The 67,992-nt window shown below is 53.4% G+C and overlaps 6 protein-coding genes across 6 annotated transcripts; 5 read left to right on the top strand and 1 right to left on the bottom strand.

Moving 5' to 3' along the window:
• The first annotated feature begins 12,552 nt into the window (after positions 1-12,552).
• ASF1B (anti-silencing function 1B histone chaperone) lies at positions 12,553-23,046 on the top strand. The gene is made up of 4 exons (XM_075536882.1): positions 12,553-12,820; positions 19,622-19,737; positions 21,494-21,670; positions 22,025-23,046. The coding sequence occupies exons 1-4, from the start codon at positions 12,712-12,714 to the stop codon at positions 22,232-22,234; spliced, it is 612 nt and encodes a 203-aa protein (XP_075392997.1). The 5' UTR covers positions 12,553-12,711; the 3' UTR covers positions 22,235-23,046.
• Positions 23,047-24,742: 1,696 nt separating this feature from the next.
• On the top strand, positions 24,743-40,359 carry PRKACA (protein kinase cAMP-activated catalytic subunit alpha). The gene is made up of 10 exons (XM_075548103.1): positions 24,743-24,997; positions 32,855-32,916; positions 33,313-33,441; positions 34,713-34,811; positions 35,667-35,749; positions 36,036-36,162; positions 36,280-36,375; positions 36,461-36,583; positions 38,244-38,408; positions 38,787-40,359. Exons 1-10 carry the CDS (start codon positions 24,952-24,954, stop codon positions 38,910-38,912), a joined length of 1,056 nt encoding a protein of 351 aa, XP_075404218.1. The 5' UTR covers positions 24,743-24,951; the 3' UTR covers positions 38,913-40,359.
• SMIM46 (small integral membrane protein 46) lies at positions 30,009-30,794 on the top strand. The gene has a single exon (XM_075548109.1). It carries the CDS (start codon positions 30,212-30,214, stop codon positions 30,344-30,346), a length of 135 nt encoding a protein of 44 aa, XP_075404224.1. The 5' UTR covers positions 30,009-30,211; the 3' UTR covers positions 30,347-30,794.
• An 820-nt stretch (positions 40,360-41,179) lies between the features above and the next one.
• On the top strand, positions 41,180-44,456 carry SAMD1 (sterile alpha motif domain containing 1). Its single transcript, XM_075548094.1, has 5 exons — positions 41,180-42,523; positions 42,925-43,222; positions 43,310-43,406; positions 43,511-43,622; positions 43,720-44,456. Exons 1-5 carry the CDS (start codon positions 41,573-41,575, stop codon positions 43,876-43,878), a joined length of 1,617 nt encoding a protein of 538 aa, XP_075404209.1. The 5' UTR covers positions 41,180-41,572; the 3' UTR covers positions 43,879-44,456.
• A 1,422-nt stretch (positions 44,457-45,878) lies between these two features.
• On the top strand, positions 45,879-48,722 carry C1H19orf67 (chromosome 1 C19orf67 homolog). Its single transcript, XM_075536871.1, has 6 exons — positions 45,879-46,219; positions 46,772-46,916; positions 47,023-47,123; positions 47,222-47,407; positions 47,971-48,105; positions 48,527-48,722. The coding sequence occupies exons 1-6, from the start codon at positions 45,879-45,881 to the stop codon at positions 48,699-48,701; spliced, it is 1,083 nt and encodes a 360-aa protein (XP_075392986.1). The 3' UTR covers positions 48,702-48,722.
• A 3,981-nt stretch (positions 48,723-52,703) lies between these two features.
• On the bottom strand, positions 52,704-53,973 carry MISP3 (MISP family member 3). Its single transcript, XM_075536860.1, has 3 exons — positions 53,415-53,973; positions 52,914-52,990; positions 52,704-52,721 (listed from the first exon to the last, which is right to left on the bottom strand). Exons 1-3 carry the CDS (start codon positions 53,971-53,973, stop codon positions 52,704-52,706), a joined length of 654 nt encoding a protein of 217 aa, XP_075392975.1.
• Positions 53,974-67,992: the final 14,019 nt, after the last annotated feature.

Here is a 67,992-nt window from a genome sequence, read left to right as displayed (position 1 = left end):
ACTGCATGTGTTTCATGAGTCTGAAGAGGACTTTATAGATTGGTATCAGACATATGGGCTAATATTGGACTTCTGGACTTGATCTGAACTGAATTGGGCTGCTTTCTTAATGTACAATTATCCTTTATATACAACTCTCTTATACACATATCTGTGTTTATGAATTTATTTCTCTAGTATACCCAGACTAACAACATCTTTCTGGTGTTCTCTGCTTTCAGCCAAGATCCATCTGACATCAGTAATGATAGACATCCCTTTTTCCACAACGTCTTCAGGATCCTACTTGAACCTCTGGCAGCAATCTGTCGATACATTGCTAAAATTGTTGTTGGATGACCTTCAGCAACATTGTATTTGCACGTGATATCAATGATTTTGTTCTATAGTTTAGGCGTTCTGTGGGTCATCTTTCTTTGGAATGGGTACAAATATGGATCTCTTCCAGTCAATTGGCCAAATAGTTGTCTTCCAAATTTCCTGGCACAGAACAGTAAGTGCTTCCAGGGCTTCATCAGCCTGTTGAAACATTTCAATTGGTAATTCATCAATGCTTGGAGCCTTGTTTTGTGCTAATGCTTTCAAGGCAGCTTGACTTTCTTCCTTCAGCATCATTGGTTCTTGTCCATATACAACCTCCTGAAATGGTGGAATATTGACTAGTTTTTTGGGGGGGTACTGTGACTCTGTTTAGTCTTTCCATCTTCTTTTGAAGCTTCCTGCATCAGTCAACATTTTGTCCATAGAATCTTTCAAGATTGCAACTCGAGGCTTGAATTTTTTCCTCGATTCTTTCTGTGTAAGATATGCTCAGCATATTCTACTTTTTGGTTTTCTAACTCTAGGTCTTTGCCTTTGTTTACTTTGCCTTCTTGAGCTGCCCTTTCTATTCAGCTCTTTGACTTCATTGTATCTTTCATTTCCTTTAGCTACTCTGCCCTTAAGAGAAAGTTGGAGTCTCTTTTAACATCCACTTCAATCTTTTCTTTCTTTCTTGACTTTTTAATGGCCTTTTGCTTTCTTCGTGAATAATGTTCTTAATGTCCTCCCACAGCTCATCAGTTCTTCTGTCATGAGTGTTCAATACAGCAAATTTGTTCTTGAAATGTTCTTGGAATTCAGGTGGGAAAGACTCAATATCCTATTTTGACTCTAGTACACTTGCTTTGATTTTCCTCACTTTTAACCTGAACTTAGAGATGAGCAATTGATGGTCTGTTCCACAGTCAGTCACGGCCTGGTTTTTGCTGCTAATATTGAACTTCTCCATCAACTGCTACCACAGATGTAGTCAATTTTATTTCTGTGTATTCCATCTGGAGAAGTACATGTGTATAGTTGCCATGTGTTGTTGAAAAGTTATTTGTGGCAGGATAAACAATCTGGAGGAGAACCGAGGGACTTTGTAACCAACTTGTGCAAGAAGGGGACCCCAGATTCCAGCCTGATCAAGTATCCCTTTGACAAGCAGACCTTGGGAGGCAATGACAAAGAACTATGCCAGGTAGGCAGGTCTTCCAAATTTCTTAGCATAGATGAGTAAGTGCTCTCAGTGCTGAGCAGCTTGTTGAAACATTCCCACTAGTATTCCATCAATTTCCGGAGCCTTGTTTTTGGCTAATGCCTTCAGTGCAGCTTGGACCTCTTCTCTCAGTACCACTGCCTCTTAATCATATGCTACCTCTTGAAATGGGGAGATGTCAACTAATTCTTGTTGGCACAGTGACTTTGTGTGTTCTTTCATCTTTTTTAAGGCGTCCTGCATCATTCAATATTTTGTCCATCGCATCTGTCAAAAATGCAAATCAAGGCTTGATTTTTTTTCCCCCTCTAGTCCTCTCAGCTTAAGATATGTGAGTGTGTTCTTCCTTTTGGGTTTTCTAACGTTAGGGCTGTGCACACTTCATTATGATATTTGACCCAGTCTTCTCAAGCTGCCCTTTGAAACATTCCATTCAGCTCTTTGACTTCATCAATTCTTCCATTTGCCCTAGCTACTCTACGATTAAGAGCAAGTTTCAGGCTCTCTTCTGACATCCACTTTGATCTTTTCTTTCTTTCCTGCCATTTTAATGACTGTGTTACTCTGGGTACATTTCAGAAACAAATACACAGAAACTAATATGTGTAAGAGAGAATTTTATATAAAGGGTACGTGCACATCAAGAAAACATCCCAACTCAAAGCTGCCCAAGCCCACCCCAACTCAATGCTGCCCAAGCCCACAAGTCCAACAATAACCCACTAGCCCATATGTCCAACACCAATCCACAAAGTCCTCCTCCATCTCACAAAACAGACGCAATTACACCGATTACAGCAGGAAAGCTGAGTCAGTGAACGTGTAAGCATCTCAGTGCTGGCAGGGGTCTCCATACAGCTGCTCCAGCACTCAGAGCTGCATCAGAGTAGGTCCATGCAGTTTCTCCTCAGGGATGTCTTACCGGAAGTGAGGCTTGCCAGCTGAAGCAGGGAACTGGTTAAGGCAGCTGCACCCTGGTCCAACCATCAGAAAGCAAGGGACCCAAGAATTAGAAAGGTGAGGCTCACTGAGCCATTTATGTCCCCACCCTTTGATTAACCCCACATGTGTTTATTGGCCAAGTTGGCACAATAAACCTTAACTAACTCAATCCACCCTTGCCAACTTGGTACCTGTACATCATTCTTTAGCCTCACAATTTCAATTAAGTAACACCTACACCTTAATCCTATGAATATGTTCTCCCACCTATTAAAGTTTATAAGCCAACCACTTCATGCCTTTATCCCCCAATTTTGGGTATACTGACCACTTACATCAACCCAGTGCTCTGAGAAGACAATCATATTTTTCAACACAAAGAAATCTTCATTCCAGTTGGAACCTTGTGAAGTCAGCATTCATAAACAAAGTCAAATCCAGACAGGCCATCCATAAAGTCAGCAACAATATGCACCAGTTCACAGGCTCAAATTTCTCCATCTAGTCGGGTACTAGTCAACTCAATGTGGGCTGCCTCACTCAGTCTCCACAGGGTGCCCATTGGTTGCCTTGCCTTTAGACCATGGGCTCTCACCAATACTCAACAAGCCTAGCCCCCTCATGCTAGGTCATGAACCTTAGACCAGTCAACCTGCTCTCAATGACCTTTTGCTTTCTTCATGTACTTCAAGATAGATCTTGAAGTCTTTTTGATGATGAATGCAACTTCATTCTTCTTATCATTCCCAGCATAGTAAGCTATATGATTTTCTGATTCAAAATGGCCAATACAAGTCCATTTCAACTAATTTAAGACTAGAATATCGATCTTCAAAGGTCCCATTTTGGTTTTAATGACTTCCAACTTTCCAGTATTCATACTTCTAGATTTCAAGTTCTGATTATTAGAATTTTACAGTTGTTTCTTCTCATTTTTAGTCATGTCCCATCAGCGAATGAATGTCCTGAAGGTTTTACTCCAGCAGACTTTACTCTATCCGAGCCCATATGGTTGGCTCGACTTTGAGAAGGTAGCTTGTCCTTAGTTACATTTTGAATGTCTTCTGATCTGAGGGGCCCATCTTCTGAAAACATTCTGCTTCTTTTAAAAAAATCATTTTATTGCGGGCTCATACAACTCTTATCACAATCCATACAACATTCTGCTTCTAACCATTAGATTTTCCAGAACTGACAATGTCCCAATGCTACCCAGGGACTTTTAATGCCTAATTCCTCTGAAGTAGAGAGCCTATTTTGTCATCAGTTTGTTCTTATACTGGAAGCTCTGCTGAAAAATGCTCACTTTGGGAGACCTTGCTGCTATTTTAAATACCAGTGACATAGCTTCCAGGACCACAGCAACATGCAAGGCACTACAATAGGACAAACGGACAGGTAAGTGGTAGAAAGCAAAAGTATCAAAGGGAAAAGGTACACAGTTTGAAGACCAGAGAAAGAAGGTGCAAACTTCCCAGAATCCTCCTCCCCTAGTGAAGTCACACCTAAATCCAAACCCACAGCCATTGAGTCAGTTCTGACTCATAGCAATTCTATACATGACTTCTGAGACAGTAAATCTTTACAAGAACAGAAAGCCTCATCTTTCTCCCTGGGAGCACTGGTGGGTTTGAACTGCCAGCTTTGAGGTTAGCAGTCCAATGTCTAACCTGCAGCATCACCAGGGCTCCCTTGTGGAGTCTCACAGAGCACACTAAATTCTGACAAATTAGAACACACATGCTACCACTTGTCTATCGGTATGTCATACTGTGGTAACTTGTGTTTTGCTGTGATGAGGTTTTCTACTCTTATTAAAAGTTAGGGGGCCAGCTCTACTTTATCTAGTAGGGTCACAACGAGTTAGAATCGTCTTGATGCCAGTGAGTTGCTTGTTTGCTTTTTTAATACACCAGAGTATTCCTGCCTCAAGGCTTTCCGCTTGCCCTTTCCTTCATCTGGAATGTGCTACTTCCAGATCATTGCATGGCTGTCTCCTTCTCATTTGTTCCAGCTCAAATGTCCCTCTCAAGAGAAGCCTTTCCACACCATCCTACTGTTAAGTCAAACTGCTGACTTTGAGGTAGGAGCCCAACTCCTAGCCCACTCTGTCACCATGGCTCCTCTGGTGTATTAAAAGAAGAGTTATAAAGCCAGTGTGGTTTCAGAGTAGTAGCAAAAGGGAAAATGGTAGGTGAGGTCCCAGAGGTCAGCTGAGGCCACCGCGTATTCCTCCTAAGTCATCGTGAAGCTTTTCAGTTTCATATTAAGTGTGATAAGCCTTTGAAGTTTTCAGCAGTGGAATGATGTGATCTGGTTCAAGTGTGAGGATCATTCAGACAGCTGTGTGAATGCATCGGCAACAAGGCCATCTTTCTATCAGCAGCAGAGATAAGAATGCATGTGACTAATGAGCTTTGCAGGGCCTAGGAAAAGGTTGGAGTGGGGATAAAGGGAGGGGGGTAGATTCCAGAAAGGAAACTGCCAAGTTGAAATAAGGACATGTTTAATGAAAGAAACCTTCACATCATGGCAACTGCATTCATCAATAACTTAGTATTTGTAAACAAATTACAGCTGGATGTTAGATTTTCCCAACTCACAGAAATGTCCCGAGAATGGCCAATATTTGTTATGACATTAGAGTCGATTCTAAATGTGAATTTTCTTGCAGCTAAATAATGTACCAAGAAAAAAGAACAGCAACAAAAAATGTTTAACTTTAAAAAGTGTACTTAATGGGAAATATAGAATTTTTTTTAAATAAAACAAAAGAATCATCCCTAGCACATGCAAACACCAGACTCAATTCTGACTCATAGTGAGCCATGAGCTAGAAGGTTAGTTACTTCGAGAGAAAGATGAGGCTGTCTGCTCCAGTAAAGATTTACTTAAAGTCTAGGAAACCCAAAGGGGCAGTTCTACTCTGTCCTCCAGGGTCCCTGTGAGTCAGAATCAATTCCATGGCAGGGAGTTTGAGTTTTAACCCCATGTAGCCTTAAGATTCTGAAGCCACAGAGGTGGCCAGGCAGCTTGGATCGGTGTTGCTGAGGCCTATAATGACAAGCAGAGGCTTACACATCCCTATGAAGGCCCCAAATACCAAAGGACACTATCCAGGTGACCATTGGAAAGGCTTTTCTGAGGATATCTGAACCAAGAAACTTGAATGAGAAGGCACGAGCTAGGCCACAAATTGGGAAAAGAGGTTCCATGCAGAGGCTCCGAACTGTCATTTTGAAGGAACAACAAAGGGGGGGGGGCGGTTTAATTCAGGTGGATTGAAGTTGGAGATGAAAACAAAGTATGAAGAATCTTGATGACAATGTTCTCAATCCCGTACAAAAGAAAATCGTTTACATTTCAAGCAAGGGAGTGACCTGATCCAAATTTAGATTCCCACTGCCCCATAGTACAGCAACCTTCTCTCCCTGAGCACTTGAACATGGCCTGAACTTTCGTTTTTACTCAATTAATTTCAAAGTTAAAATTCAAAACCCCAGATCCTATTCAGCTAATGAAAAACTTAAAATGATGTTTGGAACAACTTGGACATGAGGGTCTACTTTTTCCAACTGTAAACTGTAGGAAGCCTAGAGGCAGAGGTTAACTATTTCCAATAAAACATTTGCATCCTAGATGTGTAACGCATACAGGATTTCAAGGTCTCAGTACTGGGTAAAAGTATCACATAAGTCGTTTTTTATAATAATTTTATGTCAAAATAATATCTTGAGTATCTTGGATTAGATGTGCCCATTAGTATAATTAATTTCACATTTGGGAGACAAGGAAATAGAACAAGCATGGGAAGATCTCCTGAGCAACAACTGGAGAGGGTCCACTAGGAGGGAAATCCTATACTTCTTGCCAGCACAAAAACCAACTTAAAAGCTAAGTAAACCAAGTTGAAAGTAGGACAGCAGCAACACCTGCTAACAAACTCCTCTTTACCACTTACTAGAGGCACAAGTCACTTCTGTATACGCACTACTCCTTCCCAGCACAGCTGATGTTCCCCAGGGGGCCCTGCGTGGATAGCAGACTGCATGAGCGGCTTGGTACAGGCATTCTTAGCACCCCGGCTACAGTTGTCTCCTTTTTTTTTTTTTCATTCCTCTTTTCTGTCTTCTTCTCAGGTGCCCTTCCCCCGCCCCCAACCCTTCCTTGCTCCAACATCTGGACACACAGTAACTGCACAAATAAATCAAAGCAGAAACCCCCACCCACAAAGCAGTGCTATTTTTTTTTTGCGGTTTTTGTACTTATGTTCTATTATAATACTTCTATTATTTTACTCGGTTCTCTCCCACTTCATTTTCCAGTGTCACTCCTGAGAATACACATTCCCTCCAAGCAAACATACTCACCTAATCAAGGACTTTTTGTGGTTTGCTTTCTTTTTTTCCTCTGAGAGTCCAGACCCACCCACAATCATGCTGCCATAGCACTATAACTCCAATGTCCAGATGCAACCCACACTCTGTTGTTTCTTACGTCTCTCTCTTGTCTCTACATATCCACACTCTTTTTGTTTTTTTCAAAACTTAATTAAAAATGTTTATATAATCTAGCTTCTCTGATTGTTTGTTCAGCATATAGTCTGAAGAAGTACGAGAGGATACAACCCCGATACACATCTTTCCTGATTTTAAACCATGCAATATTTCCTTATTCTGTTCCCACAACTGCCTTTTGATCATGTACAGTTTCTGTATGAGCACAATGAAGTATTCTGGAATTCTCATTCTTCTCAAGGTTATCCACAGTTTATTATGATCTGCACAGTCAAATGCCTTGGCATAGTCAATAAAATACAAGCATCTTTTGGGTGTTCTCTGACTTCAGCCAAGCTTCATCTGCTATCAGCAATTGGAGCTATCCTTTGCTCACATCCTGTTCTGAATCTGGCCTGAACCTCTGGCAGCTCCTTGTCAATGTACTCTTGCAAGTATTGTTGGATGATCTTCAGCAAACATTTATTTGCATGTGATATCAATGATGTTGCTTGAGCATTCTATTGGGCCACCTTTCTTTGAAATGAATACAACCATGGATCTCTTCTAGTCAGTTGGCCAAGTAGTTGTCTTCCAAATTTCCTGGCATAGTTGAGTAAGTGGTTCCAATGCTTCATCAGCCTATTGAAACATTTCAACTGTTATTCCATCGATGCCTGAAATCTTGTTTTTAGCTAAAACATTCAGTGCAGCTTGAACTTCTTCCTTCAGCATCACAGGTTCTTGCTCACATGCAACCTCCTGAAATGGTAGCATGTTGACTAGTTATTTTTGGTACTGTGACTGTGTATTCTTTCCATCTTTTTTTTTAATGCTTCCCACATCATTCATCATTTTGCCATAGAATTTTTCAAGATTGCAACTCATGGCTTGGATTTTTCTTTTTTTTTTGGCGGGTGGGGGGGGGGTTCCAATTCTTTCACTTTACGATATGTTGAGTATGTTATTCCTCTTTCATTTTCCAACTCAAAGGCTGTGCTTATTTCATTGTTTTACAAATACAAGACTTTGTCTTCTCAAGCTGCCCTTTGTAATTTCCACTGTAGCCCTTGACTTCATAATTTCTTTCATTTTCTTTAGCTATTCTATGAGTCAGAGAAAATTTCAGTCTCTTCTGACAGTCACTTTGATCTTTTCTTTCTTTTTTGTCTTTTGAATGATCTTTTTCTTTCTTTGTGTATGATGTCCTTCCATAGCACATCGAGTCTTCTATCATTAGTATTCAGTGCAGCAACTCCATTTTGAGCTATCTCCAAATTCAGGGGAGATGGACTCAAGGTAGTATTTTGACTCTAGTGGACTTGTTTTGATTTTTTTCAGCTTTAACTTGAACTTACAGATAAGTAACTGATGGTCTGCTCCATAGTCAGTCCCTAGCCTGGTTTTAACTGTTGATACAGGTTATCCATCCTCTCTCCCCACAGATGTAGTCTACTTGATTTCTGTGTATTCCATCTGGAGAACTCCATGTGTATAGACACCATTTGTGTTGTTGGAAATAGGTATTTGCAAAGAAGTAGTTGGTCTTGAAAAACTCTAGTGCACGATCCTCAGCTTTGTTTCTATCACCACAGCCATACACTCCAACTATGGTTCCTTCCTCTTTGTTTCCAACTTTTGCATTCTAATCGCTAATAACTCTAATGCATCTTGATTTGCTATTTCACCAATTTCCAACTAAAGAAGTTAGTAGAATTCCATTTCATCATCACTAGCTTCAGTGGTTGGTGCATAAACTTGAATAGCTGTATTTATTGAATTCCTTGAAGGCAGACAGATTTAATCCTATCACAGACAGCATTTTGCCACAAGATAGATCTTGAAATGTCCTTTTTGAAACGAATATATTATTCATCCAGATTGTGTTATTTCTGGCATAGTAAACCAGATGATTTCCTGATTTAAAATGACCAACACCAGTTCATTTCAGCTCACTAATGCCTAAGATATGAATCTTTATGCATTCCATTTCATTTTTGATGACTTCCAATTTTCCTAGATCCATGCTTCAAACAGTCCAAGTTCTGACTATTAGTAGATTCTCGCAGCTGTTTTGTCTCATTTTGAGTTGTGCCCCATCAGCAAATGAAGCTCCTGAAGGATTTACTCCCTCGGGGTTTACTCCATTCTTGTTACCATGATCGACTCTACTTTGAAAAAGCAGCTCCTCAATCAGATTTCAAGTGCCTTCTGTCTTGGGCCAGTTTTCTAGCTCAATATCTGATAATGTTCTGCTTCTATTCAGACAGTATTGTACTTCCAGAATGATTGTGAAATGTCCTTTCTGGCCGCGAATGTAATGCCACTCCTCTGGATTGTGTCATTCCTACCATAGTAAATCATATGCGTTTTCTCCTTCAAAACGGCCAATACCAGTCCATTTGAGCTCACTAATGCCATGGATATTGCTATTCCTGTGTCCTACTTCATCTTTCATGACAACCAATTTTCCCAGAGTCATACTTCACACATTCCAAGTTCCAATCATTAACAGACTTGTTTGCAGCTGTTTCTCCTTGCCTTGAGTCCTGTGACCCACCAGCAAATGAACATCCCAAAGGCTCCCCTCTCACAGGCTTTATCACACTCATATCACCATGGTCAAGTCCACTCCAAGAAAGGAGCTCCTCAGTCACATTTTGAGTGCCTTCAGACCCAAGGGGCCCAGCATCCTCTGGAACAATATTCGACAATGTTCTGCTTCCGTTCACTAGGCCTTCGGTATCTGGCAATGTCTCCAAGCTGGGCATATGGTTTTCAGCAGCTATTTTCTTGGAAGCGGGCAATCAATTCCTTCATCACTGTCTAATCTTAGCCTGCAATCTCTGATGAAACCTGTTCACTTGGGATGACCCTATTGGCATTTTACATATCAATGACATACCATCACAGTAAATATCAGTGAAATATCAGTATCACAGCCACACACAAGCTACCACAATATGACAAATTGACAGACAAGTGGTGGAAAGTGAACCAGGGACATAAACCATTGGTATGTAAATGGATTTGGGGCTCAGACTTAATTTTATCCCCAATCTAAGAACAATTAGTTCTTGTGACACATCCCTACTCAATATTGGCCCTCATGAAAAGATCACGGAAGATATGGGTGCCTTATTAAAGTGTGCTGAAGAAACCAGATGGTGCCTCCATATCAGAAAGAATAGTGTCTGGGACCTTAAAGGCTGTCTTCCAACAAGCAGCCATCTAAGTGAGGTGTCAACTAAGTCCACCTGGAAGAATCACACCAGCCTGTGAGATTCAAGGATTGTAAATAATAAAATCCAAATCCGAAGGAGAAAATTGTATCAGAGGTGAAATTCTGGAGACCAGGCTTGTAGAAAACTATTGATGACAGTGGGAGCCCACTGTGGTGGTTACATAATTCACATCAATTTGATAAATAAGAATAAAGGGGTGGTCTAGCCTGCCAATCAGGTCACAGCCTGATCCCTCCTTGTGGGTATGGCCTTCTCACAAGGATTCTGGGAACTCTCTGCTATACATTCCTGTTGACATGCCACAGAGAGCCACGCTGATGACAGACAGAGTCCTGGAGCTGGAGAAGCCACGTAGAGACCCACACCAGCACTGAGGTGCTTCTACCACCACTGGGTCCATTAGACTTTCCACCCACTGGCCTATAATCTTCCTGCATCCAGCATCATTGCATGTGTTGCGTGAGTCTGAGGAGAAATTTATGAACTGGTATCAGACATATGTGCTAGTATCAGACTTAATGGACTTGATCTAGACTGAGCTGGAATGTTTTCTTAATATATAATTACTCTTAGACATGAAACTGTCTTACACACACATGAGTGTCTCTGGATTTGTTTCTCTAGTCTACCCAGACTCACTGTCAGGGTCCCTGTATGGATTAAACCTTTGTTGAATACTCTGACCACAGTCCAGGGGTGTGAATAGCCATGCTATCAGCATGGTAAGGCCAATAACACCAGATGTAGTTAGGTTAAAATGTAACACCTTTATCATTTTTTGACCCATTTTAAAGTTGCTTATGTTTTAATATTTTCTTTCAATTGAGGTTTTCTCTGTCTTGTCATTGTTGAGATTTTTTGCATGTGTGTGTGCTTTGTATGATTGTATATGAAGTCCAGCATAGATAAATCCATAGAGACAGTAACCAGATTAGTAATTACCAGGGGGCATGGCAGGGGATGTTGTTTGGAAATGTTGTGGGGAGCTAATGAGCACTACAAGTGTTCTGGCGTTGTGGTGTTTGCACAAGTCTTAATATGATCGAACCACTAAATTGATATGATATATATGTCGATAAAGCTATTTAAAATTAATTTCCTATTTAAAATATTTAATATGTCTAACTCAAACCCCCAAAAGCAAACTCACTGCCACCGAGTCAATGCTGATTTATAGTGACCCCACTGTAGGTTTCCAAGACTGTAACTGTTTTCAGGAGTAGAAAGCCCAGTCAATATCCCAGTGAGCTGCCAGTGGTTTCAAACTGCCCACCACACAGATCGCAGCCCAGCGTATAACCATTACTCCACCAGAGCTCCTAGTCTGGATACTAGAAACTGTAAACTAGATATGAGTAGCTCGCACACCTTTCTCACTGTACATCCTGGCGAAGGCCGAAAGGGAGAACGTGAGGCTGGAAGCGAAGGTGGTCATGGCGGTGCGGAGAATGTTCTGGTAGTACTTTGTGGCTCTAAGTCATGTCAGCGAATTTTCACCACCTCCATCCAAGGGCGAGCAAACGCGAGTGGCAGAGCCCGGCCTCGAACCCACAACTCTCCCGGGAGCGTTCGCGAGCTCCCGTTTGCCTCAGCGCGTTCGAGGAGTCCCTCAAACCTCCCGGCGACCCTCGAAGCGGCGATAACGGAATCCGGTGCAAGGTGCAACCCGGAGCCGGCCCTAGCGCAGCCGGTAACCACCACTCCGTGACTCCCGGCCGCGAGACTGGCGGCCGCGGGGCTTGAGGGCTAGGTCCCGGCGACGCGGCCCTTCTCCCTTCAGACGACGCAACCACTCAGCACCCGGCATCCTCTCCCAATCAGCGAATCCCCAACCGCGCTACCTCGCCTAGTCCCGCCCCTCGATGAACTCAGCCAATCGCTATTGCTAAACCTACTTTATGCCTGCCCGCTCCCGCCTGCCAATCACCCTTGGCGCGAGCACCACCCTACAGACCTTCTTCAGCAAGCGCCGCGCGCCCCCGCTCGGCCGTTGGCAGCGTTGCCCTGGCTGGATGCTTGCCCCGGAAGGGCGGGGCAAAGCGCGCGCCACGCGGGTGCGGGAGCCCTGGGGATTGGCCAAGAGCAGCCCCGCGCTCTGTCTCCGCCCACTCCCGCCCTCCGCCTCCAAGTCGGAGACACAGGGGATTGGCTCCCTGGTGGGGAATGGGCGCCCAAGGAGATGGTCCCGCCTCCCTCGCGTTCGCCGGAGAGGGAGCTCTGCGGATTGGTTGGAGAGTCTCAGCGCGCGTCCACCGGCGCTCCGTGATTGGCTGGTGGCGGGCTCGCGTCTCCGGGGAGCGTTGGTGGTGATTGGCCGGAGAGCAGAGCGGCTATTTGAAGCCGGCGCGCGAAAGGGGTGCGCACTTCTGGCCGCGTAGAGAGGAGACGTGAGCGGTTCTGTGTAACGCTGCCCCCCCAACCCCCCGCCACCTACCTCACCGGACGCGGAACCTAGCTTGACCCAGCCTCGCCTCGGCCCTGGTACCAGCCCCGACCCGGCGAGGCGATGGCCAAGGTGTCGGTGTTGAACGTGGCGGTGCTGGAGAATCCGAGCCCATTCCACAGCCCCTTCCGGTTCGAGATCAGCTTCGAATGCAATGAGGCCTTGGAGGACGGTGAGGATGGGCCTGGGTGGGGGTCCCTGTCCCTCCGCAAGGCCAACCCCGACTTACCGCAAGGCCAACCCCGACTTACCCCCGGAGACTCCCACAGCCAACCCAGACCTCCCTGCGGAGACATCCTCCTACATCCCCCGACTCCCACCCGCCCACCCTGGTCAACTAGGACTTCCCTAGGGCAATCCTCCCGTCTCCCCCCCTCCCCCACGCCACCCCTCACCCTCCTGAGGCTCCTCACACAGCCAACCCCGGCCTTTGCTCGTTCACCCCACCCCTCCTCCCTGTGGAGACATTCTCTTTATTTGTTGGTGGCTCTCAGCCCTGGGGGCGCAGTGGGTTTCGTGTAGAGCTGATAAACCGCAAGCTCCGCACTTTAAATCCTCCAGCTGCTGCGCGGAAGAAAGATGAGGCTTTCTGCTTCCAGAAAGATTTACACTGTAAATCTTACAGCCCCGGAGAGCCACGGGGCAGTTCCACTCTGCCTTAAAGGGTTGCTTTGAGTCAGAATGGACGCAAACCTCGGAGTGTTTGCCTGGGGTGGGGGTGGGGTGGGGTGGGGGCGATTCCTTGGAGGCATGCCTAGGGACCTTCTCAAACTTCATTTTCCCTATGACAAGACACCTTACAAGTAACCCACCAGTTCTGCATTCCAGACCCCACCCACACCCACCCCACTTCCAGCTACCCAGTAGGATGAGGCTGCCCACTCATCTCAACCCCTCCTGTGGACACACTCTCAACTCCATTTTTCCCTGTAGAGACTCAAATCCCCTCCCGTTTCCCCTGTGGAGACTGCTCCCTCTAAGCTATTTCTAGTGGAGACTCCCTCAAAGTCACTTTTACACACACACAGTGCTGTGGCAAGATCTCACTTAATCTCCCCTAACACTCTCCACCCAACCTGCTATTTAAGCATCTCCCTGCTCAAAGTCCACCTTGCCCTTGCCCTGCACCCCAAACCAGGCACTGTAGACCCTGACTTAACCCCTCTTCTTCAGTTTAACTCCCTAGACTTGAGCCACCTCCCTGGAGAGGGATGGCTTAGCTTCTCCCTCCAAGAAGGTAGTTTGGTCGCCCAGGCTCCTGTTGCTCTCGGCTCCCCAGCTTGAATGACTCTTGGCAGTTCACAGGTTTTGCCACCCCCACACCCAGACCTTCATTGACTTCCTTGCAGCAATTCTTCCAGTGCTTTTGATAGTCTGGCCTAGTCTTGGGGGTGGCTGGCCCAGCTGAGACAGCGCCTGGCTTCAAACAGTGATCCGGGAGGTCATACCTTTTGTGCATTTTTCCCCAAGCTGCTTTCATGGCTGTGCTTAGAAGTTGGCGTGACATAAAGATGGGCACCTCTTTTCATCTCAGATGAGAACGAAGAGGTCTCTCAAAATCTGAAACCAGTTGGCTAAGGTCACCCGGGGAGCTTCTGCGCAGCTAAGAGACTGAGCAGCCCCGATTTGGAAAGGCAGTACTCTGCTGGGCGGTCTCTCCACCAGACAGTTAATGGACAAGTGGCAGCAGCTGAAGAGGGGAGGCCCCTGGCCACTAACTAGCACCTCCCTGTGGTTGCTCACAGAACCTGCTGTGGAGATTAGCTGGTGGCTGGCACCCTTTGGACCATGTGCTGCCCTCTGGGTCGCCCCCTGGTGTCTCACAGTCCTTTTTTTAAACAAGGGTGTCCATCTGTGACTGGCTAGTGAGTAAGCTAGGCTAAATCCTTGCTGGAACAAGGCTGGGTGTAAAGAAATAAAGTTAAGAGTAAGGCTGCAGGATACGATTGAAAATTCAGGCCAGGAGGAGATGTAAGGAGCTAATAGGTTAAGGGATTCACAGTTCCCAGATGGCAGATTGGGTTTCAATCAGCCAATGTGTGCTCCTGGAATTAAAAAGTGCCCGTAGGGCCGGTACTTCGTTCATTTAGTTAGTTTTTATTCATAAGGAGCCCTCGCCCTGTAATTTCAGTTCTCTTGTTGCCAGCATCGGAGACGAGAGGTGAAAGTCAACCTGTTGAGTTTCTTTTCAAATCGAGTGGAATATGGTGTCGTCTCCAAGGTCACACAGCCAGTTTGTAAAAATGGGATAAGAGCTTGCCTGCGCTCTGAGTGGGACTGCTGAGTCCCCGCTCGCATCCTGCGGGGTGAAAGCAAGCAAGCAGTCCCTATTTCAGCAGCAGGGGAGGAGAATCCAAAGAGCCATACCCTGTGGTGTCCCAATTGGAAGCTTTTTAAAACAAAAAACTGCTATCAAATCAATTCTGATTCATTGTGACCCTGTAGGACAAGGGAGAACTGCCTCTGGATTCAAGGCTGCCTGTCTTTCTCCCCAGGAACAGCTGGTGGTTTTGAACTGCTAGCCTCAAGGTTAGCAGCCCAAAACATACCAACTATGTCACCGGGGTTCCATAAAGGAATTACGGGGATGCTAGTCTTCAGTCAGTTAGACAGGAGAGCTTTTACCCTGAGACATTTAAGCTGGGGTTGAAACCCAATCCTGGAAACCCAGAAGCTTTGGTTCTGTACTATAACCTGCCAGTTTGCTTTCTGCCTCTTTCTGGCCTTCTTCCTGCAAAAGCGGAGAGAGTGTGATTCCTGCCTTCCAAACGGGGCGGGCCTACCCCAGGAGCCTCTCCCGTCTGTCCTGGAGGGATCTCAGTCCTTGCTGCCAACTGAAATCTGACAAGCCACCCAACCCAGCCCCGCTTCCCAAGGATCTCCAGCACCTTTGGCTCGCTTTTCTCCACAACAGCTGGAAATAGATGCCTCCGAGGCCAAAGTCCCTTTACTGTGTTTGGTGTGCGTTTCCAACTGACACTGGTCAACTCGGTCCATGGAGTCCGATGTTCCGAGCCAAAGCTCAGGCTGTGGTGAGGCCACCGTGCATCTGAGCAATGCCCAAGGCAAGGTGATGCCACAGAAAGGTATACTAAGTATGTTAGATTTGACAACCCAAACAGGAAGCCCTCCCTAGGTCGTTCAAGGATGAGGATTTGTTCAAATGTGTCCTTCCCTCCACAGTAGAGGGGTGTATTGTAAGAGATAGTGAGGTCGGGGCCTAAAGACAGCCTGGTGTACTCATGTCCCTCCCCCTGGAAGTTGCCCATAAGGTTAAGTGCACCATATCGGCATCTGTGGTTAGGTGGTTGTGTCCCAGACTCAGTCGGTGTGCGTGAGTGCTGGTTCCTTTGTTGTCCAAAGAAAGGGTCTTCTTGGGGGAGGGGGGGGGAGACCCTTTACACCCTGCAGCAAACCTAAGGAGAGCCCTTATTCCAAGCGGTTTTCCCTGTCTGTAGCCCGTGTCATCAGCACCGCTTCCTCCTGAGACATGCTTCTCTATGATCCTAGGTTACTTTTCCGCTTCCTTTCTGGCCTGGGCTGAAGCACAGCCCGCTCACGGTTTCTCTTGTGGTCTGCATGCACACAGTCTTTGGTCAGGTCTCCCCGGCAGGCCCTGAAGATGCCAAGTGCCCGCCGTGGGTGCTGCAGCTGTGTTTCCGTCGCGTCTCGCACGGTCCTTGAGTGAATGCAGTCACAGGTCTCCACTGGTGATGAGGGAAAGGAGCAGAAGGGTGTCCATGTTGTGGGAGAAAAGGGAGGTCAGCTAGTTTGTCTTTCTGCCCTCCCCTAAGTGTAGTTCTAGTTATGTCGCTTCTTAAAACGCAAACAAGTCAATAATAAGACAACTCTGGAAACTTGAGTAACTTGGTGACTGTTGGATAAGCGTTGGACTGCTAACCGTACCTCAGCTGTTCAAGTCCACCAGCCACTTCTCCAGAGAAACATGAGGTTATCTGCGCCCGTAAACCGTTTGCAGCCTTGGAAACCCTGTATAGCCGGAGTAAGGGGTTTCCAGCTTGCGGACCACATAAGGCCCCCCCCAAATCACCAAGACCAGCTAGCATCACACACCTCACCAAAGAAACCATTCCAGCCATCAAATAGTTGTGAGGTGCCGTCGCAGCAGTTCCGACCCATTGCAACTGCACAATAGAACAAAATTCCTCCCGGTCCTTGCTCCAGCCTCGCCATCCTATGCTTGAGCCTCTTGTTGAAGCCACTTTGGCCGTCCATCTCCTTGAGGGCCTTCTCTTTCGCTGCCCCTCCACCAAACATGACGGCCTGCCCCAGGGTCTGGTCTCCTGCAGCATGTCCAAGGGATGTAAGACGCAGCCTTGCCATCCTTGCCTCTAAAGCACTCTGGCTGTACTTCTTCTAAGACATCAGTTTGTTCTCTTAGCAGTCCATGGTATTGTAAATATTCTCCAGCATTACAACTACAGTGTAGTAGAGGTGAGCTAACTAAATGTTTAACCACATTTGTTGTTGCTGTTAGATGCCCTCCAGTCTGTTCCAGCTCATAGTGACCCTATATGTACACCCGACCTAGGTACACCCTATCCATGTATATCCTATCCGTTACACCCTATCCATGCACACCCTCAAAAATGTGGGGCCACTGTATCAATCCATCTTGTGGAGGGCCATGCTCTCTGTGTTGCCCCCCTCTGTCAAGCCTGATGTCCTCCAGCAACTAATCAGTCCTGACAAAATGTCCGAAGCACATGGGCTGAAGTCTCACCATCCTGGCCTCTAGGGAGCATGCTGACCGTGCTAATTCTGAAACAGGCGTGTTCTGTCTCCTGGCAGTCCGTGGCGTTTCCACTGCCCTCCCCGACACTAGTTCAAATGCATGGATTCTGCCGCGTTCCTCATGCAACGGTCCGTTTTCACAGGCAGTGCACAGGTGGTGATGGAAAATCCCACGGCTTGGGCCAGGCACACCGTAGTCCTCAAAGGAACATCCTTGCTCTTCAGCACTTGCAAGAGGCAGTGTGTTTGCTTTTGTGCAACCGAGTTTCCTAATGCAAACCACCTTGGATCTGCTGGCTGCTGCTCCCAGCTGCTGACGCTTGGTGGCAGAGTAGCTGTGTGCTGGGCTGCTAACCACGCACTCAGTAGTTTGAAACCACCAGCCACTCCTCCCGAGAAAGACAGCCTTTTTTTTTTTAACAGTTTTATTGGCACTTCATCCATATACCGTACAATTCAGTAGTTCGGCCATATCAAGAAGAGTTGTACAATCTTTACCACAGATTTTGTTTTGTTTAGTGAATTTAGTTTGGGTTTGGATGTTATAAATAGCAATCTTAGAACACTGTCATTTTCCCATACTCCTAAGACTGGGCTTTCTACACCCGTAAAGAGTTACCGTCTTGGAAACTCACAGGGGCAAGTTCTACCTTGACCTACAGGGCCTACTACTGAGTTGCCATCAACTTGAAAGTTTGGTTCTTCAGCGGGGAGGAGGGGGTGGCGCTGAATGATGTCATAAGGAAGCCTGGTGGTGGTCCGGTTACATTGGGCTGCAATTCACTTGGTTAGCAGTTGGAAACTACCAGCAGCTCCTTGGGAGACGGACAGGGCTTCTACTCCCGTCTCAGAAACCCACAGCCAGTTGCCAGAGTCAGCACTGACTGGATGGCAATGAGTTGAATCTGGTTTGGTTCTACTCCAGTAAAGAGTTTCCGTCTTGGAGACTTATAGGGGCAATTCTACTCCATCCTATACGGTTATGGTGAGTAGGCATCAACTCGATGGCAGTGAGTTTAGTTTGGGTTTGAACTTATAAATACCCAACGACTCTTAACCAACAAAAAGTTTCTCTGTCCCTGCTTTATAGGGTTACCATGTTGAAATCAACTCATTGGGAGGGGTGTGGGGTGGGGGGGAGATCTGAGGGTTTGTGTTTTAATATTAAAATTCCCTTGGAAGTTAAACTACTGAGCCAAGGGATCCTCCATGCTGCAAAAGCCGATATGGGTGCCTGAACAGAGGGCCTGGGTGGGACTGCGCAGTGACAGGAAGCAGCGGCTCAGGAAAAGACAGGTGGCCCCGCATGGCTCACACTGGGACGCTCCTGCAGGAGGCTTGACCAAGGAATAGGGCAGCTTCCAAGAGACTCTCTTCCTGTGAAAATCACAGCTTGTGAAACTCGCAGCTGCTGGAGCCGTCGGTTGTGCAATGTCAAAGAACCTAAAATAAGCCCACGGGCTCCTGCCAGGCGTCGCTGCACTAGCGTGACCTTGCCCCTGGTACACTTGGACTCCCACTAGAGGAAGTGGTCACTGGGACCATCGCTGTGATTGATGGGCAAGGGCTTCTTACTGTCTACTGTCGCCTGGGCATACTCAGGGATGGGGTCCTGCTGCCCCGCGGGTTGGGTTCCAAATGGTCACCCCAAACTACTATGTTGGTTGACAGTGGCACCCTTACGTGAATGTCCCTGAGGAAGCGCGACTTGGGGGTCGGGCGGCTCTCCCAGTGGCCTCGTCTTCCCCCTCCTGCCGCTGGCTCTCCTGCTGGATTGGAATCTGCCGCCCTGCCCCAGTTGTCGAGGGATCTACTCAGTGTGGTGGCATCGGTCCCTGTGTGTGAAAGAGGATGCTACTTCCTGTTCCAGCACCCAGTAGGCAGAGCCCGGGAGTGGCCCAGCTCCTGCTTGCACTCTCAGTCATAATCACGTGGGGCTTGATTCAGCCCCTGCCATACGGTTTGCCCTCAGGCTCCCAGAGGCCAGTGTTCCCGCTAGGTGCAGAGTCAAGGTCACCTGGCAGAGGGAGGCCAGAGTTAAGATCACATGACGGAGAGGCAGACCAGCCACCTGGCGTTCAGGACTGCAGGGCCAGCCACTGGGTGCTCAGGGTGGCCGCTGTTGGGCAGAATTAACATGAGGAGACCCATCTCCTGTCTTCTACCGCCCTCCTTTCCATTCCTTAAACACCACCCCCGCACCCCTATGTCTTTGCAGACCTGGAGTGGAAGATCATTTACGTGGGCTCCGCCGAGAGTGAGGAGTTCGATCAAGTCCTAGACTCGGTGCTGGTTGGCCCTGTCCCAGCAGGGAGGCACATGTTTGTTTTTCAGGTAAGAGACCAGACCACAAGACTGGCGGTGCACAGCCTAGCAGGGCACCTCCCACCCACCTCACGTTCTCTGCAGCACCAGGTGTGATCCAGGGACCAAAAGGTCTGGGTCAAATCTTGGCTCTCCCGTTTGAAGCTGCGGAAGAAAGGTGCCCTGGCCTGTAAACTGCTTGCTTGACAACCGCGGCTGTGAGAAGGCTCGAGGCCTTCACACTGGCTCTCTCCTTGTCAAATGTGTGACCTGGAGCTGTTGAGTTAACTCCCGGATAGCTCTGGGCGAGAATCCCTGGATAGGGTTGTTGGAAATACAGGTCTCACACTCCCCAGATGGGGTGTCACACACTCCGAGGTTGGGAACCGCTTCGATCAGTCACTTAAACTGTCTTCTGTTAGGGCCCCCAGCACACCCCCCCCCTCCCCTGGCAAATCCTCTTGCTCTCTGTGGCCTGAGCCAGGGCTTCAGGCTTGGCAATGCTTTGCTGTTAAATTACAAAAGATATTTTTACAGTCAAGATTTTTTTTCCCATGAACTTTTTAAAGACCCCTCATATGCAATCGTCTTCATTATCTAACGCTGCTCTAGCAGAAATGCTGCTGGTGAGTGACTTTAAGAAATTTTGTTTTCTCGCCATTTAGGAGGCTTTCTGCTCCCATCCAGATTCATCGCCTCGGGCAGGGTTCTACTCTCCCCGCCCACCCCCACCCCCTCTGGGAGCACTGTGGGTTGGACTTGACTCTGTGGCAGTGCGTTGGCTTGGGGATTTTAAGGAGGCTCGAAGTACAAATGCAGGCTCTCTGAGGGACTCCAAAGGAAGTCCTTGACCCTTGACCCTTCTGAGGTTTGGCTCTGGGCAGTCTTCACGTGGCTTGCCATCTTTCTTCCCCCGGGCTTGCTAGCTGGCATTTCATCTCCTTCGTTGACTGGCACTCAGAGCACCCGACACTTATTGGGTCGCATTTATGTAACAAAGTAAACCCATTCCCAAAGGCGATTATGACCCCATAGGCGTAGAGGTTATAGTTAATCCAAAACCATATCTTGTTCTGAAGAATATAAACAGCACAGTAGAACTCCCCCATCCCTACACATGTGTGTCCCTGGCGCTGACGACAATCTCAAATTGTGCAACCCTTGTCCCATCTGCTGAGTTCCTCCCCGTGATCATAAACTCACTGCCTGCCCCCACCCCCGTTTCATATCTATTCTTTACAGATTACTAGTTTGATCCTGAAGAGATCTTTAGAAAGCATTATGCTCAAGATAAGCATTCTTTCCTCCATACTCTGTCCTTTGGTTTTAAGAAACATGGGCTATTTTTGATGTATAGGTTCAAGGTGACGTCTCGGCAGTCATTGAGGGGTGGTCTGGAACCACTCACTTGGGTAACAAGGAGCCCCAGTTTGCAATGGGCCCCAGAGACTGTAGCCGATCTGTTCAAAAGGACACTTCTTGGAATCTGCTGTAGCCTCCCCGGCCAGTCCAGAGATGTGTTTGCAGACAACAGAGCTGGCATCTAGTACTTACCTGCTAGCCGTCTAGCACCTCTTGAGTTCTTAGCCAGCCCAGCTTCCCCTTGCTCACTGCCCTCCAGTGCCACACCAAGCAGTTTGCTGGCCCCTTGGGACACATGCCCTATTCAAAATTGTAAACACATTTGTGTGGCTGAGTCTCTTCCCATGATGACACTGAGGCTCTGAGGGCAGAGCCTGGACTCTCGAGTCGGTGGGTCACTGCGATGGCCATGTGTTTCCCTTAGGCTGATGCCCCCAATCCGTCCCTCATCCCGGAGACTGATGCTGTGGGTGTGACTGTGGTCCTCATCACCTGCACCTACCACGGACAGGAGTTCATCCGAGTGGGCTACTATGTGAACAACGAGTACCCCAGCCCCGAGCTGCGTGAGAACCCACCCCAGAAGCCAGATTTCTCTCAGGTAGGGCCTGTCTACCTCTGCAGCAGCCAGGCAGCCATGGGGGTGGGGGGTGGGGTTGTAGGGGTGTGTGTGTGTGTGTGTGTGTGTATGTGTAGGGGGGACTCAGGGGCGTTTCAGGCATTAGAACAGAGCCATGGGGCACTGCTTAACTTTTCAGTTTCCCCAGGGCCTGGCCAGGAAAGAGGGTCATTGCCTCACAGTGTAAACAATGAAAGGTGGTTGTCCCATGTGGAGGCACAACCCTGGCCTTTGGAGTCCTGGGCATGGTCAGTGAGCTGAGCAGGAAGGACCAGCTCTTCCTGGGCTGGGGGAGTAACGAGGGGCCCCGGACAAAGCGTCTTCTTCCTGCCCTAGCTCCAGCGCAACATCTTGGCATCCAACCCTCGAGTGACCCGCTTCCACATCAACTGGGACAACAGTGCTGATGATCAGCTGGAGGCTATGGACAGCCAAGACCTCTCCCTGAGCGGGGGCCTCCCCTTCAGCTGCACACCTCTCAAAGGTCTGGGCCTCCCGGGCTGCATCCCCAGCCTCCTCCCCGAGAACTCCATGGACTGCATCTAACAGGGAGCTCAAGCCGTACGGGAGCTCTGCTAGCACGGACACCAGTCTCCACCTGGCACATCTGGAACAGGCACGTGGGCCATCTGGGGGACTTTGGGGCTGTCACCTACATCGGACCAGTCAGATTTGGGCCCATGGAAAGGACAGACCCAGTGTCACCCAGCCCTGGCCCAGGAGGTGCATCTCAAATCTCCACAGGCCTGTAAGAAGTAGCTCCTCAGTTCTTTCTGACATGCCCTTTCTCCCTCCTACCTGCACCGTAAACTCCCCTGGAGGCCATGGTGCTCCCTGAGTGTCACTGACCCGAAGCTGCTCCCTCCAGCCCTCCCTGGCCAATGCCTGGCAAGGCTCTAGCCCTGTCACTCCTTTCCGAACACCTGGAGCCACAGGCAAAGAATTCTAGTCAGTACGTACGCTCAGCTACAGTGTCCTCCCAGGAGGATTTTGAGCTCTTTTCAACCCAGTAACCCCTGGAAAACGCTGCCCCCAAAGGTGCGATTAGCAGGTAGGTGCCTCTCAGTCACCCCAGCTGGGCCAAGCCTTCCCTAGCATTCAGTGGTAGAGACTTGGTATGTTGGGGAGGGGTCTACTGTGCTCTGGCTATCAAGGGGGTCAGCACCAACGCCCTTCCACCCATGGCAGCCTTGCTCTGCCCTCTTGTCAAGGCCACATGTGCTCATGGGCAGGAAGCTGGATGTCAGGAGCCTGGAACCTTTCCCTCCCACCTCCTTGCTGCTATGTGAATGCTGTCGTGATTGCAGTTTATATATTATAGGGGTTTTATATTATACATGTTTGGTTGCTGTAAAAAATAAAAGCACTTCATTGAGATTGATGGTTTCTGCTTGTGTCTCAGGTGGGTAGAGGCGACTCAACCCTCTTCCTAACTGGGAGTGGCCTCTCCCCATGCTCAGGGCACCAGCTCCCCTTCTCCCCTTTCTTGACTTCTTCCAGTTCCAGCTGGCGCTGCCATTTTATTTATGGGGAGAGTGTTTTCTTTGTCACATCTTGAGTTGACCAGTGTGTCAACATTCAGACTTTGACTATGGCTGACAAGGAGAAAGGAACTTTTTTGGTTGTTGTTTTGAGAAAGAATTCTTACATCATATCCATGTACACACAAAAGCCCCTGCACTGAAGATTTTGGAAGTCTGAGGTGGGGAGCCGTTTCCCTCGATTCCCCGGGGAAACTCAGACTCTCTCCCAAGTGGTGGTCACCCTGGTATCTGGTGCAGGCAGCCGTGTGCAGTTAATGCAGGGCCTTGACGGAGAATCGATCGACTTGTAGGCAGGACGGGGCGAGCCCCTTCTAGTAGCGGACAGCTGGCTGAGCCAGTCCCCTGTCCCTCTGGGCATCTGTTGGAGTCTTCCTCTGCTTCAGGGGATCTAGACGACCGCCATGTGTGCTGACGGCTGTAGGTAGTGGGAGCATGAGGTGGGGTAGTGTCTGCTACTGGCATCTAGTGGGTGGAAGCCAGAGATGCTGCTCCAAGCCCTTTTGGTGCACAAGACAGCCCAGCTGTGCTTTCTCAGGCAGTGCCATGCATCATAAAGGAATCCCAAGGAAACTGCTTGACCCTGCTGCCCTCCCAGAAGTCAGGTGCTTGGAAGCATTCTCCAGATAGGAACAAAGAGGGTGGTTACCAGCAGGAAGCCTGCAGCCAGGAGGCCAGGCAGCACCCCGCCCCGCCCCCATTCCTCATCTGTAAAATGAAGGTGCTTATACATGAGTGGAGTGTTGTGCGAACGAAACCAAGCGAACCAGTACCAACTCTCCTGGCATGAGCCCAGGGTGGGCGCCCAGCAAAGAGAGGGCACGCAGTGCCATCCATTGCTTCAGCATCCCTCTAAAGCTCTGGTTACAGCTGTTGGCGACCCCGGGGCGCCGGCGGCTGGAGCCCAGCGCCAGGCCTTATGAATGACGAGGCCGACGGTCCGGCGACCTCTGACCTGCAGCGCTGGCCGCACCCCTCCCCCGCTGGCAGGTGGACAGCGGCTGCGCCGGCGGCCCGCGACGCCAACCTTTGGCTGGCCGGCGGCCGCTGCCGCACTGGGCGGGGGCGGGGGACTGCGGCGCGCGCGGGCCGGGCCGGTGCCGCCGGGCTGCCTCCTGGGCCTGCGAGCGCTGCGCGGCCGCGGGCCAAGCTCGGCCGCCCCGCCTGCCGCCGAGGCCTGGGCAGCAGACTGCGCCTCCGCCCCGCCCTCTCACCCCGGGATTGACACTGGACGTTTTGCGGGGGTCCTGCCGGATTGCGCGCCTTGGCCAATCGGCGGCCGCCTCGGGCGGGCCCCAGGCCTGGTCGTGAGCCTCGGCCAATCAGATTCGTCCGCCCGCCCAGCTGGGACTCCGCGAGCACGCGAGTGGCCGAGCGTCCACGGAGCGCGTCACGGGCCGAGAGCCTATGGTGGGGCGGGAGGGTCACGATGGGCCAATGAGGAGCTGCGCGGTGCTGTCAGTTAAGATGGCGCTGGCCAATGGGAGGCAGTCTGCGGGGGCGTCACAGACAGCAGCAGCAGCGGACTTGGGCTGAGGTTCCCGGGCGGGCGGCGCGGAGAGACGCGGGAAGCAGGGGCTGGGCGGGGGTCGCGGCGCCGCAGCTTGTGCAACCAGCTCGTGGGGCCGCCGCCGCTGCTCCCAGCGCACTCCTGGGCCGCCGGCCGCCGCCTGCACCCGCCGCGCCGCAGCTCCGGGACCGGCCCGGGCCGCCGCCGACGCGATGGGTAACACCGCCGCCGCCAAGAAGGGCAGCGAGCAGGAGAGTGGTGAGTGCCCGGGCTGTGACCCCGATCCTGGCCCCGCTCGGCCAGACTCCCCCTTGTCCATCACTGCATGGCCCCTCCCCCACGTCCCCCCTTCCCTGTTTACCCCCAACACCCCTAGGCTGGAGCCCAAAGGCCTGCAGAAGGTCCCCCCCATACGGGTACCCCTGCCAAAGGCCGCCCCCAATGCAAAAGCAGTACCTCCCCTCTCCCCCCAGCTGTCACTACCCACCATGGCTTGTTTGACCGCTGGGCCCCCAGTAAGGAGGTCTTGTCACCTCCCCCTCCTTTCCCGGGCACCTCTCCCCAAATTCTGGTCTCCCCACTTCTGCACTCACTCCTCATTACAGAAGGGACCCTCTGCCTGACCCACACCCAGGGTTCTGGGAGTCTGGAGAAGGGGGCGGGGGTCTGCCTCCACCCTGGAGGGACCTTGGCCACTTGGTGACCACACCCCTCCCACTCTCTAGCCCCCGCCATCTTACTCCTGCCTTTTGCCTCTTCACTCTACCCGACCCTCATGCCTCCCCTTGTGCTATTCCCCGAAACCACCCCCAGCGTTGTTTTTCCCTTCTGTGGCACTTGGCGCACTTGGCATAGGGGACAGGATCTTTCTGGGTCCCTCTGTCGCTCTGTGCCCCCTGCTCCCTCCTTCAAGCAAGTGTGTGTCCCTGGCTGAGACTGGTTATGAAGCTAGAGGAAGAGCCTCAGTGTGCCCAAAGCCAAATTTGAGTTGCGCTCTTGCAGGGATTCATTGCGTCCTCTTTTCCAGGGGGCGGAGGGCCAGGGGGTAGCGTTGGAGCACCTCTCTGCCCCTGCTGGGCAGCCCAGCTTCAAGCTCCTGGGGGGGCCCCTCAATAAACGGTTGTTTCGCAACTAAGGCTCCGTCATTCACCAGGTCCCCAGGGTGCTTCACCCGCTCCTGGCGCTGGATGGAAAGTTGTTGGGGGGGGGGGGGTGTGAAAAGTGACTGAGTTTAGCCAGGACTCTTGCAGCTTGAGTTGGGATGGTGAGAAAGGAAAAGGGGGTGCCGGGTGCGACTTGCTTTGCTAACCCATAGGCAAGCCCCCACCAGAGTGGCCGGTTCCTTTCCCTGGGATTGCGCTGGCCTCTGCAGGGCAGAGAGAAAGGTTGTCCATCGGGAGACTGCTTTCCAGAATGGTCTCAACCCCATCCTCAGTTCTCAGCACCTCAATTGACCCTCCAAGCCGAAAACTAGAGCCCATTTGACAGCCCCCTCAAGTAACCCAGACTTAGAGCCCAGAGGGGGGGCCATGTCCAGCCACACCTGCTCTAGTGCCCAGGCTCAGACACTAGCCTGAGTCCTCTGAGTCCACCCTCCACCCCCCCACCCCCGAAAGACCTGGGCCTGCAAGGTAGGGAACTTTATGCCCACATGGGTTCTTGAGGAGCCAGGAGACCGTGGGAGGCCTGGCATATCTCCGATGGGCGGGAGACAGGAAGGCAAGTGCCTGTAGATGAGCGCTTGATGACAGAGGAGCAGGTGGATAGTGTCCAAAAAAGGCCTGGGCATGAGCAGGGAGGGGACTGGGGGAAGGGCAAGGGGCTGGAGCCAGCCCCCAGCAGGTGAGGCTGCTGGGAGGTGGCAGGTGGAGGCTAGCAAGCTATATATTACAGTGGCCGGATTGAAAGTTGGGAAGATGACATAGTCCCCGAAAACCTTCAGGACGTACCAGGCACGTGCAGTGGGAGCAGGGGCGAGGTGGAGCGTCGCCCAGCGCAAAGGATCCCCAAAAGGCTCCGGAAGGAACCGCTAATTCTCTTAGAGCACAGGCCAGAAGACACCCAAGAATGGACTCCCTCTGAAGTAGAGCCACTGGGGGCTGGGCATCTAGTGAACGAGCGCTAGACTAACCGGGTCTCCATAGATGGGCTCGTGTGATAGTCGAAACTGGCTGTTACGAATACGGATTTTGAATTTTCCCCACTTCACGCCGGTGATACCACCTGGACAGGATTCACATCCAAATCTTCATGGACCTCATAAGGGCCCTTCTCAAGCCATTCTAGGCCCTGCTCGCTGCCACTGAGCTGATTTGGACAGAGTGGAACTGCCCCTTTTGAGTTTGCAAGGCTGTCAATCTTTACAGGAGCAGAACTGAGTCTTCTCTTCTTCCTGCTGCACAGTTGCAGGGTTTGAACTGCTGGCCTCGGGGTTACGTAGCCCATGCCACCACCAGGTCCCCTGTAGGCACTTCTACTTTTTAAATGTAAAATAACAAAAAGTGAACTCACTTTTGTTCTACTGGAAACCTTGACCTCCCATCCCATCCCCCCTAAACCCTCCCCCAGTGCTGAGCAAGCCATGACCTTGCTGGGTCAGTTGTATTTTCTCTGATAAAATCTCATAGGTAGCTCCAGCACTGCCATCTAGTCAGTGTTGACTCATAGCAACCCCCTGTGAGTTTCCAAGACGGTAACTGTCGACGGAAGTAGAAAGCCCAGTCTCTCTCCCGTGGAGCTGCTGCTGCTGCTGCTGGTGGTGGTTTCGAACTGCCAACCTTTCGGATCATAGCCCAAAGCTAACCACTACATCACTGTGGCTCCTCTTAAAGTAGTAGCTAGTAAAATAGTGCAGACTCCCTTAAAAAGTTTTCAGCTTTAGGCTGGGGGCTGCAGGGGACAGAAGTGTCGCCTTTTAGAAAGCCATAATTCTTCCCCAAGCCAGGAAGGGCTCCCAGAAAAGGAATCAGAAGGAGGAAAGGGACCCCTCCCCCCCCCCTTTGAAGTGAAGAGATGGAGCTAGACTAAATCTGCCCTCATCTGACCAGGGTGGGGCCAGGGCAGTAGCCAGGCCAGCCTGCAGGGGGCACCTGAATTTCATCTGCCACACAAGGGCCCACTAGGATAAGGAAAATGCCTGAGCCTCAGGAGCTATCAGTTAAGCATCCATAGCGCCCACCCCCTTCTCCGTGCCAGGACAGGGCAGGGTCCTCATCCCATGAAGAAGCATCACTCTGCTCTAAGCAGCTAATCCTCGGTGAGGGTCCAGACGGACAGAGGAAACAGACCTAAGGCCCAGCTTGTGGCCAGGCTTGGAGAAACAAGTAACGTGGGCACCCAGGAGGCCCCAAGGACAACAGCCAGGTGGGGTTTGCCTGAAGGTTGCCACTGGCTGAGCCCCCCACTCCCACCCCACAGCCGACCATGGGGGGCAAGGGAAAGCTCCCCAGACATACCCCAAATGCCAGCGATAAGCCAGAACGGAAAGTAAGGAGAGAGCATCTGGACCCAGAAAAGGAAGAACTTCCAGATTCTAACAGCCTACAGAGGCCCAAGAGGGCCAAACACCTGTGCATTGGCAGTTGTATGGGTGCCCAAGAGGGTCCTGCCAAAGCAGTTTTTCCCTTTGCTTAATCCAAGCTACAGTAGCCCTGAGGGACCTAGCCACCTGTCCCCTGCCCTCACTGGCCTCCATGTAGTGGTTTTTGGTTTTTCTTTTCCCCAAAAATCCCTACTCCACAACTCCCTGGCTCCCTCTATAGGCAGGGCTCTAGGCGTGCTTGGCCAACCTAGAACAGCAGGTCTCATGAGCCTTCCCAGCCACCGTAGTCCCGATGCCCTGAGCAAAGACTGAGTGATGGCTTCCAACCCCACGGATGGTGAGACTGAGCCCTGTTACTATAGCAACTTCCCCAGACACTCCCTGCCCCCCCACCCCACCCCAAGCCAGAGGGGGTCAGTAGTAAGATTCGGGGAGCGGGCAGAGAGGAGTCCCAGCCTCACCCTGGAGGCTCTCCTCATAGTAGCAGCTCTGTGTTGTGGGGCCTAGGGAGAGCAGGGCAGGGGGTGGGGGGCCAGTTCAGACAAGAGAGGGTACCCACCCCCGGCCCCGAGAGTAGGGATGCATCTCAGACTTGTTAGAGTTCAACTTAGATTGGGGAGGTGGTCCAGCCAGTGTTAGGGTTCAGCTCAGGCCAAGGAGTAAGTAGTAGTTCAGCCAAAGATGGGGTCCGTCTCGGAACGGAGCTGAGCCAGCCAGTGCTGGGATGATCCACCCAGAAGAGGGCTTAGCCGTGGCTAGATTGAAGACTAACTGGCCTTCACGGGGCACCTAGGCTGGGCCTCCGCACCCGGGAATTCCCAGAACAGCCAGCGTGCAGAGGGTCCACCCAAGACTGTTGTTGCAGGGGGGATGGGGTGGGGGGTGGGGGAGGCTGACCTCTTCCCTGCACCTATTGGTCATTCTGCTGCTGCAACTCTCCCCTCCCAGGGGAATCCTGAGGTTCCTGCCTCCCGCAGGGCCCTTGCTTTTTTTTTTTTAAGGGACGTTTGGGGTTTTGTCTGTGCGACCAAATGGATTTGAGATCAGGATGAAGGGTGGGCGAGTGGCAGCAGGCTCTCTGGGCAGTGCACAGCCAGCTGGGTTTCCTGCTCTGCCACTTCCTGTTGCAGGCGGGGACCATGGGGAACAGACACTGTTGGAGAGGTTGCCACTGGCCCCTCGGCTTCTTTGGGGATCTGGAAAGGAGGAGGAGATGGTCAAGGTTGCCTCTCCCTCCTTCCTCCCTGGGCTTAGCCTTTTGTTTCCGGTTTGGACTTTCAAGGCTGAGAGCCGAGCCAGGCTCAGGGCAGGGTTTGATAGAGGCCAAGGACATCCCAGAATGCCTCTCTCCTTGCTGCCCCCACAGAGGATGAAGATGGAGAGCCAGATATACCCATTTCTCCCGCGGGGTAGTATGGTTTGGGAGCTCAGGGGAAGAGATGATGGAGTTGGTGCTTTTAGCGTGCACCCCCCCCCACCTTTCTCTCCAGCTGTTCTTTCAGCTAATTAACCAAACTGTGGGACTTTGGTAGCCCCCCAGGGTGTCTCTGACTACCGCCTGGGCCTTAACCCTTTCTCCTTCACTTGGTGGACACAGCCCTGGGCATGTCAGGTGTCATCCCTGGGCAGTCTCGTGACTGCCATGAGGAAGGCAGGTCCTGACATCTTAGGAAGTTCGCTTTAAGCTTCCAGACAGGGAGGGCAAGGGGTGGGGGAGAGGCAGCAGCTAGGAGGGACACTCTCAGGAGAATCCTCCCACACTGCACACGTTGGCCAGCTGGGAGCAGGTACCTTTAAATGCTGCCGTGGCAACCGGCTCCTCCTCTGCCCTCCAGGGCCCTCTGAGGAACAGGCTCTAGGCTCTGGTTTTCCTGTGCCCGCTCCCCTGCCCTCTGGCAAAGGGCAGAGTCGGGTAGAGACGGAGGTCTGGGATGGACCTGGGGGGGGACTCAGAGGCCACCTTCCAGCTGTGGCTGCAGCTCTTCCTTTGGGCCCACCTGGCACTCCGCGTTCTGGGTTATCTGCGCCAAGCCCTCGGGGCTCCCAAGCCACAGCCAGCCCCCTAAGGTTTCCTGGCCAAGAGCTGATGGGCCCCAGATCACCCCATCCCACCCCTTATCCCACGCTGTGCTGGAAGGGTCAAGAAGAAGAGGTGAGTGTGTATTGGGGAAGGGGGAGCATCTGGTTGCTTTTTCCCCCCACCCCCAATTATCCTTCTTTATCTGCTGGCTTTTCCAGACACTGACTTCCCTACCCTCCCTCCCTCAAGTCTGGCCCATTGATAGCGCCCGGCCTGGGCCCTTGGGTGCTCCGAGATCCAAGAAGAGGCTAGCCAGGGGCCCTCATTGGGGCAGGCACATTTGGAAGAGGAGGAAGCAGGACTGGGCCTTCTCTTGCCTATTCTGTCTGGCTGGGGTGGCAATCGAATCCTGGTGGGCTCCCCTCTGCCCGCTCCCCCCAGAATTTGTTGCGGGACTATGCGCGGTTTCTGAAGGAGGCTGGGAGCAGTGGAAGGCTTTGCTGGTAAACTTACCAAAGGTGGTTCAATCTGCATATGCAACTCAGCCTCTTGGGCAGTTGGTGGCGCTGCCAGGTGCCAGCCTGGGGCTGCCGGCCACTCTGTGTCAACCCTTTCTGGACCTGGGTCACTCTGCAGGGCTCCCCGGACCAACAATAGGCTTCCGCCTTCCACTCTCTTAGCCCCAGCGGCCTAGTTGGAACGCTGAGAGGGGGGCCTGGCGACAATTGGGGGAATAGCAGCTGCCTGTGGGAGGTGCCTGGTCCCATATACCAGTGGAGACAGATGATACAGGGTTGAGGGCAGCGCTGCCCATGGCATCGATGATGCACTGGCCAACACCTGAGCTGCCGACTGAATCGGTAGCAGTGAAGCTGATGTCTCAGGCAGCAGGGCCGCCCTTCAGCATCGGGCTCTCCCCTGGAGCCGCGGTATCCACACAGTGGATACAGTAGCAGCTCCCACCAAGCAGAGTGAGAGTTCACAGAGAACACTCTTGGCCTGGCGCCAGAGCAGCCAGTCTGGAGCAAGAAAACCCATTGGGCAGTGGGTTTGTGACCTGGCCATTTGACTCACCTCAGCACGAATTGTATGCCTCACTTTGCTAAAGCACTGAAAAGCAAAAAAGGGGGAGTAGATGCTTACATAGCACTGACCGGAAGGAGCCTTTACAGGCACTGGGTTACAGGGTCGGCAGTTTCAGACCCAGTGGCCTCTCCCCACAGTGTTTCTATGTTGGGCTGTGATCTGCATGGGCAGCAGTTCGAAACCACCAGCAGCTCCTGGAGAGAAAGACCAGGCTTTCTACTCCCATCGATAGTCAAGGTCCTGGAAACCCACAGGGGCCACTATGAGTCAGCGCTGACTCAGTGGCAGCGAGTTGAGTTTGGAGAGCCTGTCCATGGGAGAGAAAGATGAGGCTGTGTGCCCCTGTAATGATGTCCAGCCTCAGACACCCACAAGGGCAGTTGTAATGTGCCCTACCTGGTCACGATGAGTCAGAATTGACTGAGAAGCGGTGAGTTTGGTTTTTCACGCTTTGGGGGGGGCCTGCCCCAGCCACCATTCAGCCCCCTCTACAGAGAGGAACTCATTTGATTCCTCACAACCAGCCTTTGAAGTCCTTCCTTCCATTGTCCCCATTTCGGATTGGCCGGGCGGGGGCGGGGGGGGGGCGCGCTAGAGGGGCAATGTCAGTGGCCTAAAGTCTCACAGTTAATTAGGGCCCAGACTGGCATCTGAACACAGTCTCGCTGGAGTCCTGGCCCCTTCCCACTGTGCGGGACCACCTCTCTCCACGTTGTTGACGACTATTCACAAGCCTCAATTTCCTTGTTGAGTGGCAAGAGTGGATAAAGGGTCGCAGGCAAATCAGATGGCATAGGACAGATGAGGCAGCTATGGGCTACATCCGAGGTCAGCGGGGGACTCCCTGTGGGCAGGTATCGCCGTTGGGCTCTGTGTAGGGGGCTTCCCTCAAACCAGCTCTCGGTCAAAGGCCCCCACCATTGGCAAAGGCCAGCTGAGGGCCAGGTGACAGCTGAGTCTCCCAAAGGCACCTGCTACCCGAGCCCCCCAAGGACGCCTGCTACCCGAGCCCCAGAGGCCTCTACTCTAGGCCCATCCTCCCCAGAGAAGGGGCCGGAGGCACAGCCAAATCCCTGGTCTATAAATACCTCTGCTGGCGTCTTCTCTGGCCGTGGAATGTCGGTCAGAACTGGGGCAAATGGGGGTGGGCTGGCCTGGCCACTGCTTTCTGTCCCTCTGGAGTGACCCCCGAGCTGCCCTGTACCCCTTTCTTGGATGGGAATGAGAACAGATCCTATCTCCTGTAATTTGGGGCAGGGAGGCCCAGGCCCCAGCCCAGATCAGGACTTTCCCAAACTTTACTACCTGTAAACTCCCAGGGTTACCCCAAAGGCAGCAAAGAAAAGTCCAGCTCTAGACAAGTGACTGCCCCCAAGTTTACACGAGCTGACGGCTCCCCAGAAATAGCCTGAGCTTGCTCTGACAAGGCGGGGTGTCCATTCAACCTTCCCCCCTCTCTCTCTTTCAGTGAAAGAGTTCTTAGCCAAAGCCAAAGAAGATTTCCTTAAAAAATGGGAAAATCCTGCCCAGGTAAGCCCCCAGTGTAGAATCATGGGAGGGGCGAGTTCATGGACGGTGGCCCTGACGGGTGTTGTCAGAACCCCCAGGGAGAGCTCCTACTCCCCCATGCAGGCTCCCAGGCACAGGTCCCTGATGGCCCATGGCTTGGCTCCCCCACCCTGCTGCCCCCTCCCGACTGGCAGCCCCTGCCCCCCACGCAGCTGCCAGCCACTCCCGGGCCCCAGGCCAGGGCCGGATCTGGCCCCTGCCACCCGCCTCCAGGAATGCACCCTCCGCCATCTTCTTCTTCTGCCCCCGTCTTCATCACCCCCGCCCCCCCCTCAGGCCACCCACTGCCTGGGGCCCCCTCTGCTGGTGGCAGAGGAGATGCCCTGACGTGGGCCCTGCCAACTCCTCTTCCCCCAGAACACAGCCCATCTGGATCAGTTTGAACGGATCAAGACTCTGGGCACGGGCTCCTTTGGGCGGGTGATGCTGGTGAGGCACAAGGAAGCGGGGAACCACTATGCCATGAAGATCCTCGACAAACAGAAGGTGAGCCCGCTGTCCGCCCCGGCTCCTGCTAACGCTCCACACGGCCAGAGGACCAGAGGGGCCAGGCGGCCTTCAGCCTGCTTTCTGCCTGGGCCAAGCGGCCTTGTGAAGCCCGCCCTGCGATACTGGATCTGGAAGTGCCTGGCCCCTTGGGGCCCAGAGACGGGGCAGCAGGCAGCCAGCCAGTTTGGGGGTCCTCCTGGAGCGAAGGAGTGTTGACGGGCACTTTTGCCCTCTCCGCCCCTTTTTCTGAGGCCCTGCATGATGCCAGACAGTCTCAGCCTCTGGCTTGGAGCAGTGCGGCCCTGGCATGCCCAAGTGGGATTTCAGTGGTAGGAAACGTCAACCTGCAGTCCCCATTTTTGCTGTGTTACTGTTTTAAAGGAACCAGTGAAATAAGTCTTAACGATCTGCTTTCATCAGGCAATAGATTTATCACGTGGTCACCTCAACACGTGATCGCACATGCCTTGCTGCTGAGATGCCTCAGGTTCTTGCTCGGTCTCCGAAGCCTGCAGGCAGGTGCTGCCCCAGCAAACCCATCTCCCAGAGCTGCCCCAGCCCAGGCTGTCCCAGGAGTCTCCGGAGCTGGGTCAAGGGTCCGTTTTTGGTTGTGCCTTTTAGATGCTTCCAGCCGTCCCTGTCTCAAGCTCAGTGCTTGAGGGTGCAGCTGGGAGCCAAGCTGGGGGGAAATCCAGCCTCAGAGGGTTGACCAGCAGCCTGAGCTCAGCCAAGCCACCTCACCAGTCTGGGCTCCTGGCACGCCCTGTATGTGGCCCCCATGGGATGCTCTGAGTAACGGTGGCAGTGTTAGGCTCATGCTGTGTGCTGTTGGGGACCCACCGAAGGCTGATGAGGTTAGCCCAAGGGCCCTGTGGCTGCATGGGGTGCTCTCGAGCCCAGAGAGGCTGTTTGTCAACACCCCACCCCTTGGGCTACTCCTGTGCCTCTTTCCCCAGGGACTCTTCTTCGAGCCCTGGCCCAGCTGCGGGCGGGAGCAAGAAGTTTTCTGACCCTGCTCCCACTCCCAACTGTTGACAAGCTTCTTACCTGGGCCTCCAAAGGCCCCTGGGCTGAGGCTGGGTGGCTCGGAGACGCTACACTGCCCCGTGTGCACCCTTGGGTGACACGGCACCCTTGCCTCCCGGTGTGTCCTCCGTGCCCAGCCCAGTGCCTGTGGGCTCAAAGGCCTTCAAGACACTTCCAGCTGAAGACCCCGCTGGCCCAGGCGCCACCCCCCCCTCACCCTTCCTTCCCTTCCGGCCTCGCAGGTGGTGAAGCTGAAACAGATCGAGCACACACTGAATGAAAAGCGCATCCTGCAAGCGGTCAGCTTCCCGTTCCTTGTCAAGCTCGAGTTCTCCTTCAAGGTGCACCGGGGTCCCGGGCAGGTGGTACAGGGCGGGGGGGGGGGGGCAGTGCCCAGAGGGAAGCTGCTGGGCACGGCTGGCTGGGTGCAGCCTCTTGGCTCCCAGGGCAAGTGGGGACTGCGCAGAGAAGAGGCAGCAGGAGGTCCCCAAAGACGGGGTGCTGCTAGACCCCAGTCCAATTCCCAGGCCTGCCAAGTTCTAATTTCACGTGGGACACGCCCCCTGACAGTGGGGTGTTCCCTGGAATCGCCACGCACAGACAGCAGGAAGCTAACACAGCCGGCAGCATGGGCTACGTATCCCAGCTCCATGCTTGCTGGCCGTGAGACCCTGAGCCTCCTGTCTTCAGCTGCGCTGTGGGCATCACGCAGCAGGCGGGGCTGTCGTGGGCACCCTGTGCGGGCCAGGGGTGCCGGGCAGGGCTTCGAGAGCTGGAAAAGGCCGCGTGGGATCAGAGTCACAGGCAGTGATGCAGTCTCCAGGGTCCTGTGCCCACGAGGGCCGAGCCTGGTCCTAATAATTGTCTAGCAAGGGAGCTGCCGTTTGAGTTGGGGCCCTGCGAGTCCTGATCCCATTTTACAGAGGACAAAACCGATCCCAAGGCCTTGCTCAAAACAGCCTGGAGAACTCTCCAGTGGGCACTTGGCTGAGACCCCTTCCGGCCCCTGGGCAACCCTTCCTCTATCTCCTGGTCACGGTGGGATGCCACCTAGCTGCCCCTTACCTCGGGGGCAGATGGAATGAGACAAGTTACGCAGTGAGCCTGGCACAGGCCCCCCCAGCACACCCCTCTGAGCTGGGAGCCACTGTATACATCCGTTCTTTGGGGCTCTGACCAGCCGCTGCTCCCCACAGGACAACACCAACTTATACATGGTCATGGAGTACGTGCCTGGGGGCGAGATGTTCTCACACCTACGGCGGATCGGAAGATTCAGGTGAGCGGCTGCCCAGTCCTCCTCAACCTGTCACGTCAGCCCGGTGCCGAGGCTGAGGCCTCTCCATTTCCCCAGTGACCGGGCACCTGCCACGTCTCAACTCGCACACAGCAGGCCGGCGTAGACCTATCTCAGCCCGCAGTGGCAGAGTATGCTCTCCCATCGCTGCTGGCGTGGCCGCACTGGGGCAGCGGTGGCCGCCCACTAGCTGGACGGCTTTGGGTGGACAGGTCCTGACTGGCCGTGAGCCCCCAGCCCTCACCCAGCCCCTCTGCTTGTCTGCCAGCGAGCCCCACGCCCGATTCTACGCAGCGCAGATTGTCCTGACCTTCGAGTACCTGCACTCACTTGACCTCATCTACCGGGACCTGAAGCCGGAGAACCTCCTCATCGACCAGCAGGGCTACATCCAGGTGCGTGGCGGGTGAGGTGGCTGCAGTCTGCGTTGACGCATACATGAGTGCACTCAGGAGTACACACACTCACACACACTCACACGCCCCACCAACTGACCATTCTGGTGCCTGCAGGTGACAGACTTCGGTTTTGCCAAGCGTGTCAAAGGCCGCACCTGGACCTTGTGTGGGACCCCTGAGTACCTGGCCCCTGAGATTATTCTAAGCAAAGTAGGTCTTTCCCAGCCCCGTCCCTGCTCTCTGCCCACGCCCTCCCTGGCTTCCTCCTCTCACCCGCTGCCCCCTCTCGCCCCAGGGCTACAACAAGGCTGTGGACTGGTGGGCCCTGGGGGTCCTCATCTATGAGATGGCAGCCGGCTACCCGCCCTTCTTCGCTGACCAGCCCATCCAGATCTACGAGAAAATCGTCTCTGGGAAGGTGAGGCCGGATTCCGGCATTCGGCCACCTCCCTCCACCCCCTACGGCCACCGGACCTGCACTCTGTGGAGCCCGGATGGTGAATGGAAATGTCTAGAACAGCAGTTCTCAACCTTCCTAATGCTGCGACCCTTTAATATAGTTCCTCATGTGGTGGTGACCCCCCCCTAACCGTAAAGTTATTTGCGTTGCTACTTCATTACTGTCATTTTGCTACTGTGATGAATCGGGCGACCCCTGTGAAAGGGTCGTTCAACTCCCCAAAGGGGTCTCGACCCCCAGGTTGAGAACCACTGGTCTAGAAGCTCCTTCAGTTGGGTCAGGCAATGGAGCTGGGCCGCTGGCCCTGCCCGGGCTGACAGTAGCACAGCCCCTGACCCTCAGGGCAGAATCACCACCACCACCCCTCCCGCCCCCAGCTCTCCTTGTCCCAGAGCCCCCGGCCCTGCAGCTGAGTGTTCTCACAGGTTTCCCTGGGTGGCACACAACCCACTGGGCCTTCCTTCCCTGTTTCCGGTAAGGGACAGGGGGCTTCAGGGACCTGCATTTGGGAACGGCGTTAAGGCACCCCAGATGAACATCTTCAGCCCCTTGCTCTGTGCAGTGGGGGAGAGGAGGACGTGGAGGTTCCCTGAGATCACATCGGGGCGGAAGTGGAGACAGGGTTGTAGGTCTCAAGGGCCCAAAGACGTGTGGAGCCCCGTCTGCCCTCAGCTCACCTCCACCTGACACGCACAGCATCTGGCACAGGGAGCAGTGTGAAGTTCCCGGGTGGGCAGGCTTGGCCCCGAGTCCCAGCGCTGCCACACTCCTGGCTGAGAAACCCTGTGAAGGTCCCTATCTGAGAGACAAAGCAGCGGGGTCGGGGGGGGGGGGGTTGGGGAGTGGGGGGCTTTTGTGGGCTGGGCACAGAGGGAAGGGAGGTCCCTAGAAGGGAAAGATGGAGGATCTGCCACAAGGCAGAATGGAAATGGCCAAGAAAGAGCTCCAAGGGGGAGTTGGCCTGGAAGGTTCCAAGGCCAAAGATAGGGCTCATCACTCCGTTCTTTGCAGCATTTTAACAGCCCGCTCTCCCCCGTGCCTCCCAGCAAGCCTGGGCTAGCTGCCCTGTGCTGTAGAGGCAGACACAGGCCCAGAGAGCGTAAGGGGGATGTCCAAGGTCACACAGCGACGTCTCTGCTCAAGGTGGTCAGGCTGTAGGCTTAGTGTGCTGGGGAAGTGTCTGAAGAGTCCACCTGGACCCTAAAAAAAAATGGAAGGCCATGTGTTTACATTTCAGAAGCCCCCTGGCCCAGCGAGGCTGCTTCAAGCAGGCTTTTGATGGGATTGCCATTTCCCACTCCTCGTCTGTAAAACGGGCGTCGTTGTAGCCCTGGCCTTAGAGCAGCGATTCCCAAAGTGGGTGGTCTCCAGCAGGATGGGCATCGCCAGGGAAAGTGCGAGAAACCAGATTCTCAGGCCCCAGCCAGGTCTCCGGAATCAGCCTTCCAAGGTCGGGCCGACACTGTTCTACCAGGGCCGTCCACTGAGGGGCCTCTACCAGATAAGAGTGCTATTGGGAGCCGGCGGTGATCTGAGCTCCCCGGAGCTTCAGACCAGCTCCCTCTGAAATAGAAAGGAACCCCCTAACTGGCTTGAACCCTGCCCCACCTCCTTCCAGGTTCGATTCCCGTCCCACTTCAGCTCCGACCTGAAGGACCTGCTTCGGAACCTCCTACAGGTGGACCTCACCAAGCGCTTTGGGAACCTCAAGAACGGAGTCAATGACATTAAGAACCACAAGTGGTTTGCCACGACCGACTGGATTGCCATCTACCAGCGAAAGGTGGGCATCCCCCACACCCCGTGAACTGAGAGTGTCCCAGGAGGCCGAGTCAAGGGAGGTCAGCTGACAAGAGGGGCAAGGAAGTACACATTGGCTGCAGGCTCAGACTTCGCCTCAAGGAGGCAGTTTGGTGCCAGCGGGAAGGTGGGAGGCATCTAGAAGTGGGATGCTGGGTGTACTGGTTCCTCTGTGACCTTGGGCAGACACTGCCAGGTCTCAGCAGTATTTCTCCATGGGCGAGTTGGGCTCTTGGGAGGGCTGCATGGGCACAGGCCCGGGTTAGAGGAAGTGAAGTATGGAATCAGGCTGCTCATACTGATGGTTGTAATTCTGACTGTGGTGACTAATGAGTTCTGCGTGGTTCTCACCCACCTCCAGGTGGAAGCGCCCTTCATACCAAAGTTTAAAGGCCCCGGAGACACAAGTAACTTTGACGACTATGAAGAAGAAGAGATCCGGGTCTCCATCAATGAGAAGTGCGGCAAGGAGTTTTCGGATTTTTAGGGGTGTGCCTGTGCCCCACGGGTTTTCTTTTCTTTTTTTTTTTTTGTTGGGGGGGGTGGGGTGGGAGGGTTGAATTGAACAGCCAGAGGGCCCCAGAGTTCATTGCATCTACTTTCACCCCCTACCCCACCCTCCAGGGTCAGAGCAGGCAGGGCAGATTCTTGGAGGGATGGAAACACCAGCTGCTGCCCCTCGCCCTCCTGCCCACTTACTCTCCAGCTTCTCCCTTCCTCCTCCCGACGCCCCCCACTCTCCCCCCGTACCCCAGCCCACTTCTGCCCGTCTCAAGTGAATTTCTCAGCTCCGGTCAGGCCGGGTCTTGCTGGTATCATCCAGAGACAGGGTGTAGAAACAGGGTCTCAAGCTTAACGTGAGCTCTCACACCCCCATAAAACCGCAGGCACCGAATAGCTAAGGGCAAGTGAACACACAAGACAAGCCAACCTCCACCCCACCCCAACACTACACTTGGACCCAGGATGTGAGAGATTCCCTGTGACAGGTTCAGTGGGCTGCTTGCTAGGATTTTTAAGGAAACCATTTAAAATATTATTTAAGTTCCACCAGTGCCTGCTCCCACCTCCCCCTTACCTTGCCCCCCTAATCCCCACCCTCCCCTGCAAAAAAAAAAATTATCAAGGCTGGGGAGCAAACTTGATTTTGTAAAAGGAAGAGCTGGAGGTTAGAGCCTCTGCCTCCTCATCTCCCCCTGACACCACCACCACCCCATGGGGGAGGGGCGCTCCCTGCCAAACTTGGGAGGGGTCTAAACCTCTTCAAGAAGCCCCAACTCTCTTCATCCCTAACACCTTGGGGCTTTGGAGTCAGAGGAAGCAGCTGCCCCTCACCCTGCCAAAGAGGAGGACCTCCAAAATGGATGGACCCTCCCCCCCACCCCAGCAAGCCTAGGGGCTCTCCCTCCCAGCATCCCCTTCCCCCCAATTCCTCCATTTTATTCTTAGCTAGATTTTTAATGCCCAGCTTCCTCTCAGCTGAGAAGACAGACAGACCTTGCAAAAGGACAAGGAAGAGGCAAGCCGCCCACTCGCCCCCATTGGCCCAGGGTTCACGGCCAGGCCGGCCTGGGAGGAGCTGCCTGTTTTATTCACTCTGTGGCCTCCAAGCGCCCCCCCACCCCAATACTGGACGTGCCTCCTCCAGCTTAGCTGTCAGCTGCCCATCACCCCGTGTCTCCCTCCCATCTGATTAGTGCTTTTTTCTCTCAAAAAAAAAGTAGCTCTGTGGGGAGCCACCCCAACCACCCCCCCATTTGTCCCTCATAACTTCTCCCCAACCCAGAAGGGGTTCTCAGGCCTGGAGTGGGGCCCTGGGTGGGCGCGGGGGCGATTCAACCTGTGTGCTGCGAAGGACGAGACTTCCTCTTGAACAGTGTGCTGTTGTAAACATATTTGAAAACTATTACCAATAAAGTTTTGTTTAAAAAAAAGTGTTTCTGGTGTTCCCGACTTCGGTCAGCCTCCCACGCACCCCGGGGGAGGTAAGCGGAGAATTCCTGGACCCCCATGTCCAGGCTGAACAGGCCCGGTCAGGAAGCTGGAGAGCGGGGTTGCCCGGAATTCTGCCACTCTCCCACCGCGCTGGGGAAGGGGCGCCCCGCTGCCCTCTGACCCCGGATTCAGGAACCCCCAAATCGGCGGCGCGCCCAGCCAGAGGCCGGCAGGGCACTCGGAGGCACGCCGGGGCTGGCGCGCCCGAGGCCGCGCGGCGGGGGCGGGGGGACGGTGCGCGCCCCCTCCCGAGTCCGCGGAGCGCTGGGCCCGGCGCGTCGGAGGGGCGCGGAGGTGGCGGCGCACAGGCGGTCCCCGCGGCGCCGCGCGAGCGGGGCGGCCCGGGCCCGCGGGCGGCGAGTTCCCGGTAAGTGCGGTCCCGAGAGCGGAGCGGAGCGCGCCGGGGAGGCGTGGAGAGGGGGGCTGGGCGCCGGGGACGTCTGGGTCCCGCGCCCAATGGCTGGAGGGCGGCCCAGCGCCGCCCGCCCGCCCCTCTCCCCTCCCCCCCGGCGCTCTCCTCCCCCTCCCCCGCCCGCCGCTTGCCCCCGCCCCCGCCCCGGCGCCAACTCCGCGGCGCCTCCTTAAAAAGCGCGCGGGAGTTGTAAGGGGGGGCCGGAGCGAGCCGGAGTGAGCGCGAGCGCAGGGTAAAGGGGCGGGCGGGGGGCCGGGGCTCCACCTTAAAAGCGGCGCGTGGGGGTGGGAGGGAGGAAGGCGGGCGGCGGAGGGGAGGGAGGGAGGGAAGGAAGGGGGGCCGGAGTGTCCCGGGCGCAGGGCGCGCGTGCGGCGGCGGCGGGGAGGGGCCGGCCGCGCCGCGCTCCCCTCCTCCCTCCTCGCATCCCCGGCCCCGCGCGCGCCCAGCAGAAGCGGGGCTGTGTGTGTGTGTGTGTGCGTGCGTGCGAGTGAGTGAGTGTGTGCATATTTTTTTCTCTCTTTTCTTTCTCTCTCAGTTTTTTTTTTCCCTCTCTCTCTCGCTCCCTCTCTCTCTTTTTCGCAAAGAAACAGCAGCGCCGCCGCCGCTCCGCCGAGGCGCTGCGCCCCCCGGGGGGGGGAGGCGGAGGAGGCGGGCAGCGGCGGAGGGAGGGGAACCGGGGAGGGGGGCGCCGCGCTGGGAGGGAGGCAGCGCGCACGGTGCAGCCGGGCCGGGCGGGAGGCATGGCGGGGCCCCCGGCCCTACCCCCGCCGGAGACGGCGGCGGCCGCCACCACGGCGGCCGCCGCCTCGTCGTCCGCCGCGTCCCCGCACTACCAAGAGTGGATTCTGGACACCATCGACTCGCTGCGCTCGCGCAAGGCGCGGCCGGACCTGGAGCGCATCTGCCGGATGGTGCGGCGGCGGCACGGCCCGGAGCCGGAGCGCACGCGCGCCGAGCTCGAGAAACTGATCCAGCAGCGCGCCGTGCTCCGGGTCAGCTACAAGGGGAGCATCTCGTACCGCAACGCGGCGCGCGTCCAGCCGCCCCGGCGCGGAGCCACACCGCCGGCCCCGCCGCGCGCCCCCCGCGGGGGCCCTGCCGCTGCCGCCGCGCCGCCGCCCACGCCCGCCCCGCCGCCGCCGCCCGCGCCCGTCGCCGCCGCCGCCCCGGCCCGGGCGCCCCGCGCGGCCGCCGCCGCCGCCGCCACAGCGCCCCCCTCGCCCGGCCCCGCGCAGCCGGGCCCCCGCGCGCAGCGGGCCGCGCCCCTGGCCGCGCCGCCGCCCGCGCCCGCCGCGCCCCCGGCAGTGGCGCCCCCGGCCGGCCCGCGCCGCGCCCCCCCGCCCGCCGTCGCCGCCCGCGAGCCGCCGCTGCCGCCGCCGCCGCCACAGCCACCGGCGCCGCCACAGCAGCAGCCGCCGCCGCAGCAGCCACAGCCGCCGCCGGAGGGGGGCGCGTCGCGGGCCGGCGGCCCGGCGCGGCCCGTGAGCCTGCGGGAAGTCGTGCGCTACCTCGGGGGTAGCGGCGGGCCCAGCGGCCGCCTGACTCGCGGCCGCGTGCAGGGCTTGTTAGAGGAGGAGGCAGCGGCGCGGGGCCGCCTGGAGCGCACCCGCCTCGGAGCGCTCGCGCTGCCCCGCGGGGACAGGCCCGGACGGGCGCCGCCAGCCGCCAGCGCCCGCGCGTCGAGGAGCAAGGTGAGTGTGCCGGGGAGGGGCGGCGCGCTGCGGTGGGCAGGTGCGGGCAAAGTTGGTGGCCGGGGCGGGAGTCCCGGGAGAGAAGCTGCGACTTGGGCTTTGCGCTCCATCCCAGCGGGCCGGGGGTGTGGTGACCTTGTCAAGTGGCTTCCTCTCCACGAGCCTCAGTTTACTTCGCTTCGAACGCCGTTTAATAGCAGTAGCGACCTCTTGGGGTTGTGGAGCGAGTTCAGTGAGATTTGCCCACGGAGGGCCTTATTAACACAGGGCCTGGCCCGGAGCGGAATCTGTAAAAGTTAGTCTAGGTGGTTATTAAAGGCGGCGTTAGGCACGCGACTCCGTCTTGGGGCCCAGGACAGGGGCAGATTGATACAATTCCTGTCATCCTGGCCCCTCTCCAGAGAGGTGGGGAAGAACGAGTGCTTGAGAAAGAAGAGGAGGACGAGGAGGAGGAAGAGGAGGATGATGAAGACGACGTGTCTGAGGGCTCTGAGGTGCCCGAGGGTGACCGTCCTGCTGCGGGTGCCCAACATCACCAGCTTAATGGCGAACGAGGCCCTCAGAGTGCCAAAGACAGGGTTAAGGAGTGGACACCCTGTGGGCCCCACCAGGGCCAAGATGAAGGGCGGGGGTCAGCGCCAGGCAGCGGCACCCGACAGGCCTTCTCTGTGGCAGCCATGAATAAGGAAGGGGGTTCAGGTAAGGATCCTGGGTGTGGGGAGGGTCTGGTGGGGCAAAGCCCAGCCTCCAGACAAAGTGACAGATAGTGTGCTTCTGCATTCCCAGCCTCTGCCACCACCGGGCCAGACTCTCCATCCCCCGTGCCTTTGCCCCCAGGAAAGCCAGCCCTACCTGGGACTGACGGGACCCCCTTTGGTTGTCCGTAAGTTGGAATATTTGAGATGTGTGGGGGTGGGGGGTGAGTGGTCAGAAGCAGAACCAGAGGTGGACCCCACTGCTCATGGGACTGCTCTGTTTGCTGTACAGCTCCGGGCGCAAGGAGAAGCCCACTGACCCCGTAGAATGGACCGTGATGGATGTGGTGGAGTATTTCACCGAAGCTGGCTTCCCAGAGCAGGCCACAGCTTTCCAAGAGCAGGTGAGCGAATGGTCCCAGTGCCGGGCTCCCAACTGCCTCCAGGGTACCCTGCCCTCACCCAGCCTTGTGTCTCGCCCCCCCCCTGCCCCCCACCCAGGAAATCGACGGCAAATCTCTGCTGCTCATGCAGCGTACGGATGTGCTGACCGGCCTGTCCATCCGCCTCGGCCCGGCCCTGAAAATCTATGAGCACCATATCAAGGTGCTGCAGCAAGGCCACTTTGAGGATGATGACCCCGATGGCTTTCTAGGCTGAGCGCCCAGCCTTGCCCCTGCCCCCCCCAACCCATTCCAGCCCCCTCCCTCCCCAAGCCCACCTGGAGTCCAGGAGTTTCTGGATGGGGGGGGGACTCCCTCAGTCCTCATGACAGACTCCCTACTCATCTATCTCCCTGTGCCCCATCCTCCCACCCATAGCCCCACATCTGCCCCCAGCACATCTTGGACTCAGTTTGGGTATGAGGTGGGGTCAGGGCCTGCCCAGTTAGTTCAGCCTGGGAGGCCAGCCCCACCCACCAACCCAGGACATTTATGAGGAAAGAAGAAGTGGGGGCTTCCCATCTCCCCAAGATCCTATTCCGTTCAGCCAGATGTTTCCTAAATAAATATTTTCTTCTGCCTGTTCATTGTGGTGGGTGGGTGAGCTTTCCTCCCTCGCCCACCACCCCTGCCCCTGCCCAATCTCCTGGCCTCTAGGCGCTTGTGAGCAGCTGGGGTGGGGTCTTGGGTCTTCCCCACCCCCAACCCTCTGTCGGTTGTCGCTCCAGGTTGCTGTCTTGCTTTTTAATATTGCACCGAAGGTTTTTTAAAATAAAATTTTAAAGGAAAAGAAAATGCCAGGGTGTTGGGTGTCGTGAATGGGTTGGGAGGGGAGGGGAGGAGAGGAGAGCAGAGCCTAGGCTAAGAGCAGGAATGTTGGCAGGGCAGATGAGCCCTGATGGGCTCAGAGGATGAGAGATGCTGGCTGCTTACTCTGGAAACAATGTTGAGTTTCAGGAACCCAAAGGAGCAGGTCTGTCTTGGACTACAGAGCCACTACCTCCAAAACACAAAGGAGTTGAGCCCTAAAGGGTCCCTGAGTTGGAACCAAATGCTTGGATCCAGGAGGACAGGGGTGTTAACTCTTCCCCTAGTCGCATAGCGCCTGACACACAGTGGTTGCTTTCCTCGTGTCCGGATAGTGACACAGTAGTTGTTAAAGTGCTTATTGAGTGATGAGCGATAGGCTTAACAAGCCTCTTCTTCACCAGCCTCTTCGCAGGGAGCTCAGAGAAAACTCATTTCACGTAGGCCACTACCCCAGCCTCGGGTTTGCTCAAGGGCATGACACGCCTGCACTCTGAACCCAACACGAAAACCAAGCCTCTTATCTCTGACTCACTGACCCTGACCGTGTAGGGCGTCTGAGTAGAGCTGCACTGCGTGGAGTTTTCTGACAGCTGTAATCAGTGTGCCAGGCCTTTCTTCCATGGCACCATGGCTGGTCAGTAACAGCAAACCATCTCCCGGGGCACCTGAGCTCTATGCACAGAGGCTTTTAATTAAGTTAGGTGAATACGTCCGACTTCATACCAAGGCGCCTCTCGAGGCTTAGTGCCCTATAGAGAATGCAGTCTGGGTACGTGTGTTGGGAGGCTTGTTCTGGGACACCCGTGGAGCCTTATGTTTGCGGCACAAGAGGACAGAAGATTGGGCCAAGTGTCAAGTGAAGATTTTATTGTAATTGTTAGTAATGGCTAACACTTCACACGTCGATGCTAGGCTCTCCATTAGCGGGTTCAAAAATACAAGGAAGTCGGTATCTGGGGTGGGGGTCTGGTCCTCCTTGATACTTGTGCCAGGGATTTGGATGCAAGTTAGAGAGCCTCTCTGGGACACTGCCTCCCAGGGATAGGCCCCTGAGCCACGCCCCTGTCAGGACAGGGCCGCCCCGCGCCCAGCGCTGGCCCAGGTGGCCCGCCAGTGCGGGGAGCGCGCGTGTGCGCGGGGACGCCCCGCGGACGCGCAACGCGCCCAGGAGGGCCGGGAGCTGCGCGCCCCTCCCGCGGGCTGAAATTCAAATGAAGCGAACTCCCCTGACGCGGCGCGCTGCCGGTCAGCGGCCGAGAGAGGTCGAGGCCCTGGCGAGTCCCAGTCCACAGGGCGGCTCTGGACCCAGGCAATCCCAGGCTCGGCGAGACTCCCAGGGCCCCCGGGGCGGGGTCGAACCCCCGGCCAACGTGCGCGGCCAGGGCCTTAAAGAGCCCCCACCCCACGATGGCCACAGAGCAGTGGTTCGCGGGGCCGCTCCCCCGGGGCCCCGGGGACACACCACCCCCCGAGGACGTGGAGCCCGGAGCGCGGTCCTGCGGAGGCCCCTCGTGGTCCATGTCCCCTGGCAGGCCTGCGGACCCTGCGGAGCTGGCATTGGAGCCAGAGGACGCTCAGGGGCCGGGGTCTGAGGCCCCTGCCTCCACGTCTTCCCCCGAGCCCCTAATTCCGGGCCCAGGCCCGGCCCCCGCTCGCCTCCCTCTGGAAACCATGTTCAGCCCGGTCACTGAACAGCTCCGCTACCTGCTGAAGAAGGCCGATGACTTCCAGAGCTACCTGCTCTACAGGTGATTCCCACAGGCCCTAGCTGGGGGCTGGGGGCGGGGGTGAGGAAGAAGGGGGAGGAATATGTAGCATTGGGGATGGGGTGGGTGGGGTAAGTGAGGTGACCCTGCATGATTACTCTCCAGAGAGGGTGGGGGTGGGGTGGTGTGTGTGTGTTGGGGCGGGGGGGGGGGGGGGGGGGGGTGAGGGGATGAACTTGCCCAATTCTCCAAGACTTTCTCTCTCTTAGTTTGTAAATGTCAGCGCAGATTTTTTTAATTCTGTACTGGTCACTTAAAAAAAAACACCCATCCATGTGAGCAAGATTGGGCCTTCGGGTAACCAATTTGAGGCCCCCAGAGAATAAGGACCAGAGAAAAAGGTAATTCCTGGCGTGATGGTTCTCTGATTTCAGCCACCACTGAAATCCCCCCCAGGCAGGGTGTGTTGAGTCAAAGTCAGGTGTGAGTTTCCAGGCAGGTGCGGCTGGAGGAAGGCCGGGGTAGGTGGGTGGGGTGTGTCGGGGTGTGGGTGGCGGTTCGGGGATTTCAACCAAGGTCCCCTCCTCTCTACAGCAGGGATCGCGTGCAGAAGGAACAGCTGGCAAAGGCCATGCCCACCTTCTTAAAGATGTGTGAGCCTTACTTCCTATACCTGGAGGCCGCTGCCCGGAGTGCACCCCCTATCTACGGAGCCCTGCAGGAGCTCGTTCGAAAAGGGGTGCGTGGAACAGTTTTCTGGTCCACACACCCCTTTCTCTGACAGGCCCCCGGGCCTGAAGGTGCTCTTGGCAAGGCCACTGATCTCCTGATGCCCTTCCATACAGCTGTTGGAGATCTCCCAGCAGCTGACCCTGCGCCTAGAACAGCTGGTCCTCATGTATGCTTCCTTCGGGTACGTGGACCTGGAGGAGACCGAGCCTCTGAGGTAAGAGGGTAGGACAGTGGGAGTGGAGGGGGAGGCAGTAGGGTCCAGAGCCCAGCCTCACCTCCCCAACCGCACCCCCAAATCCTGTCTCCTGCCAGCATATCCTGCTTCTTCTGCGGGAGTTTCTCCCTCAGCCCTTCCCACGAGGTGTCCATCTTCAGATACTGCGCCCCCGCCGCCTACACCGCCAGTCGGTACCCCCGCTATCTCTACAAGAAGATGCGCTGGAACCTGGAGACCACCCCAGAGCCCAGTAGCCGGGGCCAAGATTCCCATGTGGATTAGTGAGTCCCCCTGCCCAAAGTAGAGTGCCCCCCACCCCATGCTGAAGGCAGATATGAGCCTCTGAACCACTACCAGCAAGAGTAAAAAGCCAAGCGGGAAGCCCAGGGCCTTTGAAAGGTCATCCCCCATCTATCATTTTTATTTTTAAAAGTGAACCCATCTGCCCAACCCATCAAAATAAAAGACCTCATCTGAAAGCAGACTGGGAGGGGCAGAAGCTTGAGTCCGTGAGGAGTCCTGGTGGTGTAGTGGGGTATGCTTTGGGTTTCTAACAGCAAGGTTAGCAGTTTGAAAGCATCTTTAGGATCTCTGGATAAAGAGGAGGCTTTCTACTCACGTAAAGAGTTACGGTCTTGAAAACTGCAACCCACAGGGGCAGTTCTGCCCTGTTCTATTGGATCACGATGGGTCAGTGCATTTGGTGTGCTTTATGTTGTGTCCCTACCCTAGCTTAGAACTTCGAAGCAACTTCGCCTAAGTTTCCACCTGACCTGCAAAATCCAAATCAGCAGAAAAGGCTAAGAAATTGATCACTTTTCACTGCTGCCGCCTCCCCTCCTAGCTACTTCCTGTGCTATCGAGACACCTGGGAAGACACTGGCAAGAGTCCCGCCAACTCCTGCGCCCAGATCCAGAAGCTGTGGTCCATTGGCCGATGGGTACCCCTCGGACCAGTGGAGGATGACCTTTATTCATGGTAGGAGTGTGGTCAAAGACAGGGTCGGCTTGGACTTGGGAGGGGCAGGGGCAGAACCTCTCGAACTTCACCTGCCGTCTCAACGCTTCAATTGATAGCAATTTTTTTTGTGGTCTTAAGTGTTTTATGTAGAGCCACATCAAACGCCTTTGGAGTTCTGACCAGTGAGATGACAGCAGGTGCTCAGAGGCTAAGTCACCTGCCCAAGTGACACACAGCTAACTGAGTAACTGGCCGGATCCAGGCAACTTTCTGGCTAGGTTTCTCATCAACAAAGAAGCAACACCCACCACCCACCCCCATCCTCACCCCCGCCCCCGCCAGGGTTTTACCACCCTCAGCGGAAACGAGGCCTCTAGGAGCTCTGGAGGGGCGAGGGGAGCTCACGTGTCCCTCCCGTCTGTTTGTTTCTGTCCCCCAGGATTTTGTGCCCGCAGCCTCCCGGGGACTACCAGCAGCTGCTGACCATCGGCTTCGAAGAGCCGTCGCATGTGTTGGCCACTGACCTGCTAGTGCAGATCCTCACCGGCCAGGCAGGCACCGCCCGGCCTCCGAGCGCTGCCGGGCCCTCTGCGTGGGCCGCGCAGGGATCTTGAACCCGCTGCCAGAGTGGGAGCTGGAGCCTGACAGTTCTAAACTCCAGGAGGGGGTGACCAGGGGCTCCCTCCTTCTCCTACAGCCCTGCCCCTCCTTCCAAGGAGTTAGGCCGAGCTGACCCGTCGGTACCGTCCAACACGGGCGCGAGGCCCTTGGTGCTTTCGGTGCGTGCACACCGGTTTTGGGTGTTAAATAAAAAGAGTAAGAGGTTACAGGCTCAGCGTCTGCCGGGATCACTTCGCCCCAGACCGTGGGGCTGGAAGGTCCCGCCCACTCGCGTGGCCCTCTGGGAGATGTAGTTTTTAGTGACCAGAAGGTCCGCGGCTGGACGGGCGACGGTGCAGCGCATGCGTAACGGTGCCCCTGAAGCAGAAAAGAAAGTGGCGACGCCCGTCGACCGGAAGTCGGAAAATAGCCAGGAAATCCAACGCCTACTCCGGGTGGGTCGGAGCGGTGGGTCCGCCCGGTTTTGATACTTTGACCCGGAACTGATTTCGTACAACTACAAAAGACTCCGTTTCCCGAAGTGCCTCAGCACAGGGCCGGAGATCGATTTCCGAAGGGCCGAGGTCGGATCTTGCTCCTCCAGCTCGGGGCTTGTGGAGTCCTCCTGGTCGCCGTCACCGAGTTCACCGAGTCGCGGTCCCCGGGGCGCGGGCGGGATGCGAGTGCTGTAAGGAACTCCGGCTTGGGATCTCTACGCCTCACCCACCTTTGGACGAGAGAAGGGGTCCGCGTCCTTTCTGACTTGGCTGTTAACCACCTGTGGGTGGCAAAATCCAGGGACACTCTGATCGCTTCCCTCACTCCCCGCGACAGTTTTAGAGTCGAAGGAGAGCCCTCGAGCCCTGTCCTAAGATTCCCTGGCACCCAGTAGTATCACCACCCCATTTTACGGATGAAGAAAACGGAGGGGACAGGTGAGGTCGATCAGCAGCTAGAAAGTGGTGACGCCAGGATTGGACACCAAGGCCCCTGCTTCTCCCCAGGGTCTTCTAATGACAGTTTCTGACTCCTTCATAATTTTTTTATTTTTAAGTGGCCGTTCCAGGTCCAAAGGGGTTCTGAAGCTCCCGGATACTGATTTAAAGCAGCCCATGTAATGTTCCCCATAGCTTAACCGTTCTCTTTAGATGGGCGCCTTTCAATAGAAATGGAAAGTGATCCACATACTTAATTTGAAAATTTCCGTACCCACATTGGTGGGGGGTGGTGGGGGTGGGCGGAGAAAGGGTCAAATTGATTTTGATTATATTTTTATTTTATTCACTATGTCCCAAATATTTTAGTCCGCTTAAAGTGTTGACATATTTCCCTTTGGCTAAACAAAACAAAAACACCCCCCAAAAACTTCCGTCTTTAAACTCCACTGTGGATTTCACACATGAAGCGAGTGCATCTTAGTTCCGGTTCCTGGTTCACCACCACACGGCTTGAGATACTCTCTCAAGACCAATCCGCAGGGCACTTACCTCTAAAGTTTCCGGTGGGTGGTGGCAGTACTGGGAGAGGAAGGAAACAGGTTCTATTTCCTGGGTCCTGTTTCCACCCATGATTCTCCGATTTTACCAGGCCTCACAATCTTGGTAGTTTGTTCTAGCAGAAGGGGGAAAGGCCCAGGATGTGCATTTTCAAACACTTCCCAGGTGAGGCTGCCAGAAGCTGCTTCAGACACTGCACTTCATCCGGGTGGTGGTCTGCAGTGTGGTAGAATTCCCTGAAGCAGCGGTTCTCCACCTTCCTAATGCTGTGACCCTTTCATACAGTTCCTCATGTGGTGGTGACACCCCCCCCAACCATAAAATTACTTTTGTTGCTTCTTCAAAACTGAAATGTTGCTACTGTTATGAATTGGGCAACCCCTGTGAACTGGTCGGTCCACCCCTCACAGGTTCAGAACTGCTGAGGCCCTGAGGGTTTTGAGCTGTACTGATTGATGCTAAAGACCCCTGTCCTCAGATTCTGAGTTAATTCAAGATCCTCAAATGATTCTGATCTGCAATAAAAGGAGCCTTTGTGGCACGGTGGTTAATGCTCAGCTGGCAACAGAGACCTAGGTTTAAACCCACCAATGGCTCTACAGGAGAAACAGCCTGGCAACCTGTCAATCAGCTCTCATCAAAATTACACTCTATAGCACCCCATGGGACAGTTCTCGGCCCTGAAGCATCGGTGGTCAGAATCAATAGCACATGGGCTACACTCCCAAAGTCCTGTCTGTACCTGATGTTTCTCTTGTTTAGCTCACCGCAGGCTTAGTTCTCTGTGTCCTTCTAAGAATAGGTGCCGGTGTTCCCATTTCTCCCTTTGGTGGCCCCGGTTCTTCCCTGCTTCTTTCTCCAGACAGCACGATTGGCATGGTCAAGGATGGGTCAATGTGCTGATGGCAGGGTCAGGGAACAGGCCCTTCTTGAGCTCAGCTGCTCTTGGGTGCAGTTCTATTAGGGGGAGGAGGGGGGCTCCATTCCCCATTTTACTCATTCATTAGCTACTTCCGGTCCTCCTGCAGGGTCAGGCATTTTGCTAGGCCAGGGGCATACTGGATCTAGGAGTTTAAACACAGGGCAGTGGTGGCTTGGTGGGAGAATGTTCACCTTCCATGCATGAGACTGGGGTTCAAGGCAGGCCAGTGCACCTCATGTGCAAGCCACCTGCCTTGACCAGGGAGGCTGTCGCCAAACATGACCAGGCTAGAAGGAAAAGTCTGGTATCTGCTCCTGAAAATCAGCCAGTGCGATCGGTTACATGGGGTCACCGAGAGGAGGGCGCTGACTCGATGACAGCTAAACAGTGCACTTGTGCGAAGCTGTCTGTCAAATTCTAGCCACATTCCTCCCAACGCATAGTTTTACAAACCACTCTGGGTGTTCACAGACCCACTTAAGCCTAGAAACCCTTGTCCCGGGACCACATAAATTAACGTAGGGCTTGCAAATAAACAGCTGGCCCCTGGGGACCCTACTGCCAACCAGTGGTGCTGGCGCTGCTTTCCCCTGTCCCCATCAGTGTTTAAAGCTTTTGTTTAAAGCAGGCACAGCCTCATTTCAAGTTTAGCAGACTGTGCTTTCCGAAGCCCCAACGGATTCCCAGTTGCTGTTGAAAAGCGGAAGCTCAGGCACCACGGAGCACGTTTAGTTTCCAACATACCACAGACCCCACCCCTCCCTGGTGCTTCCCTGCCAGACGGGCTGTTCCTGCTCCTCATTATCTGCCCAGCCCTTGTAAGCACCTTAGGCTTGAGACTGCGGGGCAGACTATCCGCATGCCCTGCTGAGCAGCTTGTTCCTGTCCTCTGCACTCTCGGGGGGGGGGGGGGGGGGGGCGGGCGTTGTGAAGTTATTGTTTCTGTCCCCAGGGCAGGCACAGCCTCTTATCTGAGTCTAGCCAGCGCCCAGGGCGGGCACGCCGCGAGCACCAGTACATTTCGCCAATTGGGGAAAGGGCAAGAATAGCCAGGACGCGCCCGTGTGTCCGGAAGCTGCAGTTCTCGGCAGCGCCGCTGAGGGCCAGCATGGCCCAGGGAGGGGGGGCACGGTGGTGGAGAAACGGGGCGATCGGAGTGCACTGAGTATTCCGAACCGCGCCTCCCCGGATTTTTTCAACCCATCCCAGCCGAAAAGAACCCAAAGAAACCAGCCTGCACTGCCCAGAAAGAAGGGTTTATTGAGGAGTGGAGGGCGGGCAGGATCAGGGCAGCAGAGGCTCTGGGTCTGAGTTGGAAGAGGAGACCGGTTGAGCTTGCTGAGATACTCGGAGATGGAGGATGGGGGGGGGGGTTCACTCACAAGGACAGGGTAGTGGTCAGGTAGTGCTTTAGAAGGGGACTAACCAGTGTTAACGACGGGATTGGTTAACGTCACCAAGGTAGGTTCTGGTCAGTTTCCTGGTCCTCCGTGTAGAAGGCAGAACCCTCTCCAGTCCTCCCCACGGTTAGTGGGGCACTGCTGGCCCTCGGCCCCGTTCTCCGGACGCGAGGCTTCCTGGGGGTCCCAGCCTGAAACCTAAGGCTTGCGCTCCTCCTGGGGAGAGGGGACCAGACAGAAGGCCGGCCTCAAGGACTCACGAATAGCAGGCCCACTGGCTGCCTCTTCCCCTCCGGGCCCAGAGCGGCGCCTCGGCAGGAGGGGCCAGCGCCTTCCTTGGCGCAGCGTCCTGGCGCGCTAAGAGTGGGACCGACCTGTGCGCCCGCACCGCAGTGAGGGGGCTCCTACCTGCTGCAGGCCGTTCTCCGAAGCTTTCCTGCTGCGAGGGGGCCAGATCACTGCTAGCTTTCCGTCGCCCGTACTCTCTGCAGCAGAAGGGGGTGCTCAGCCGGGGCTGCCCCTCTCACCTGCTGGCGGCGGGTAGGACCCAGGCCGGCCCAGCCCCTTAAACACACGCAGGCGGTCACGGCACCTCCACCTTCTAGAGGCCCCAGCCAGCTCTCGGTACCCAGAAACCAGAGACGGAAAAGAGGAAGGAACCTCCAAGTATAGAGAGGACCCGGGATGCAAGAAGGGGGGAGGCAGAGGTCCTTGGGATCCAACCAAGGAGAAGGCACCCAGTAGTGGGTAGCGCAGAGCAGTGGGCAGGAAAGCGAGTTGAGAAGTCACGGGTGTCCCCGAACCCGTGGGAGAACCCCAAGAGTCGGAGGGCCACGCCAAGGGCCACCGGAGATGGACAGCTGCGGGGTGCGCCTGGAGCCCCGGGGGACCCCGGCGCTCGCGTCTCACCGGTGAGGCTGGGCGCGGGCTCCTTGAACTCGGCGGTGCCGTAGATGCAACGCCGCTGGCGCTGTAACTCCAGCTCGCGTTCGCGCACCTCGCGCACCTCCTGCTGCAGGAGCGACAGCTCGGCGAACTGCGGGGCGCGGGCCGGCGCCGGGCACCGGCCAGGCGCGCCCGGGCGCCTCCGGTCTCCGGGTTCGGACGGCCGCCGCGGGCCCGCGCTGCCCGCTGCCGAGGCACCGCGCTCCCCGGCGGCCTCGAAGAATCGCTTGAGCTCGCCCAGCGGCGGCGGCGGCGGGGCGTTGGGCGGCGGGGCGGCGGCGCGCGCGAGCACCGCCTGGCGGTGGGCCTCCCGCTCGATCTCCCGCTGCATCTGCGCGCCGGCCCGCGCGCGCTCCAGGGAGCGCGGGAGCGCGGGCTCGGGCCCGGGCCGGCTGAGCACCGGCCGCACGCGCAGCTGGACGAGTTCGCTGCCCGCGCGGCCTGGGCTCAGGCCTCGGCTCCGGCGCAGGCTCTCCTCGCGCTCGCAGCTACGGCGGATTTCGCGCTCGATGGGCGTCTCCATGGGGCACGGGGGGCGGCCCTCCGGGCGCAGCGGGAAGCGCGGCTGAGAGGATGCTGGGCCTGACTCCGAGCTGGGCGTCTCGGGATCTTCGGAGGGACACTGTCCCAAGACCTCTTCGGGCGCCCCGGGGTCTTGGCTGCCCACCTCCGGGTTCTCCGAGGCCCCTGCTGAGGACGCCCCGGGGGTCTCTGCGTCCTGCCCTGCGGGCGACCCACTGACTTCGCCCTCTCCCGCGGGGCTCCCGGCGCCCTGCTCTGCAGAGGGCTCGGGGGCTTCGGTGTTCTGTCCGGAGGCTATGCTGTCTAGCCCGGGGGGCTCACGGCCCCACTCTTCCGACGACCCCAGGGCTCTGCTCTCCGGCCCGGGGGCCTCGGTGTCCAGCGGTGGCAGCAGCTTGGAAGCCTCCGTTCCCAACGCCCGGGCTTTGATGCCCGGAGCTCGGACACTGCCCTGCGCGGCACCGGTGGCAGCGGTCGCCTCCCGCGGGCTCCAGGGTGTCGCCCGCACTGCCCGCTTCTCTGACCCGCCTCTGGCCTCCAACAACTGCGTCCTGGCCAGAGCCGGGCACCGCCCCGCGCACCTGCCGGGGGAAGTAGGGCCCCGCCCCTGCCCCGCCTTCCTGGACACTGGATTCGGTCCACTGGGCAGGCCCGGGTCGACTCCCTGCACAAGGCCCCTGGAAGGAGGATTTCCCTAGACCCAGCCGGCTAGACCTGGCCGCCTCACGTCCCTGTCATTGCCCGGATGAGTGGTTTTACGGCGGGGGTGGCCCCTGAAACCATCTCCCCAGGGCCTTGTCTGCCCCGCCCAGCTGGGGCTCAGCCCTCGGGCAGCAACACCCCTGGCCTGCGGGCCCTCCTCAGTTCCCACCTGCCGCACTCAGCTCGGCCTCAGAGGGCGCCTGAAACCTCCTGGCAGTCTCTGGGCTCAGCGAGGCTCAAAGCTATGGTGGCCACCCAGAGGCCGCTTTCCTTCACCCTCTTTGAGGGAGAAGTGGGGGAGTCACCTTGGGCAGCTAGGGGGTCCCTGAAAGAGCAGGAGGCCTGCAGCTTAGCAGGACAGCTCCCTTCGGTGGGGGCCACATGAAGTTCGGGAGGACAGGATCCACTCCCCCACAGATACACATTCCATAGCCACTTCCCAACTCAGGGACATTTTTCACTCCCCCTAGAAGCTGGGGCTCACCCCCTTCTGGATTGGCTGGGAGGCCCAAGCAGTGACCTAGAGAAAGGGGTGGTGGGAGGGTGGGGCTGGAGACCACACAGCCTCACACCAAAAAGTGAATGTGTTAACTACTCTTCAACACAGACTCAAGGCGACCCCCCTTGTGTTAGAGAGTAGACGGCCCCATCGGGTTTTCGTGGCCCTGGTGGGGCAGTGGTTACACTTTGGGTCTCTAACTGTACAGTGACCAGTGACCGTTGGAAATCACCAGCCGCTCCGCGGGAGAAAGATGGGGCTTTCTACTCCCGTGAGTAGTAGTGAGAAAGTTTTTTGTTTTGGTTTGGTTTGCCATCATTTTGTAGACATTTATTTCTTTTTTCCTTTTTAAAATCATTCTATTGGGGCTCGTTCAACTCATCACAATCCATACACACATCCATTGTGTCAAGCACATTTGTATATTTGTTGCCATCATCATTCTCAAAACATTTTCATTCTATTTGAGCCCTTGGTATCAGCTCCTCATTTCCCCTCCCTCCCTACCTCTCCTCCCTCACGAACCCTTGATAATTTATAAATCATTATTATTTTTTCATGCCTTACGCTGTCTTCCAAGGTTTTCTTGCAAGTTACCACCACCGGGTTGGGTGGTTTTGAACTGCCAACCTCTAGTTAGTAGTCAAGGCAAACTTTTGGTGCCACCAGGAACTTTACATAGCCTTATTGGAAGCCCCAATAACCCAGTGACCTGGTTTCTCCTCTCCCCAATTCCTAACCATTCCTTTCCACGCTTCCACCCTCCCACTCGACCTACTTTCAGTCCCAGCTTCCAGCTGAGCATCTCTTCCCATTGGTTGATCCCTCCCATCACTACCACCTCCTCCTTGGCATAATGGAAATCAGCTCAACCTGGGTCCCATCCCAGTAAATACCTGTGGGAACTTGAAACGGTGATTCTCCAAAGCCTCAGTTCTTTGTAAAATGGGGATACGGGTACCTATTCATTTGTTGGATATCAGGATTAGGGGTATATACTTCCCAAAGGATTGTCTCTTAGACGCTACGTCCTCGTCTCTCGTCCCACCTCCAGCTATGTTAACCTACCCCCTTAAACTTGGTCCCACCTCCAGCTACGTTAACCTACCACCTTAAACTTGGTCCCACCTCCAGCTACATTAACCTACCACTGGAAACTTGGTCCCCCCCCCCCCCCAGGGAAGTTTCCCTGTCCTCAGGGAACCAATAACCTCCCTTGCCTGATCCAGTCAATGGCTCCTCTCTGTCCTCATCTTCTGTTATTGTTGTTGTTAGATGCCATCCCGTCAGTTCCAACCCTATGCAAACTAGAGCAAAACACTGCCGGGTCCTGTGCCACCCTCATCATCGATCGCTGTGTCAGTCCATCTCCTTGTAGGCCTTCCTCTTCTTCACTGCCCTGCCACCTTACCAAACATGATGTCCTTCTCCGAGGACTGGTCTGTCCAACAACATATGCAAAACACGTAAGATGAAGTGTCGCCATCCTTGCTTCTGAGGACCCTGGCTGTCCTTCTTCCAGGGCAGATGTGGCTGTTCTTTGGGCAGTCCCTGGGATTTCCATATCGCACCTCAGCACCACCATGCAAGTGCATCCATTCTTCTGTATTCCTTAGTCAATGTCCAACGTTCGCGTGCACATGAGGCGATTGAAAATGCCATGGCTGAAGGAGTGAAGATGGCGGAGTGAGGTGCGCCTCGCGGAGCCGGCCTCGGCGCCGGCGGCCGGGGCCGTCGAGTCCCGCGTCCGACGGAGTGTGGGCTTCCTCATCATCAGAAGAACATTTTCCTTGACCTTTAGGTGCTTTTATATTTTCTTCATCTCAGAAAGAAAAAAATTCTGAACTCAGGATTTGACAAGCATTTCCATGTTATGTCCTGGAGCAGGTAGTCCTGCCTCTTTTATCCAGCCACGTTCCCTCTTCATCAAGCATGGGATCTCCTCTACAGGGACCTCCAGGATTGACATGGAAAGGCTGCTTTCCCTTAGTCTGTCCCACCTCTGAAACTCACCCCACGGCAGCCTTTCCGATGCAGGCGTCATGCCGATTTCTCCCCAGAAAGAAGCAACGGACCTGGGACTTCAGTTGTTGGTGGCTTCATTGTGAAGAAATTACTTTGAAAGCCGAAGTCCAACATAAATTTGAAACGCATGCTTTGATGGTGGTATTGTGAACTCTTTACTTTTTGTTCCATATAAGAAGACCAACGAAATAGCAAACATGGATGACTTCAGGTTTGTTTTTTTGTTGTTTTTTGCCATGCCCTCCAGTTTCAGCCATTATCGGGAAAAGCACAGTTCATCCTGCAGCAGTAAGGTCTAACATTCAGTCGAATTTGAAGTATAAAAGAGATGGTGAAAAATGACATATATATCCAAACCTCATTTCATGACATATGTGAATAAACCATTACAGTCTCTGTAAAAAAAAAAAAAAGAAAATGCCATGGCTGGAGACAGGCGCAGAGTAGCCTCCTTCTTTTTTCAGAACTCTAAAGAGGTCTTGTGCAGCAGATTGCCCAGTGCAATGCCATGCTTGCTTTCTTGACCGCTGCTTCCGTGAGCATTGATTGCAAGTGCTTCAAGTCCTCCTCACTTTCTGCAAGCAGGGCTGTCACTTGCTTATCACAGGTGGCTAATAAGCCTTCCTCCAATCCTGGCATCCCATTCTTCATATAATCCACTTTCTCTGGTGATTTGCTCAGTATGCAGCTTGAACAAGTTTGTCCTGATGCACACCTTTCCTGATTTTAAACCACGCAGTATTCCCTTGTTCTGTTCACACACATGGCTCTCGATCCATGTACAAGCTCGGCATGTCCACAATGAAGTGGTTTGGAATTTCCATTCTTGTCAAGGCCGAGCGTGGTTTGTTGTGATCGATGCGCTCAAATGCCACTGCAAAGTCGGTGAGAAACGCGCAAACCTTTCTGGGACTCTGTGCTTTCAGCCAAGGTCCAGCTAATCCTAATCAATGATAGCCTTTGTTCCATGTCTTCCAAGTCCTGCCTGAGCCTTTGGCAGCTCCCTGTCCATGCACTGCTGCAACTATTGCTGGACGATCTTCAGCTAAATTCTACCTACATGTGAGGTCAATGATATTATTATAATTGGAGCATTTTGTTGAGTTACTTTTCTTTAGAATGGGTACAATGACTCAGCATCAGCTGGCCAAGTAGTTGTCTTCTGAATTTCCTGGATGTTTTCAGAGCAGCTTGAACTTCTTCCTTCAGCACCTTTGATTCTTGCTCCTATGCTACCTGCTGAAATAGTGGGATGGTGACTCTTCCTTTGGGGACCGTGACTCTGTGTGATCTTTCCATCTGCTTTTGATGTTCCCTGCATCATTCAACATTTTGCCCATCAAATCTTTCAATATTGCAACTCTAGACTTGAATTCGTTCTGGAGTTCCATTTAAGATATGCTGACTGGGTTTTTTTTTTTTCTTTTTGGTTTTCTAACTCTAGGTTTTTGCACATTTCATTATAATATTTGTCTTCTGAAATTTTCTTGTCAGCTCTTTGAAACGTGCTTTTAATCATAGGGTAACTAAGACAAATGGAAGAAGAAATGATCAAGTCAGAGTCTCTTCTGGTATCCACTTTGATTTTTCTTTCTTGTCTTTTCAATGACCCTTTGCTTTCTTCATAAATGATATTCTTGCTGTCCTTCCACAGCTGATCAGGTCTTCTGTCATTAGAGTTCAAGGCATCAAATCTCTTCCTGAGATGTTCTCAAAATGCAGATGGGATAGACTCAAGCTGGTATTTTGGCTCTCCTGGAATTTTTTTCATTTTCTTCTACTTCACCATGAACTTACAGGAGGAGCAATTGATGGTCTGTTCCACAGTCAGCCCCTGGCTTAGTGTTAGCTGCTCATATTGAGTGTCCCCACCCTCTCTTCCCACAGGTAGAGACAGTTTGATAGTTTGATTTCTGTGTATCCCATCAGGAGAACTCCAAGTGTAAAGTTGATTTTTATATTGTTGGGAAAAGGTATTTGCTGTGAACAAGCCACTGGTCTTGCAAAATTCTACCATTCAATCTCCAGCTTCATTCCTATCAGCAAGACCATATTTTCCAACTATTTTTCCTTCTTCCTTGTTTCCAACTTTTGCATTCCAATCTCCAGTAATAGTTAATGCATCTTCATTGCGTTTGATGAATTTCCAATGAAGACATTGGTAGAACTCTTCATCACTAGCTTTAGTGGTTGGAGTATAAATTTGATAACATTTGCATTTATTTGAATTTCCTTGAAGGCAGGTAGATATAATCCTATCACAGACAACATTGTACTGCGAGATATATCCTGAAATCTCTTCTTTTAACGATGAATGCAATGCCATGCCTCTTGATGGTGTCATTCCCGGCATATTAAATTGCACGATGTATTAAAATTCAAAATTGCCAAGACCAGTCCGTTTCAGCTCACTGAAGCCCAGGATATTGATCTTGGCGCATTCCATTTCATTTTTGACACCTTCCAATCTTCCTAGATCCTTCTTCATATTTTCCAAGTTCCGATGGTGAGATTTTTCTCAGCTGTTTCTTTTCATTTTGAGTTGTGCCTCGTCAGCAAATGAAGGTTCCAAAGGCTTTATTCCCCTAGTCTCGACCCCACTCATATCACCATGGTTGATTCCACTCTGAGAAAGCAGCTCCTCTTTAATTGCAGTTCAAGTACCTTCCATCCTGAGGGGCCCGCCTCTGGCCCTGTGTCTGACAGTGTTCTACCTCCAGTCCTTGGGACTTCAGGATCTGAGAATATTTCCATGCTATTGCATACAATTTTCGTCCTCTGGAGCAAGCAGCCCATGCCTTCTTGTTCTATAGTGTGCCCTTAGTCTGGAAGCGCAATCGAAACCTCATCACTGTGGGTGACCCTGCTGGCATTTGAAATACCGGTGACAGCACTTCCACTATCCCAGCAACACACCCGGGACCACAGTCTGGCCAGCTGACAGACATCTTCTGGGGTGGTAAGTTGTTCTACCTAAACTCCCTCGAAGATCTTACAGAATTGCCACGTCCACTGCCAGGGCTTCGTGCTTCAGAACCAGAAACTCACTTCACAGCAGGTAGAGCGTGACAAGGGACCCCGATCAAGGATTTTACCGGCTGTACCATCTTCCTGGAACTTGTACATGGATCAAGAGGAAGTTGTGCAAACAGAACAAGGAACTATCACATGGTTTAAAATCGGGAAAGATGTGTCTGGGATGTATCCTCTCAGCAAGCATGCTCAATCTTTTTTTGCTAGCCAAATCATCAAAGGCACTGGGTTATATGAAGAATGAGACAACGGGATTGGAGGAAGGCTTATTAGCACCCTTCAAATTACACATGACACAACCTTGCTTCCCAAAAGCGAGGAGGACTTGAAGCACTTGTTGATGAAGATCAAGGACTGCAGCCTTCAGTCTGGATTACGACTCCGTGTAAAAAAAGACTAAAATGCTCACAACCAGACCCATAGGTAACATGAAGATACATGGCGAAAAGGTTGAAGCTGTCAGGATTTTGTCTTACTTGGATCCACAATCAATGTTCATGGAAGCAGCAGCCAAGAGGTCCAAAGATGCGTTGCATGGGGAAAGCTGCTGCACAAGACTATTGAAGAGCCAGGATGTTACTTTGAGGACTAAGGTGCACCTGCCCGAACCATGGCATTTTCAATAGCCTCAGATGCGTGTGAAAGATGGACAGTGAATAAAGAAGACTGAAGAAGAGACGATGCGTTTGAAGCGCGGTGCTGGAGCAGAATGTTGAGGGTGCCATGAACTGCTAAAAAGACAAATGAATCTGTCTTGGAAGAAGTACGGCCAGAGTGCTCCTTAGAGACAAAGATGGCGAGACTTCGTCTTGCATGCTTTGGACATAGTGTCAGTAGAGACCGGTTCCTGGAGAAGAAGGACATCATGTTAGGTAGAGTGGCAGTGAAAAGGAGGAGGGCCCCTGGTGAAATGGGCTGACAGTGGCTGCAACAGCGGGCTCAGGCACAGGAACAGTTGTGAGGACACTGCACGCCTGGCCAGCGTCCCCGTGTTTCATCCTGTTGCGCATATGATCGCTTTGGGTCAGAACTGACTCGACGGCACCTAACAAGGACAACAAGAACAACCATCTTTTCAATACCAAAAAAGCACTCTGCCGGTAGTGACTCAGCGGTGAACCCAAAGGTGGGTGGTTTGAATCCAGCGGAAGTGCTGTGGCAAGTAAATGGGACAGTCTGCTGCTCTCAAGATCTGTAGCCTTGAGAACCCCCTGGGGATGCTCTGCATGTCCCACAGAGTAGTGGTGGACAGGAATTGACTCAAGGGCGATGGTTTGGTTTAGTTTAGTTTGTCTTTGTTTTTCTAACCGTGTTCTTCCTTGTGCTGAAGCAACTGGCTTGGTTGAACAGTCGAATGGCCTTTTAAAGACTCAAGTACAGTTCTCCATAGCTGGCGATAGCTCTGAGGGGGGAGTGGGCTGCTGGGGGGTGACGACACTGAAATGATCCAATGGGGCTGTAAAAATAGATACCTACGCTTTATCCAGGATTACGAGTGTGGTAATCACCTAATCTGGCGCCAGTTTAAGGATGAAGAGTGTAGGGGTGGAGTCTAGGCTGTCAATCTGGAGATAGCCAATGAGACTTCTGTGTGGGCATGGCCTTCTCCTGAGAATTCTGCTGAAATCGGAATTCCTTCTTGGAAGTGGAAGACACTTCTGTTTCTCTGCAACTCCCTGGGAGACATTGCAGAAGACAAGCCACATGGATGCAACCAGACCTCGGAAGCCGGAGAAGCCACAGAGAGACCCCCTGCCAGTGCTGAGATGCTTACAACGCCACTGGACCCAAAGACTTTCTACCCACTGGCTTGTGATCGTCCTGCATTGGCTTCATTGCATGTGTTTTGTGAGTCTGAAGAGGACTTTATAGAATGGTATCAGACATATGGGCTAATATCAGACTTATGGACTTAATCTGGACTGGATTGGGATGTTTTCTCAATGTTCAATTCCTCTTGTATATAAATCTCTTTCTTGTACACATTTGTGTCCATGGATTGGTTTCTTTACCTTACCCAGACTAACACAATGAGTTATAGTACAAAGGTTTTTAATTACCAGGGAGTCACCAAGTTGGTGGGTTTTTTTTTATTTGTTTGGTTGTCTTTCTGAAAGGGGGGCAGTAGATCAAATATGTTTGGGAACCCATGCTCTGAAATGTCGAGGATAAATCATCATCCCATGTATGGTACTGTGTCTTCCATAGCCAGAGTTCATGGGTTGAGTAATCAAGGGTTGGGTGTGAGTATGATTAACTTTAGAGATCCACTTGTAATATTTTTACTTCTGTCCCTGTAACCCTGGCCTTCTGGCCTAAAGGTCTTCATTCCAAAGGAAGGAATGCTCTCACAATTGAACTGGAATTTAGGAATGCCACCTGACCACTTCGGGCTCTGGTTCAACAGGCAAAGAAGAGAATTGTTCCATTAGCTGGTGTGACTGACCCAGACAGCCAAGGAGAATGGACTGGTCAGACACAAGGAAGGTCAAGACGAGGATGGAAGACAGGTGATCCCGAGGGCATCTCAGTACTACCAGGTTGTGTGACTAAAGTCCATGGGAAATGAAGTCAATCCATTTCTGGCCGAACTACTAATGACTCAGACACATCAGGAATGAAGATGTGGGTCATCTCAAAACCCAGACCCACTGCCATTGAGTTTATTCCAGTTTGTAGTGTGGGGTTTCTGAGACTGTAAATGTTATGAAAGCAGACAGCCTCATTTTCTTCTGTGGAGCAACTGGTAGGTTTGAACCACAGTCCTTGCAGTTAGTCATCCAGTGCCTAACTTGAGGGACCCCAGCAACCAAGAACTCACAACCAACTATTTGTTGGAGAAAGAGAATAAGGAATGAGAATGAAGGAAGATACCAGTTACAGAAAGTAGGACTTCCGGTGTTACGTGTATTTCTTCTTTGGTCTATCATGAATGTGTGTGTGCGCTTGCGTGTGTGAGAGCGTGTGATCTTGTTTTCCTCCCTCTTATCCCCTTAATGAATGGATGTGATACAGTGGCTGCAGCAATGGGCTCAGGCATATTAACGATGGGAAAATGGCACAGGGCCAGGCTGGGTTTCCTTCTGTTGTACACCGATAGGGTCACTGTATGTCCGAAGTGACTAGGTGGCACCCAACAAAAACATCCCATTGCTCTTCATAAAACGCAAGAGGTAAGAGAATAGTGTGCTTTCAGTTGTGAACACACTAGTGTGTCACGTTAGTCAGAAGTCTGACATGGTAATTGTCTTCATTTGGAAATGTTCTATAAGAGATGGCATTGCACTCATCAACAAAAAGGATATATGGAGATCGATCTTGCATTTCTATATAGTCTGTGCTAGGATAATGCCTATCTCCATCCAAGGTAATCCAATCAATACAACTTCTATTTCCAATTTATGCGCCAACCACTAAAGCTAGTGATGAAGAAATTGAAGAATTCTACAAATGTCTTCAATTGGAAATTCATCAAACATGCAATCAAGATGCATTAATCATTACTGGAGATTGGAAGCAAAAGCTGGAAACAAGGAAGAAGGAAACATAGTTGGAAGTTATGGTCTTGCAGATAGAAATGAAGCTGAAGGTTGAATGACATAATTTTGCAAGATCAGTGGCTTGTTCATAGCAAATACCTTTTTTCAACAACACAAAAGGCAACTTTACACGTGGAGTTCTCCTGATGGGATACACAGAAATCAAATAGACCTGTATCTGTGGAGAAGCTCCATATGAGCAGCTAAAACCAGAAGAGGGGCTGGCTGTGGAACAGACCATCAATTGCTCCAATGTACGTTCAAGTTGAAGTTGAAGAAACTGGACACAAATCCAGGACAGCCAAAGTACAACCCTAGAGTTCATCCCATCTGCATTTTGAGAACACCTCAAGGAAAGATTTGATGCCTTGAACACTAATGACAGAAGACCTGATGAGCTGTGGAAAGGCAGCGAGAACATCATTCATGAAGAAAGCTAACGGTCATTAAAAACACAATAAAGAAAGAAAAGGTCAAAGCAGATGTCAGAAGAGATCTCTGAAACTGGCTCTTAATCATAGAGTAGCTAAGACAAATGGAAGAAGAAATGATGAAGTCAAAGAGCTGACAGGAAAATTTCTAAGGACAGCTTGAAAAGACAAAATCAAATGGTATAATGTAATGTGCAAAGACCTAGAGTTAGAAAACTGAAAAGAAAGGACACGGTCCGCCTATCTTAAATGGAAAGAACTCAAGAAAAAATTCAAGTCTGGAGTTGCAATGTTGAAAGATTTGACGGCAAAATATTGAACGATGCAGGAAGCATCAAAGAGGATGGAAAGAACACAGAGTCACAGTCCCCAAAAGAACACGTCACCATCCCACTATTTCAGCAGGTAGCATAGGAGCAAGAATCAATGGTACTGAGGAAAGAAGTTCAAGCATTAGCCAAAAACAAGGCTCCAGGAACTGATGGAAAACAATTGAAATGTTTCAACAGGCTCACGAAGCCCTGGAAACATGAGGGCATCTATGCCAAGAAAATCTAAAGACAGCTACTTGGCCAGCTGACCGGAAGAGATCCATGTTTGTACCCATTCCAAAGAGAGGTGACCCAACAGAATGCTCTAACTGTACAATAACATCACTGATATCACATTAAGTAAATCTGCTGGACGAGACTTTTTTTCAGTGTTAAAAGGGGAGATATTACTTTAAAGACTAAAGTTTGCCTGACCCAAGTCATAGTGTTCTTAATTGCTTCATGGGCACGTGAAAGTTAGACATTGAATAAGGAAAACAAGAAAAACGGATGCACTTAAACTCTGGGGAAGAATACGGAAAGTGCCATGGACTGGCAAAGCAACACACAGTTCTGTGTTTGAGGAAGTACAGCCAGAATGCTCCTTAGAGGCAAGGATGGGGAGACGCTGTTTGGGCATGTTATTAGGAGACACCAGTCCCTGGAGAAGGGCATCATGCGTGGTAACGTGGAGGAGCAGCAACAAAGAGGAAGGACCCTCGGTGAGATGGATGGACACTGAGGCTCCATCGATGGGCTCAAACAGAACCCTTGTGAGGATGGAGGGTGACAGAGTGGCACTTCCTTCTGTTGTGTCGCTGTGAGTTGGAACAGACTCGAGGCCGCCTAACAAAAGCAGCAACAATGAATTAGGGATATGCCTAGGTACCAAACTGACCAACGATGGAACTGTGATAGCTAATTGTAAGCGTTAACTGGACTGGATTGGCATTCCCCAGGATTTTGCCAAACATGTCTACTTGCTATATTCCGTCATGTAATCACATTCAAAAGTCCGGCACAACTTTTCATCCCACGATCTAATATAAAGCCAACCATTGGCCTATGGGCAGAATGCTACACTATGCCTTGAGGCTTCCCGTACACCAGTGGTTTTCAACCTGGGGGTCGCGACCCCCTTCAGGGGGTGTCAAAGGACCCTTTCACAGGGGTCGCCTAAGACCATATTTTCCATGGTCTTAGGAACCGAGACGCAGCTCCTCTATCTGTCTCCAGACAGGTCCGCCCACATGCAGGTAAGCCCACAGACGGGTCACCACCACATGGCGAACATGTTAAAGGGCCCCCAGCGTGAGGAAGGTTGAGAGCCACTTTGTATGGTGCCCTGGGAGGGCAACCAACAGTTTAAGCACTGGGCTGTTTGTCAGATAGACACATATGTTAACAACAGAAAGGAACCATTTATTTTCTTTTTGTGGTAATTCAGGTGAAAGCTTGTATTGTTTTCCATTCAGCAATTTATACCATGCTGTCTCCTCACCTTAGTTACAATCCTCAATGTAACAGCACCCTGTCGACCTGCTCCCTGGGTTCCCCATTTCCATCTGGCCTTGTTTTCATCGACCCCCCCCCCCCCCCCCCGTCACCTTCTGAGCCTTTTATTCTCTGGCGCGATGAGGCACGTGATAGACCTATTGTTTGTCTAAAATACAACGTGGAAGTGGGTTCTGTTCCTGGTTTGAAGGGTGTCTAAGGACCACAGTCTCTGGGGTTCCACTGGTCTCGTATCATCAGATCAGGAAGAGTTTTATGGTTTTTCATTTCACCTTATCATTTTCCTTCCTCCCTCTTTGGTCAGGAACTTCACTGTGCTGCTGATCAGGGGGCTCCGTGGTGGTCACCAGGCACCAGCTCCTTCAGAAGCGGGGAACTTCTTTTCTGTCAGGGGCCACTGGGATTTTTGTCACATCGTCCGTCCGCGGGTCGTCACGCCGGCCAAGCATTTCATTAACTCACCCAGAGCGTGCTGTGAGGGCTGGAACGGAGTCTATTTGGTGAGGCGCGTGATGTCCCCCGTTAGCCTGCAGGAACCCTGGCGGTGGAGTGGTTACAAGTTGGACTGCGACCCTTGTGATCGGTTAGCTCGAAACCAGCAGCAGCTCCCAAGGAGAAAGACTGGGCTTTCTGCTACCATAGACCAGGGGTGTCAGACTCAATTACAACGCGGGCCACTGGTACAACAGGCAAGATTCACGCGGGCCCCATCACATTTGCAAACTTTGTTAAATTTATATTTTGAAGTGAGGACTCAGGAATATGGATAGGATCATTAAAAATCACGATTTAATTGCTTTTATTTAAACATTTATTTGATGTATTTATAAAACTAAAATTATTCTTTTTTTACCCGAAACTTGCCAACGCTTTCACTTACCTCTCATGTTGTGACCAGAAAATATAACAAAGTAACTAATAAAAAACACAAAATGTGGGACAGCTGACAAACATGCACAGTCATCATGGCTTCCCTCTAAAAATGTCAACGAGCGCTGCCGCTCGGTGTGATTCATACATAGCAGCACGGCCCAGAGTGCTGTTTTTAACCTTTTCACTATTGGGATCTGTTTACATTACGGGACACTGAGAGTGGCAGACGTCGCTTCCAAACATCGCTGGAACTGAGTCAGCGCGTTTACACACGTCCACAGGCCCCCAGGAAAGGCACTGGGCCACGTGTAGACTCGTCTTCAGTAGTTAAAGGGTTAATGAGGGAATTGTGTGTACGGCATTGCCTCGATCGCCCCTAAGTGCTATTTCCTTCATAACAATGTTTTCTATTTTCATTTTATTTCAGAACATTGCTGGCCACAAAAAATTACCTCGGGGAGGAAAATTATTATTTTGTCATATCTTGCACTGTCCGACGTCTCCCTTCACCCACTTTTCTGTTGTCCGTCCCCCAGGGAGGAGGTTATATGTAGATCCTTGTAATCTTTTCCCTCTTTCCAACCCACCTTCCCTCCACCCTCCCAGTATCACCACTCTCACCACTGGTCCTAAAGGGATCATCCGCCCTGGATTCCTTGTTTCCAGTTCCTATCTGTACCAGTGTATAGCCTTTGGTCTAGCCAGATTTGTAAGGTAGAATTGGGATCATGATAGTGAGGGGGAGGAGGGGGTAAGCATTTAGGAACTAGAGGAAAGTTGTATGTTTAATCGTTGCTGCATCGCACCCTGAGACCCTTCTGTAAGGGGATGTCCATGGCCTACAAATGGGCTTTGGGTCTCTACTCTGCACTCCCCCCCTCATTCAAAATGATATGATTTTTGTTCTGATGATGCCTGATACCTGATCCTTTCAACACCTCATGATCACACAGGCTGGTGTGCTTCTTCCATGTGGGCTTTGTTGCTTCTGAGCTAGGTGACCGCTTGTTACCTTCAAGCCTCTAAGACCCCAGACGCTATATCTTTTGATAGCCGGGCACCATCAGCTTTCTTCACCACATTTGCTTATGC

This window comes from Tenrec ecaudatus, chromosome 1, assembly GCF_050624435.1.
Source record: "Tenrec ecaudatus isolate mTenEca1 chromosome 1, mTenEca1.hap1, whole genome shotgun sequence".
Lineage (NCBI taxonomy): Eukaryota > Metazoa > Chordata > Mammalia > Afrosoricida > Tenrecidae > Tenrec > Tenrec ecaudatus.
Note: the sequence above shows the minus strand (reverse complement) of the source record. Positions and strands in the feature narration are given on the sequence as shown.

Coding starts and splice junctions, on each gene's coding strand:
- ASF1B (XM_075536882.1), top strand. CDS start 12,712: ATGGCCAAGGTGTCGGTGTTGAACGTGGCGGTGCTGGAGAATCCGAGC. Junction 12,821..19,621: donor CAATGAGGCCTTGGAGGACG/GTGAGGATGGGC, acceptor ATGTCTTTGCAG/ACCTGGAGTGGAAGATCATT. Junction 21,671..22,024: donor AGAAGCCAGATTTCTCTCAG/GTAGGGCCTGTC, acceptor TTCCTGCCCTAG/CTCCAGCGCAACATCTTGGC.
- PRKACA (XM_075548103.1), top strand. CDS start 24,952: ATGGGTAACACCGCCGCCGCCAAGAAGGGCAGCGAGCAGGAGAGTG. Junction 24,998..32,854: donor GGGCAGCGAGCAGGAGAGTG/GTGAGTGCCCGG, acceptor TCTCTCTTTCAG/TGAAAGAGTTCTTAGCCAAA. Junction 34,812..35,666: donor AGCTCGAGTTCTCCTTCAAG/GTGCACCGGGGT, acceptor TGCTCCCCACAG/GACAACACCAACTTATACAT.
- SMIM46 (XM_075548109.1), top strand. CDS start 30,212: ATGGACCTGGGGGGGGACTCAGAGGCCACCTTCCAGCTGTGGCTGCAG.
- SAMD1 (XM_075548094.1), top strand. CDS start 41,573: ATGGCGGGGCCCCCGGCCCTACCCCCGCCGGAGACGGCGGCGGCCGCC. Junction 42,524..42,924: donor CCCGCGCGTCGAGGAGCAAG/GTGAGTGTGCCG, acceptor GCCCCTCTCCAG/AGAGGTGGGGAAGAACGAGT. Junction 43,223..43,309: donor GAATAAGGAAGGGGGTTCAG/GTAAGGATCCTG, acceptor CTGCATTCCCAG/CCTCTGCCACCACCGGGCCA.
- C1H19orf67 (XM_075536871.1), top strand. CDS start 45,879: ATGGCCACAGAGCAGTGGTTCGCGGGGCCGCTCCCCCGGGGCCCCGGG. Junction 47,408..47,970: donor CAAGATTCCCATGTGGATTA/GTGAGTCCCCCT, acceptor CTCCCCTCCTAG/CTACTTCCTGTGCTATCGAG. Junction 48,106..48,526: donor GAGGATGACCTTTATTCATG/GTAGGAGTGTGG, acceptor TCTGTCCCCCAG/GATTTTGTGCCCGCAGCCTC.
- MISP3 (XM_075536860.1), bottom strand. CDS start 53,973: ATGGAGACGCCCATCGAGCGCGAAATCCGCCGTAGCTGCGAGCGCGAG. Junction 52,991..53,414: donor GCCCGCGCCCAGCCTCACCG/GTGAGACGCGAG, acceptor CTTCTGCTGCAG/AGAGTACGGGCGACGGAAAG.